The sequence below is a fragment of the Rissa tridactyla genome, chromosome 1, assembly GCF_028500815.1.
Source record: "Rissa tridactyla isolate bRisTri1 chromosome 1, bRisTri1.patW.cur.20221130, whole genome shotgun sequence".
Classification (NCBI taxonomy): Eukaryota; Metazoa; Chordata; class Aves; order Charadriiformes; family Laridae; genus Rissa; species Rissa tridactyla.
In genome coordinates this window covers 97,837,661-97,909,176 of record NC_071466.1, presented here as the reverse complement: position 1 = coordinate 97,909,176, position 71,516 = coordinate 97,837,661, and the positions used below count along the sequence as shown (strand labels likewise).

Sequence of the window (71,516 nt, the reverse complement as noted above, 5' to 3'; positions counted from 1 at the left end):
TCATCCCTCCCAGGCTGCTCTCTTTCCCTAGATTATGTCCCTTTCAACTTGGGACCAGAACTCCGGATAGCAACATGAGAAAAGCAATCATTAGAGACATATTTAATTAACCTCTAACATTTAGACTCACAGATACAAGAGCAGTCATTCCTGACATCAAGGTTGCCACTGACGTACGGCAGCATAACGTAGGTTTGTGTGAAACAGAAAAAAATGATGTCTAAAATGAGTAACCAAGCTCACAGTGAGAAATAGGTGAGGTAGTTCAGAAAATGAAATCAACCAGCTATCTTTTGACATTGCAGTAACATTTTTCTGAGCTATTTCTTTATCGAGGAGAGCCAGAACAAATTCAAAAGCCTGACAGTGACCATTGCCAAAGAGGAATATGCCTTTACTAAAAGTATTTATTTCCTCCAGTGATGCTTAGTGATGTGCTCCATCAGATTGGAGTCCACTAGGGGGTCAAGGAGGCTGAATCAGACATCAGCTTCACAAAAACAGTCTGGAGAAACACCCACCGATTTTATCTTCCAAAAGACAGACTTGTTATCACGATCTCTCAAACTTTCACTCACATGTGCAGTTAACTCATGTCAAAGTATTGCCAGTACACACTTGCTTGATTTCTTATTCTGACCATCCCCAAATTCCCCAGATTTGTCCTGACAATAATGTTAGTCACACATCTTTCCATGGAATTTGACCATCAGAAAGTTCTGTCTTTAAAAAACTCAAACCTCTCTTTTGTGGCATTTTAAAGCAGGGAGAAAAGCCTTAAAAGTTTAATTTCAACAATTCTTATTTCTTAATTTTGACCTGCAGGTATATTGCAGATTACTGTTCTTGTGGTAGCAATAAATTCAAACATCAAAACAAAATGCTGCAACTTTATTGAAACTGATACCTGGTATTCCTGACATAACCTAAAAAGGTATTGTGCTAGTGATTTAAAATTGTAAAGTTTTACTGTGCTTTGGAACAAGAAGAATCATTGGCACGGTACCACGATGTTCCCAAAGGCAATCATGCACATTAACCACAAACGCAGATAAAAATTTCTCAAGAGCAATCTCTATATGTTCTCCTGACCACAGAACACACAGAGGTAAAATATCATGCATTAGCCCTTCTAATAAACAGTTTCAAATTATTGAAAATACTGAAATGGAAATTTCAGATTCAAAATCCTGGATTTTGGGGAACTGCAGATGGAGAGCTGGGACCCAGCAGCTACTTTATGTTCAACAGACAGCGCTGACATTACGATGGAGTCATTTGATGTGACAGGGATCATATGCATTCCCAAAAGCAGTTCCTCGGGCTTACAGTCCTTGAGCAGTCATAAAAATAAGATGTCTCTTGAGACATTTCAAAGATAAGGCTGTAGAGAGAAGGGCCATGTGGTTTACAACACTCTTGGATAAATCCAAAATAACCCTCTCCTCCCATGAGGCACCAAGACCATTTGTAAAGTATCCGGTTCTCTTCATGAGAGCAGACAGGAGTGCTGCGCTAGGGGAGGAAAAAAGGAAGAAAGTGATTTGGAGCTTTGCCACTTTTCCAGAAAAATGGCTTTTTTATGAAAATGCACTCTCAAGAGCATCTTTGTCATAAAATTTGGTTTTGGTGTTGGGTTTTTTAACACGTAGCCCTAACACATCCACCCCTACCCCACCAGCTTTTGCCCACCAGGAGGATGGCTGCTCGGGGGGCTGCCCTGCGACATCCTTTCTCCGTCAGAAGGATCACAGACACTTTATTGAAGATTTACACAGCCTTGTCAGTTAGTGCCTTTAGGGCATCTGGTGTTTAGTCACACAATCATATGAAGGAGGCCTATTAGGCTTCATTTCTGCCAAGTTTGCTGCAATTAGTAGAGATGCTCCTGGTTTTTAACATCTGTGCAAAGCACGTCCTGGTGTGGCGTTTTCTGTCCTTCTTCCCTCCCTTTCCCACCTCCTCTCCTGGATGCCCTCCTCCTCCTCCTTTCTACCCTCCCGCAGCACTGAGACCCACAGAAGGTGTTTGCAAGAGCCGGCAGTGCCGGGCTGCCCCTCGAGAGCTCGGGCCGCTGGGGTGGCCATGCCATCTGGTCGCCCCCGGCATCGCCCTCCCGGTGTGTCTCCTTGCAGGGGCAGGGTGCGGCAGGCAGGGCTGAAGCTTTTGATCTGAGATCACAGGTGGGGAAGGAAGCTTCACTTCAGTTCCCTTGCCAGCTGGGGTGGTTAATCTCTACCGGTACCTGCAGCAATCAAAATCAGCATTTACGTAACACCGGTGGCTTACCTTGGAAGCACTCTGCCAGTGTGAGTGAAGCTCGTCCTGGCCTCGGGTCAGGGGACATTCCCGTCCCTGGAAGAGGAGTTCCTCACTGCCAAGGCGCAATGAGAAAGGCACCCTGCCCCTTTTGGGGTGATGGCTCACTCCCCCAGCCTGATGGGCTGGATGGGTTTGCACCGACGATAACACAGTGGTGGGGGTCAGCACCCACCTGGCTGGGTCCTCACCACAAGCAAAGACTACTCTAGCCGCACACGACTGAAAAAGTAGATTTAAAGTGGTCCCAAAGCAAACCTTTTCCATTTCCCCGCTCCTGTGTTGCACATAAAAGAAAAAACTTCAAGTCTTATTTCATCTGCTTTTTTTTGTTCTGGTTTGGTTTTTAAAATCCAAATATTAAGTCCTGGCTTCCTTATTTCTGCTGTAGGGTTCCTCAGAGGGCTGGGAAACGTGGGGAGCTGCAGCGTCGCAAGCATCAAACAGCAGAGTCCTGAGCAACGGGAATATATTTCATGTAAAATGCTGCTCATGTTAACATCTCTTCAGCACAAATGCCTGTAAGAACACTCAAGGGACAAACTCTTTGTGGAAATTTCAGTATTGCTGCCTCTTTCTCTGCAGGCAAGAAGGGATTCCTTTTCAAAATGGGAAGGGAAAGTGTGTGACATTCTGGATATTTCTAAAGGAGAAAAATACACAGATAGCATTTTGAATTAAGTATTTAAAATATTTACATTGTTTGGAATGTGGTATGCATGGCAAATTAGTAAATACATAGAGAATTATCCATCTATATAGAGAACCCTGTCTGTACGTTAAATATAGACGTGTCTATATAGACAGAGGGAGATGTGCAGCGATATAGAAAGAAATTCATTCCACAAGTGTTAGGGGGCAGTGTGACACATCATAGGACACGGGACTAGAAATCACAAAACCTGGGATTAAAGGCTGGCTCTGCCACCAAAGTTTGGTATCATCTTGGGGAAAGTTCTTCATTTCTCTATGTCTGTCTTTCTCCTTTCTTTGTCTGCTTAAACCGTATCTCTAAGGACTTAACAATTACCAGCTGTTGGTACAGAGCTTTTCATCGGGGAGATCTCTAGGTGCTGCTACCATAATCCCCAGTGGTTCAATCCAGTTCTCTTTTTGAGGACTGTCTGTAAATCTGGGAATGCAAACGAGAGAAGTACGTTCCCTGTAGATCTAACAGCTTCCAGATTGCAAGTCTAACAGCTTCAGTTCCCTCTAGTTTACAAAAGACTGTGCTTTGAAATGTCAAATTTCAGATTCATTTAAGCAAAAAAACCTATGCCTAGGTAGGATTTAGAAACGAGCAGCAAGTGTTTGCACCCTTATGGATCACAGGCCTTTCCATTCTGCACCTCCAAACTGAGTAAGTAAAAACTTTTTTAACAAGATCAAAATGAAGAGGTTCCCGTGTCAAAACAGAACTGTAAAGATGAGCGTGTTTTGCAGCAGAGAAACCCACAGTGCTGGCCAGCAGGCTGATTTAATTGAGGCTGGTTTAAAGAACTGAGCTTTTCATCACGACAGGAGTCTTTTTGCTCGTATATCTTGGGAGAACGATTCGGTAGGATTCAACACCAACTATTAGCTAGTTAGTGTACTTGTTTAATTATCACTGTAGGGAAAGGGGGTAGGAGTGTAACTGTGCAGCAAGCTCTTGCCAAGGGAGCAGCAGGAACCCACCAGGGTCCCCTCATCGTCCCCACTTGCTCTGGGCCAGCAGATGAGCTCCAGCCTAGCTTTTTGGTGGAAGTGATAATTTTCACCAGCCTTGACTGGGTGTGAAAGGAGACAGTGCTCTCCCCGTTCTTCCATAGCCATCCTCACAAGAACGAGCACCAGAGAAGTAGTCCTCCACCAAGAGGGCCAGACCTGTTACCTAAGCAGGAGCAAGGAAGCAGTACGGGGAGGAAGGAAGATATTGGTATGCACATACAAAAATTTAATACCCAGTAATGACACGCACATTGAAAGAATTTGCGAGCGTGCCTTATATGTGGGGATATAGCAGGTGATGGGGGATTTTTTAAAGAATTCTTTCTGAATGCAAGGGAACCAAAAATAATGGAGCATTTACGCAACTGCATGCTGCCTGGCTATTTTTCATTTCTTAAAGGCTTAGATATTTGAATTCTAGTGGTCTGGATTTTGTATTATAACTATATTTTAGTTATATATATATATTTTAGTTACATATACATATATTTAGTTATATATATACTTAGTTATATATATTTTAGTTATATATATAAGTATACTATTAGTATTATAACTATATGAATTGTTTCAGGTATTTAAATTTTATGCTGTCAAAGACATTGAAGGTAGAGTGAAATGTGTTTGTGTGTGTGTGTATGTGTTTTTGATAGGGGGATCAAATGTTTGTTATGATTCAACCATGATGTTTGGTAGAGCACCATAGAGTGAAAAAATATACTACTGTCTACAGACTTGCAGTTCAGATCTAACAACAGACAATTTATTCTGTGTATTGGTTGCTCCTCTGACAATTTTCTATGAGGAATACATCTTTTCCATAAAACAAAGAAAAAAACTCCTAACAATATGTAACTTCAAAATAATGGTGTTGCATCCCTGAGTGAAGAACAGCATAGATCAGTTTTTCCAAGATACATGCAGGGATGCAAATCATTGTTTCTACTGGACAACTCTACTCTGCTTAAAATGTCATTTGCATTTGCTTTTTAGTTTGATTGAAACATCTTCATTTCTCTTGGAACATCTCTTAAAAGATTTTCATTCAGAGTAACTGTAATATCATCAAATGACAAAAGTAAAAAGGGAGACAGCATATGCCTGTATCTATGCACGCATATCTATGCATATGTCTGTTTTGAAAGAGCTAAACTCAATGCCATAATGGGACAGGGAATTAGAGGTTAAGAAAACATATACCAAAGGGAAGAATACTACCTGATTTACTAATACAATATATATTCATTTTCTAAGGTCGTATCTGGTCCTTTATAAAGAGAGTGTACACACCTTATAACTCACTCTATTATGGTACCTCCTCCTATAAAAAAAAAATAAATCAACCAGACCACCACCCAAATCTCAGGCTAATTCAGAAGAGTCTACATCCACTTCTTAGGTTAAGTGCATTTTAAACATGGAAAGTAGGTCCTTCCTCTTTGCAGGGCTCGAACGGAGTCCCTCATCTGCCAGACTCCTGCCTCCACAGGCTGAGCAGCTCTTTCGCCCTGAGCACATCTATCGCCCTCTCGAGCTCTGCTGCTGCCCCCAAGCAGTTCCTGCACGTCTCAGCCAGGTGCTGCTGAGAGCAGCTGATCAGCCTGGAGAAGCTCTGGGGAGACCTTATATAGTGGCCTTCCAGTACCTAAAGGGGGCCTACAGGAAATATGGGGAGAGACTCTTTCTCAGGGAGTGTAGCAATAGGACAAGGGGTAACAGTTATAAATGGAAAGAGGGTAGATTTAGGTTAGATATTAGGAAGGAATTCTTTACCCTGAGGGTGGTGAGACACTGGAACAGGTTGCCCAGAGAAGCTGTGGATGCCCCATCCCTGGAAGTGTTCAAGGCCAGGTTGGATGGGGCTTTGAGCAGCCTGGTCTAGTGGGAGGTGTCCCTGCCCATGGCAGGGGGGTTGGAACTAGGTGATCTTTAAGGTCCCTTCCAACTCTAACCATTCTATGATTCAATGATTCTATGAGATGGCAGCCCTTGAGAGCACAAAGTCTAGTACATGAGATGGATTTAAACACCCAAGGAAGTGTCCATATTCCCATGGGAGCCAAGGAGCCCTGCAGCAGGGCATGTGGCAGCACGGGTGACAGGTCCAACGCACCCTGGACACCTGCACAGCTTCCCTTCCAGCTCAGGAGGGTGCCAAGCCCCAGACCAGCACCTCCTCTCCTCCGCCAAAGTCAGGGCGAGCTTCTCGGCAGCTGAGGAAAGAAGAGAGGAGCCAAATACCAGCATGGGAGACAGAGAGCAGACCGGTGCTTTGGAAGGTAGTGACAAGCTTTGGTGAAGAATTCAAACTTTTTTACAGAAGCAGAAACTCCCCCATACACTGCAGGAGCGCTCCTTCCAGGCTCGTTCCCTCGCCTGCGGGCAAACACGTACACTCTCATCCTCTCCCCTGCTGAAGCCCTGCTCAAAGGCAGCTGCGAGGGCGAGACCTCTGCGGTGACTTTGAGCACACCAGCATATTGTGGCCAGTCTGTAGTGCACAGAAGGCTGGGCAGTAGGGGTTGGTCACTTGGCCACTAAAGCAAGATAAGACATTTTCACTGTCATCATCCAAATCAAATTTTGGGCTCTGTTTGTTAAGATGATCTCTGCTACCCCCTTTCTTGATTAGCTGCACAGCAGAGCTTGAGCTGAGAGAAAACAAGACAGCATGAGAGAGAGAAGAAAGTCCTCCTCTTGCTTTTCATCTGCCATTTCAATAACACTTGCTTCTCTGCCATCAGCAGTACCATGCTCGGCACAGACACAGATCCCCTGGTCTGCTCGGAACTACATAATTGCCTAATTCCACTATAGCCTGGGGCAGGGGGAAGAAGCTCCCACGGTCCTCTGACAGAGAAGGGACTGGCCGGTGCCAGAAGCCAGCACCAGCCTCGGGACATGGGTGGTCTGACCTAATAAGAAAGTTAAGCAGGAAGTGGAGGAAAGAACCTACCTAGTGGTATATAAAAAAAATGACAAACTTTCTTTCAGATTAACTTTTCTAGCCTGTGACGGTGTTTGTCACAAGCACATCTCAGATGGAAAGACTCCAGGAGACGCGGTAAGCACATCTGTGACAAATACTCTGTCTGAAGGGCAGAACAGAACAATCTGCCATAAGAAAGAGCTCTGTTAGAGAAAAAATCTGAGAAGTGGTGAAATAGCTGGGAATAACTCAGTTTTGGGGGGAAAGGGTTGACAAGGGTCCCCCTCCACTTTTATATTTGAATGCAAAAGTTTGCAAGCAGGTTTTGATCTATTGGACCCTCCACTCTTAATGCTGTTACCAGTCCAGCTCAGCTTGTAGGACCTGGTTAGAAAAAGGCCAGGGATGTCCCAGCTGTGGTAGCTGATTCCCCAAACTGAAGCTGACATAAGAACTGAGCATCCCCTGGACAGACCTCTGGTGGTGCATGGAGTATGGAAGACCTTCTGACATCATCTTTAACAGTGGTCTGTCCCAGGTAAGTTTCCCAGGTAAGTATTTCCTATGTCCACACTAAGGAATATTTTTAAAACTCCCCTTGTAACTCTTAAGCTCTCTACCATTCTTTTAGTTTGGGCAAATAGATAATTAGGCAAGAGATGTAGGGCACAGCGCAGTACCTGCCAACAGCACTATAAACACAGTTAGAGTACCAGTCTCTCACAGCTGAAAAGCTGCTTTTGAGCCAACTATTTCAGTATTAGTGTCTTTGTACCACACAGGGTGAAAAAATACAGTGATAAAGTCCTTGCTCAGTGACAAAACAGCTGTTGTTTTCAGTGTTTTCAGCTCTGTCCCTGAGTTCCCCCTGCAACTTTTCCACTGACCTCTAATACGACCTTGTGGAAGCTACTTCACCGCTCTGTGCCTCCGGTCCACTCCCCATGCTCTGTGTTTGGACTGCAGGCTCCAGCAGGTAGCGAGGTGCTGAATGTATGTACCTGTTAGCACCCTTATGTGCTGGGGAGATGCTGGAGACACCCCATGGGACTGCTTTGGTGGGCATGGTTTAGTCTAATTTCTGTTCTCAGCGAACACCGTTAAAAACACTGGCATTTTAGACTTTTATAGGCTTAAAAATGGGTGAAGTTGAGTATCTACAAGTCTGAGCAACTATTTGCCTGTGCAAGAAGGAGGACTTAGGGAACTACGTGTCACAGCCTCACCTCCATCCTTGGGAAAGGATGACAAGAAAGTCATCAGAAGTAGTCAGCATAGCTTCACCAAGGGGAAGGCATGGTTAACCAACTTGACAAACTTCTATGATGAAATGACTGGCTTGGTATTCAAGGGGGGAGCAGTGGACATTGTCTGCCTAGACTTCAGTAAGGTATTTGACACTCTCACACATAAGATCCTCATAAACAAGCTGAAAAAGTACGGCCTGGATGAGCAGGCAGTGAGGTGGATTGAAAAACTGTCCAAACAGCCTGGCCTGGAGGGTGGCAATCAGTCAAGGTGGAGGCCAGTAACTAGCAGTGTACTCAGGAGTCAATACTGGGTCCAGTCCTCTTCAGCATCTTCATTAATGATCTGGGTGATCAAGCGGAGTGTACCCTCAGCAAGTTTGCTGATGACACAGAACTGGGAGGAGTGACTGATAAGCCAGAGGGATCTTGACGGGCTGGAGCAATGGGCTGACAGGAACCTTATGAAGTGCAACAAGGAGAAATGCAAAGTCCTGCGCCTAGGGAGGAACAACCTCATGCACTAGAACATGCTGGGGGCTGATCAGCTGGAAAACAGCTTGGCAGAAAAGGCCCAGGGGTCTCAGTGGACACTAAGTTGAACACGAGCCAGCAATGTGCCCTTGCAGCAAAGGTACATAATGGTATCCTGGGATGCATTAGACAAAGTTTTGCAAGCAGGTGGAGGGAGGTGGTCCTTCCCCTCTCCTCAGCACTGGACATATTGGAGAGAGTTCAGCAAAGGGCCACAATGCAAAGATGTTTAAGGAACTGGAGCATTTCTTCTGTGAGGAAAGCCGGAGAGAGCTGCGACTGTTCAGCCTGAAGATGAGAAGGCTCAGGGGGAATCTCAACAACATATATAAATCCCTGAAGGGAGGGTGCAAAGAGGACAGAGCCAGGCTTTTCTCAGAGATGCCCAGTGACAGGACCAGAGGTAATGGGCACAAACTGAAACACAGGAGCTTCTGCCTGAACATCAGGAAACATTTATTCACTGTGGAGGTGACTGAGCCCTGGCACAGGTTGCCCAGAGAGGTTGTGGAGTTTCCATCCTTGGAGATATTCAAAAGCCATCTGGACACGGTCCTAGGCAGCAAGCTCTAGGTGGCCCTGCTTGAGCAAGATGGATTGCACCAGCTGACTTCCAGAGGTCCCTTCCAACCTCAACCATTCTGTGATTCTGTGGTTTGGCCTGCTGGTCAGGGGCTTCTCAAGACCACCTCAGGATTTCAAAGGCTTCAGTATTTGGTGTGTTCAAACATTGCATGTCATTCCTACCACTGGCTTCCAGCTGGGGGTGCCAATGTGACATATCATTTGCAGTAGACACTTCATCTATGGATAAAAATATTGTCATGCCATGTTTTGAGCTGCTCAGATCTCCCTTTTGTGGTTTGATATTATAGCTAATATGATCTATTGACTATCTGATCTGAGAGGGGCAGTTCAGCCTGGAGAGTTGGAGACAGAGGGGTCATAAGACTCAGCCATATTCAGTCATAACATCCTATAAAAGACCCAGCTCTGACCAATAGATCTGCTCTTCTGGAATGTCAAGTCACACACTGGGCTCAGTCTTTCTGACCCTGAAATAGGCAGAGCAGGGTAATACATCATGGCTCTTCCTAAATGTTACTGACCCATGACAATAAAAAAGATGTGCCTGGTATTGAAATGGGGATATCTGGCATTATTCTCTTCCTCTCTTACAGGAACATCACAATGACTAACACTGAGTTTTCAGTATCAGCCCCAGGAACGGGCTGAATAAATACCTCAATGAGGTGAATAGGCCACTTCACATGTCATGGAGCCATGGTCCCAGGCTGCCTGCAGACTCATATCTGCCTTGCATACCTTAGTTTATCAGTTTTGTGGTTTTCCTTCCCAGTCACAGCACCTGGAACCCCGTCTGTGTTGTTAAATGAAAACAGAGTTTCCAGAGACTAAGACAGTAGCTCGGGAGAGAGGCACAGCTACAGCAACTTGGCACATATAGGCTATTTCCAAAGTTGCTTCCAGTAATTTTGCAGCTGTTAATACAGCACCTTGGGTTAGCCCAGGAAGTACCAGCAGCAATGCTAGTCCTCGGAAAAAAGTAACAAGAGAGATAAGCGATTTGCCAGCTCATATTTTCTTCATCCTAAATCACCTGTTTAAATTCATCAGAGCACTGGCAAGCAGTTTTCTGCATTCAAGCCATTCTACTGAAGGTCAGAAGAAATTGATACAGGACTCAAAATACTGAAATTTTAACTTTGCAGTCATTATTTTGACTGTCATTTTCCATATACCTACCCTGTTGAGGAAGACTCTTTATAAGCTTCTGCATCTTGTGTAGAGAAGAGATTAAACTATTTTGGTGGAAGAGGTTACAGAGATACATATAGGAGAAATCTGAATGGAGGGTCTGAATACCCTCCATTTAGGGGTGCTGGAAGAGACCACTGCTCCTCACCCACTCCCTAGCTGCTTATCAGCACTTCCAGACAAAAACTCCAACCCCCCTGACCTGCCAGCAGAGCTGGTCATCTGAGCCCTCTTTAACCCTTCTCAGTCATAATAACCTGGGATTGCTTAAACCATTGGGCTTTACAGTTCCAGATTTTTTTTGCCTGAAGCATGTGAGGGAAACAGCTCTCCTGGCAGAGAGGATAGCGAAAAGCAGCTGGAGGAGACCCATGATGAGTCACTTCTGGATGCAAATAGAGCTATTTGCTCGCCCTGTATCGGGTTTGACTCTGTCACCATGCAGGGAAGGCATCGGCTTCAAGGTGCATCTAAACAGTGATGAACAAGATTGAAAAAGTGATCCATCACAACTTCATCGGCGACTGGTGGGCCTTGGCTCACATGAGCTTCACTTCTGGAGTATTACAGGCCTCATACCCAGCAAACTAAAAACACAATCTGAATCCAAATAACCACTGGTATCTGGGGAATCCTTTCCAACTGTTGTCTTCCAGGCCTACTTCTGCTATCACCAATAAACGGTGATAATAATTTAATTTAATAATAGTAATAAATTAACAAAGCAAAACACATACCACAGTGAAAACAGTAGACTTGTTGGATACAGGAAATTACGTTGAAGGAGCACTGCATATTTCATAAGACCGTTCTCCTCTCCTGTCACAGAATTACAGGTCTGCTGAGGCAGAAGGAACCTTTGGAGATCATTTAGTCCAACTATCTGCTCAAAGAGGGATCAACTACAGCAGGTTGCTCAGGGCTGTTCCAGTCAGGTTTTGAATATCTCCAAGGATGGAGACTCCACAGCTTCCCTGGATAAGTTGTTCCAGTGTTCAACCACCCTTCCAGTAAAAAAAAAATTCTCTTATGTTTAAATGGAATTTCCTGTATTTCAGTTTGTGCCCGTTGCCTCTCATCCTGACACTGGGCACCGCTGAGAAGAGCCTGGCTCTGTCTCCTTTGCACCATCCCTCAGGTATTTTCAGACAATTTTAAGATCCCCTAAGTCTTCTCTGCTCTAGGCTGAACAGTCCCAGCTCGCTCAGCCTTTCCTCATAGTAGAGATGGTCAAAATCCTTTAATCATCTTCATGCCTCTTTTCTCGACTTGCTCCAGTATGACCATGGCTTTCCTGTACTGGGGATCCCAGTACTGGACTCCAGATGAGTCACCAGTTCTGAGCAGAGGGGAAGGATCACCTCCATTGATGTTCTGCCTAATGCAGCCCAGGAGGTTTTTGGTCTTCTTATCACAAGGACACTCTTCTGGCTCATGTCCAAGTTGGTGTTCAACAAGACTTCCAGGTCATTTTCTGCAAAGCTACTTTCCAGCTGGTCAGGCCCCCGCATGCACTGGTACACGGACTTGTTCCTCCTTAGCTGCAGGACTTGTCTTTTCCTGGTTTTGAACTTCATAAGAGTCTTGTCAGTCCATTTCTCCAGTCTGTTGAGGTAGCTCTGAATGGCACCACAACTATTTGGAGTGTCCACCATTCGTCCAAGTTCCGTATCATCTGCAAGCTTGCAGAAGGTGCACTCTATCCCAGCATCCAGATCATTAATGAAGATGTTAAACAGTACTGGTGCCAGTATCGATCCCTGGGTACACCACCAGTGACTGTCATCCAGCTGGACTTTGTGATGCTGATCACAACTCTTTCAGCTGAGCATTTCAGCCAATTTTCAGTCTACCACACTGACCATTTATCTAGCCTGTACTCTACCAGTATGTCAATTAAGATATTATAGGAGACAGTGTGGAAAGCCTTATTAAAGCCAAGACAAGAAATATCCACAGCTCTCATCTCATTCACCAAGCCAGGCATCTTATCACAGGGGGTTATCAGGTTGGTGAAACGTGACTTCTTCATAAATCCACACCAACTACTTGTAGTCACCTTATCCTTTGCATGTCTGGAATGTTTTCCAAGATTATTTGCTCCTTCACTTCCCCAGGGATGGAGATGAGGTGGGACTGTAGGGAGGACTGGCTTGTAGTTCCCTGGACCATCTTTCTTGTCCTTCTTGAACACAAGAGTGACATTTTCTTTCTTCCAAGCATCCAGCCGTCACCATGACCTTTCCAGGATAATTGAGAGTGGTCTTGCAATGACATGGGCCAGCTCCCTCAGCACTCATGGAAGAATCCCATCAAGTCCGTTGGATTTGTATATGTCTAGCCTGCCTAAATGTTACCTAGCTTGATCCTCCTCCATCAAAGGTTAATCTCTGTTGCTCCAGATTTTCCAACTGGTCTCAGAGACCTGGGATTACTGAAAGCAAGTCTTACTAGCAAGGACTGACAAGAAGAAGGCATTGAGTGCCTGGCCTTTTCCTCAGCCCGTCTTTCCCCGACTCCTCTCCACACCTTCTCTAGGTAAGGACTGAAGGGGCAGAAACAGCAAAATGGTTTCAAAAAATGACAGGACACGTTCATGAAGAACAAATCACCAGGAACTAGCAATTACGGGGTGCTTCTCCCTCCCCATCCATCTCAGGACAGAAACGGGCCTCAAATTGTCAAAGACTCTTCTTGGGACACAGCATCATATGCCCACACTTCCCAAGGCTTACTCTTTGTCCCATCAGTGATGGGGTTACTGGGTTATGTGGATCTGTACAGGCAGCCTTCTGTAAACTCGGATAAATGCAAATTTGCCACTGAGGCAGTGTGTGCCATTGCCCCTTCTGCTTTTTCAGTATCTCTCAAAGTCTTCTCCCTGATAATCTGCCTGGTGGAGAGAAAATCTGTACTACTCATCTTGAGTACCTACTGGTATCTATAGGACAGTCTTAAAATGGGAGTGCAGCAGTTGTTCATATACTTTAACCAGCACTATATAGACAACTTTCATACAGACAACACTGCAGCCATCACAGGGCAAAGCTTGGTGAGGTCTGCCAAACCTACCTAAGTAACTCTCTAACTGTTTTAATTAGGTGCAGAGCTGTATTGTTGTTTGCTAATTGTGATTAATCTTGCAGAATGAAGAGGCTGCTGGGGTAGACATTGTAGAAAGAGACAGTCATCAATGCTGAGCACTTACAGTGTAAGTATTAATGACGGAGAGGAAAAATGAAAATTTACCTTTGTTTTTTCTCAGACTGCAAACTGAATCTCGGACAGATTGCCTGACTTGTTTAAGACCATACCACAGGTCTGTGGCAGGGCTAGGACAAAATACAAATTTCCTAAATCCCATTCAAGTGCTGTAGTCACAGCACAGTGACAAAGTGTCCTCAGTTTTCAAAACTATTAATGATTTCCAACGCTGGATTCCTGGGAATCCAATATGAGACAGGTTGAAGAAGCCTGGTTTTTGGAAAACAAATTGCTTAGAGGTCTCAATTTGGACATCGGAAAACTGAGTCATATAAAATTAGTAGTTGCATTTAAAAATCTTGGACAAAGCTGTCTTTCTTCTAGAGTTGCAGAATATTTCCACTGTTTTGAGTGATTTTTTTTTCTTTTCCTTGTTTATCTTCTGGGGCCAACTTAAGAAAGATAAATGAGAAAAAACTCTTTGGCTTCACGTATTCGGAGGGCTCTTACCATTAGTCTATTATCTATACTTGAATACTAAAACAATTGACCTTGTTTATCACCAAGTAGAACCTGAAGGCCACAATAAAAAAAAGGAACTACAGCATTCCTGACTATAATTTTTAGTCGCCATGGTGATACATTTGGACAGCAAATATACTTGTTGGCCCCTCTCCCTGGCAGCGTGGCACAGAGAGAACCACGCAGTCCTTATTCGGGGCATCATTCAGCAAATTTGGTGACTCTTTTTCTGGAGAAGGTTGAGAGGGCTGGACTGCACATGATGTGTGAGAAAGTGTCTATAAAACGGCTTGCTTAGGTTGTAGTCAAGGAGCTGAGACTGACTCAGTTCCAGAGCCTCCCCATGCCCGGTTCCTGTGCAACATCAGCTGGATGAGTTGCACCTCTCTGAGTTCCTGTTTGCAGAATGGAGAAAATGACGCTGCTCTCCCTCACTGGTGCCGCCCGTTTATTGGAGAGTGCACTGTCCCCTACTTTCTCTTTACGTGGGAACATTCACTCTGCTTTTGGTGCTAGCATCCATACTGTATGGCAAAGGATATTTTAATGTAACAGAATTGTTATTATCATAGAGCAATACTATAAGAGCAATATGAGACATTTCCCCATAAGAATCTTCAAAATATTCGAAGAAAAGTGAGCAGAGGGCACATGAAAATCTTCATTTTCATTGACCTGTGTGACTGAGACCAGCAACATACACTGTTAGCTTCTCATGTGTGCACTCAGAGGATGCAGAACCAAAATAACAATATGGCTGGTATGACTATGGGCATAAAACAGGCAGGCAGGGATTCAGCTATTTATTTTCTAAGGGTTGTTCTGTAGCTTGCGCTTGAGCTAAGACTCTCAAAGGAGTCTTCAGTCCGTTGCCAGTGGGGCAGATTTCCAATTCTCTGCAGCCATCACACAAGAAAAGAAAGTCTTAAGGTAGAAAAACTGAATCAGAAACCAATTCGTGTCCGTGAGAGGCATAGATGGCAGCTGATCTGAGAGGTACAGCGAGGACTCTCTGCATGGGCTTCTTCTACAAAGGCCTCACAGATGGCCTTACCCTGAGCCACCCCTTTGCCTATGGACACACACACACCTCAGTCAGCTGTGCTGGCTGACAAAATTTAAACTCATCAGGTCTTTATGATTGCCACCTTCTCTCCCCAGCACGAAGGATCACGCGTGCTCTCTCATCCGCTCCACGCGCAGTGCGTGGGCAAGCTTTGGCCATCAGCAGAAGTCCCCATGGCAATCCAGCAGCGGCAGGGGAGGTGGCTGCGGTGGCAGCAGCTGCTCCTCTGCCACTTGTACATCTTCTTCAGGCCTCCCACCTGCAAACCACCTTCGGTCCCACTGGATTTGCGTAAGTGCCCTTCTAGACAGTGGTTGCAGGGAGTGCGGGTGAGCAGCACTCCAGCAGATCTGAGCGCGAGGAGGGGCATGAGGCAGCAATGGCAGGGTGCATTTGTCCCAGCTGCCTGCAGAGCATGTGATTGCAGCCAAAAACACCCGGGGAAGGTGTTTTGCCCAGCAACGTCTTCCACCAGCACAGCCATTCGTTCAGCAAACCTCTCTGCCGGCTGCCTTGTGTTCCTCCAAACAGCCCAATTTCAATCCGTTGCCCTGCCTGCTGCCTAGCGCTGCTCACCTTGAGTAAAATCAGGCAGTGATTTAGTGATACTAAGTGCAGGCTGGGGCAGATCCTCCTGTCCTTATTCACTGTGAATTGTGCTGTAGGCAGTTATAGTCCCAGGGAAATCAATGGGATAATGAATACTAATTAGTGGCAAGTCACAGTGGGAAATCTGGGAAAACATCTGTCCTTGCCCCAGGAGTGGGAGTTCCTCAGGTCCCTGCCATTGTCACGAAGTTTGGGGGCCCTCACGATCCTGCAGAAAGCAAGATTTTGAATATTTACAAGCAGCATAAAAATTGGCCCCAAAAATCACTTTCTCATCAGTTTCACTAAGCCCTAATTATAATGTAAATTGCAAAATTGGAAGGAATTCAGAGACGAGCAACAAATACGATTAGGGGGATTGGAGGATTGATTTATGAGAAAAGATTAAAAGACCTAAGAATTATGCAGTTTGACTAAACGATGACCGTGGGCCTGATCTTGCAAACTTTTCCCAGAGATGGCTCTCACATTAAAGAGGAAGCACAATTTAAAAATACTTACCATGTCCTCCAGTGAGAAATTCTGCAAATCAGTATTCCAAGCTAAGGCAGAGGGGAGCATTAGTTTTCATCTTGAAGCTAGCAAAAGCAAAAAATTCTAGTATCAAAGCCCAAAGAGTGTTTGCAATTTTTGGGGTTGTTATACATGGAAAAAACCCTCAGAATTTATTCCCATCAGTAGAAATGTGGGGGTATGTAAATACTTGAGATCTGGAAATGACCAGTGTAACAGGAGTCATAGAAAAGTGATTCTTTTCACTTGAAAGACTGTTAAATGCCTTTATTTGTAACTTTCTAAAAGTAAAGAAGAAACCTTCAGGCTACCCCAAAAGTCAACAACCTGAACTGATGAATTGCACCTTGCATTGGTACTCCACAGCTCTGTAATGCTTTTGAGGATCTACTTAAGCTCTAGAAAACACTATAAACAGATGTTACAGAACCAAGCATATGAAACAATTCAAATGACAGAATAAAGCAATAAAAAAACAGGAGATGCAGCACTGGGAAAAGAAGAGATGCAATATCAACTCTGAAACTGTCCTCTCGCTCCATGGCATGGCTGCCTCCTGGGGATCTGCTGCAGATGAGCCAGCCCGCTGCTCAGGACAGTCCTGGTCATGGTCTTTTTCCCTTACTGGCATTGGTACTTGGCAGGGGTCCCTTGAAAAGCAGACTTTGGGGCCTAAACTGGCAGAAAGTTACTCTTTATTTCTGGTAGAACTAATATTTATTTTTGATAGTTTATCTCTCCAGACCTCCTCATCGCAGGCTTGACCAAGTGTTGGTGCTGGCCCAGGGGGAATGGTGGTGGGACTACAGAGCTGACCTGGGTAAGGCAGAGGCACAGATTTTTCTGGAAGCAGCTAGCTGTTAGATTGCCAGCCACATCATGAAACTGCCCAAGTTACATAGTAAGTTCTCTAACGGTAGAACATAGACTTCTGGGACTGAAAGTATCCTCTTGACCATTGTGCCTAAAAGGTTTTTTCAGCACCTTTGAGACAACCAGTCTGTGAAGAGCCAAAAGTATCCATGTCTCTGCTCTACTCAGCTCCGTAGCATGGAAAAAACAAGGTGCAGCATACCACTTACCAAAGCACGCTTTCATTACTGTTTTAAAAATCATGACAAAATGAAAGAAATAAGATTTGTCATAATTGGCAAACAGTTTTTCCTGAAGAAAAACATGAGGTGGTATTTTTTCTAAAAGTCATACTTCTGAAAAAGCAACGTTCTTTTTGTTAAATTTTGGAAACATCAGAACTTTCAAGTTTTCATTTTTTCCCAATTAAAAATTAACATCCTGTTTTGTAAAATAAAAAGGTTTTAAAAGTGTCAGATGAATCGGAACCAAAACCAACACTGAATCAAAAAGTAACCAAATCAGAATCAAAACCAATACTTGGACTGATCAAAATGTAGTGTAATGGCTTATTCAGTAGTCAAAAAAAAATTAAGTTCTGTGGTTTGGCTCATTCTAAGCAAAATCCCACTCATTTTTTTTCCTGTCTGTCTATCTCCAAAATCCATCACTCATCAGGCTCTTGCCTTGGGTAGCTAATCTCCCTGTTGTGCCAGAGCATGACTTGGACAAAGAATCAATGCAAGACACAGTGGCTCTGCAAAATAGGGTGCAAGCAAATAATGTCTCTGATCTAGGCATAGTAAATGAAAAACCTCACAGTGCTGGTACCAAAACCAAATTTGGCCCAGAGAGATTTGTCTGTGTGAGTCTATGTTGCAATGGGGGCTGATGACAGAAAGGATGCTGACATGATGTGAGATGCTCAGGGGCATCCATCTGCTGCCCTAAGCGGCCACACCACTGTCCTCACACAACATACCGGAGAGATGCAGCATGTGAGAGACGGACACCGTTAAAAAAACAGAGCTGCCCACCTTGGGACCCACCTGTACCAGCTCTGGAGTAAGCAATTCCCTGTATTTCCAGGAATGCCCTTGATAAGTCAACAGATTCAGATTTATGCCAGCCAGCAGAGCAGAAACAAATGCTCTGCCTTTTTCAATGGCCCTAGAGCAAAAAAGCCCTACTATCTTTTCCAGAAACCTCACAGCTGCTTGTCTGAAGCAGTTCACGACAGTGAAAGAAGCGGATAAATATGTCATGTAATGCTGCAATGTGATTTTTAAAGGCAGGCATGATTTCACTTAGGCAAGCAAGGGAAGGGTGAGTCAGCAGATGATTTCGTAAGAGGGTTCTGCAGCCTGCTCCGATGTGGTGGCTACGAGGGTGGCGAGCAAGGCAGACTGGTTGGTGGGCTGGGTGGGTGCCAGGTTAGGTGACCCTAACCTCACATAGGACACAGCCAAGACTGTGAGTCTCCAAAGTCAACATGGAGAGAAGCAACAGATGAGGAAAACCGCTGAGGGAAGGAAGGCTCTTGTGAAAGGAGAAAGACCCCAAAAAGCCTTTGCAAGCCAGGGTAGGTCCCCCATGGTCTCCCTCCTCCCTCCCATGGATGGTCCATATTGTATCTTTCTGACTTCTGCAAAACTTCCTCTTGAGGAGGAAGAAGAAAAGAGGGAGAAAAGGCTCTGGGAGACCTGGGAGCTGCTGCCCCCAGTTCCCAGCTCCACTTTCATACAAGCATGGGTTGAGGAGGGTCCCCCCCTTACCCGACGAAACAGGGGTGACTGCCGGCTGGTGCCATCATCTCCCCACCCACCACAGTGCATGGGTTGGAGCCAGCTGCTTCACAGCTCCACAGAAGCCATGACACAGCAGCTGTGTCCAAGGCCCCGGAAGTGTTGAGACAGCCTCTCTCCAGCCACATGCAGGATTTCCACCCAGGAGCCTGGTGGAGATGCAGGGAATGGTGCTTCAACGTGTGAAAAAAAAAAAAGTAAAAAAGCAAGAAGCTCCTGTGGGGCCATGGAGGAGCAAGTTAACTCTACAGCACCCAAATGAGGGGAGGGTTGGTATCCTTCCCCTCCCTTTGTGCTCCGGGATACTGGGGCTTCCTCCCTCTGCCCCCATGCTGCGTGAGGAGAAAGCAGGAAAAGCCAGGGCGAAGCCATCAGGGACTTCTGTTACAGGTACCAGCACAGCACTCCCCATTGCACGCAGGGAGATGATGAGTGGAAGGAGGAACTGAGAGGCTCAGCCTTTATAGACCACTGCCATCCGCATAAATATTGAACCCAAATGCGTTCTACCTCATGTCTGAACCAAACCTAAGCGATACTTGGGGAAACCTCAAGTTCTCATGAGCAAACAGAAAAACATCCTCTGTGTCAGAAAAGGAAGCAGTGAATAAGGGATAGTGAGCAAGGAAAAAACTGCAAGAAGCTTCAAGAAAATGCGGATTTGTTCACAAAATATGGGTTTTATCAAAAATCTTTTTTTTTATTGCAATCAAAGTTTTCAAGTAGATTTTGCCATGCGAACTCTAGTGGGCTCTGATGTCCTCGTCTGATATTGCTGTTCTACTTGATATTTGCTTTGGTTATTCCTGCACAGGTTCTCACTCACCATTAAATTCCCCCCCCCTTTTTCTTTTTTTTTTTGCAAATTCCTTGCAAGAAATTCATAATCAGCTTCCCTGAAAAACTCAGTAGTTCAAGAGTGCCATCTTGAGGTTTACTATATTTAAGGACTAGCATGTTGATTGAACTACTAGTATTCAGGGAATAGTTAGTGAGCTCAAGCACCTAGAAAATAAGATATCATTTAAAAAAGGCATGAACATACATACAGAGGGGCGGTTCGTCTCTGCTGTGTATTACCTGCAGCTAAGGGATCTAGCTAACAGAAATGTCACTCCTGGTCAAGATTTTCAAAAGCAAATAATAATAATAGTGAATGCTCTGCTTTGGGGTTTTCTACTCAAAATGCCTTAGGAGATACTTGGTGTTCAGACTGTGCTCAATTCCAGACATCTGAAAATCAATGAACTTTCAAAGTATTTTAAGCCAGGCACTAAAAATGACTAATTATGATTATTATTTTTTTGTGTGTATGTCTATAAGATGCAGGTTTGCTTGTATTCTTAATTTAAGTTAAAAGTAATGTCAGAGACAAAATAAAAGTCTTTCATAAATATCTAAAATCAACATGGGGAGTATATTGCTTTTAGATATTCCTATGTTTTAAAATACAGGAGAGACTTTCACGCTTTGGGATATAAGTATAGGAGGTATTATGAAATAATTTTCCTTCTACAGCATTGTCAAGGCACTAGTAATTTATCACTGAAGGAAAGTAAATGAGTAAGTTGTTACAACAAATCATGCATAGGTTGAGAATTTACCATTGAAAGTGGGATGTTGCTTTTCATTCTTCCTGCTGCAACTGCCAGGTGGCTTTTGGCTTGGGAAAAGGATGTGTGCCAACATGTTCACAATAAAGTGCATTAAGGATGAGGCGCCTCAGGAAACTAGAGACCCTCAAAAATATGCATTGTTAGCACCGCAAACAACCTGTGTTTCCTTGTGATAGTTTTCATTTTGAAGCCCAGCAAAAAAGTAAACCTTTCTGAAATCATTGCCCATGATGTATATTCCCCAGTTAGCACCACTACGCGAATTGCACAAGTATGTTTCATTCTTTTTACAAGAGTTTTAGATTGTATTAGATGGGAAGTCCTAAAACTATGAATTTAGCTGAAGTCTAAATGAAAAGCCATCTCCCTCCAGCTATGTAACAGTCAGTTTAAAGGGAGAAGTCCTGTTTGTTTTCCAGTGCAGCAGCAGACTGCAGCAGAAGGTATTTTTATCCTAAGCATCTAGTACAGCAACGACACATCTCATGAAAGAAATCCAGTATCGGCTCTGATCATCTTTAAACTATCAGGGACTGAGTCATATCCCGGTCTGGAAGGAGGAGTGGGTAATAAACTAATTTCATAGCAAAGAAAACCATGAATTTGAGTTATTTTTCTTGCTTTGAAGTCCAAAATACCTTGCCAACAAATCGCGGCGGTGTGTCAGATCTTCCAAAGGGGATGGGAGCAGCCCACCACAGCCTAAGGGCTGCACTTACTGCACAGACCTGCCTCCTGCCTGATGACCAGGGCAGCGCCGGGATGACTCAAGCTGAAAGAAAGATATGTGCAGTGGTCAGGCAGGGGCTGAATAGTGCAGCCACAGTCAAGGAGGCTGGAGCAAATGAGGTCCGTCGCCACAAAGAGAGGCCATTTAGAAGATCTAGATTGTGTTAAGCCTATTGCCTATTCACAGGGAATAATGCTGGCTTCTGAAAGTAGCTTATGTTATTTCTTGAGGAGTAGTGTGAGCATGAATAAGGTGGCAGAGTCTGTCTCTGCATGAGTAAGAGGTCACTGAGACGGAGATGTGAGCTGGTCCACTTGGAAACTATTGCTTGGGTACGAGCCAGGTGTCTATTTTGGGTCCCTCCATAGGCAGGAGTTGTCTGCAGTCAAGCCAGACTCCTTTCCAGGACAGGCCAAAATGTTGCCCTGTCTCCTGGAAGGGCAAAAAGCAGGAACAGTGGAATAACTAAAAAGAAATTAAAATTAGTTGCCTCTTAGGTCTAGGGATGTTCAAATAATTTCAGGGTTGCTACTGTAATTCTTATGATCAATTCCCAGTGACAACTGAGAAGCCAATGAAAAGGTTCAAAAAGATTTGTGCAAAAATTAATTTCACAGTCTGATCAACTACTGAAAGGTTTTGAATGTGGAAGTTTCAAAACTTTTTTAGCCAAATGTTACATTTACAATGGCCAAAGAGGAATGAAATTTGTGTACATCTGAAAAAAAATGACATTCTATAGTTTGTCCTAATATGTTAATATCCTTCTGAATGTTTCATAAAATTTACATTAGTCACTGTATTACTAAGTTGTCTTTGAAGTTTTTTGTTTTAGAGTTACTGTCGTGTACCATAATATATCTTACATGTGCTGTAAAAGAATGGCATTGTGTCCTGTCATGTCCTTACCTTGTATTCTAAACAAAGATTTTTGCCTGTGTTAATATAAAATCTGAATACTCTGGAAAATTGTAATTTTTTGAGCCTTAAAATTTCTATTGATATTTTTCTACCAGGCTTCTTGTTGCTTTGTCTTATTCTGTATTTTTATAAGATGCCCCAGATACTTGACATTCATGTTTTTGCCTTTCTGCAAACTTGATTTTTTATTATTACGACTCAAAAATAATTGGTGCTACCTTATAAAATAAATCATACATTTAAAATTTAAAACTTTTTCCTGCCAAAGTTAGTAAAATTTATTTTTTGAAGAGAAAAATGAATAAAAGAGAAAAAAGATTTGCATTACAGCTGTATTCAAAATAACAAAAACTGAGGAATGAGGTCCTTCACAAAATACAAAATAACTGGCAAGGACAAAAAGCAGAGAAAAAGAGGGTGCTGGGAGGAGTTCGGAGGGGGAGCTTCAACATTGTGTACTGGACAGAAATCCAAAACCAGATGGCAAAACTGCTGATCAGAACTTGAAAAAATGAGGCGTTTAACGCTGCTGCAGGGGAAAGCAGCTCTTTAAGTCCTAGGAGAAGAGTCCTTCTCTTGCTGTCGAGCCCCTGCATCCTGCTTGCCTGTGGGCCTTGTAGGGTGTCCCCTTCCTCACTGAAGGGTCCTCTCCAGCTTGATGCTCCCCAGCTGGGGTGAGGGCTCTCCTCAGCTGTGGGATAGAGGCAGCGTCTCAGCACTTGGGTCCTTTGTGGCATCTGCCATGTACCCAAAGCAATGTATGCAGGGACCAACTGCCGACCAAAGACTAGCTTACGACAGTGAGCTGGTTGGCTTTCCCAGCTTACATTCAAGAATGAGACTGAACCACACACATCAGGAGAAAATAATTTTATTGGAAGGAGGAGAGCGGCTCATCTGTCTTGAGTTAAGCCACCACTGTAGTGATTTGGAGTGGTAAATACAGGAACGTTCTCTGGATACAGCTGTGAGGTAAGAAAACCATAAGCTTTTCCACAAGATATTTCTGCAAGGGACACACAAATGATCTTTTAATTCCTGCATGTGCAAAAAATATTTCCAGGAGAATTTAAATAGCATCACTTGCTTGAGAGCAAAGGGCTGAAGTTTATGTAATGACAACAGAATTTAGAAATTAGCAAGTAATAGAAAAGGAAACTGCTGTTTAAAAACACTCTATCCACGCATTGAGAAATACACACTCAATACACCATCAGTGCTGCTACCAGCTAATGCTGGCTGCATATTCTGAATTGCTGGGTATAACTCTGTGATAAGCTCGTGCACGTTATTTCTTTGCATTGAGCAAAGAAACCTTAGAGCAGGACCTACAACAAGCTAGTAAACATAAAAGAAGGATTGTCTTTGAATTAACTGGAAAAAAATAAATCCGTATAGAACCTGTATGTAATCTTTTTACCTCTATGCATTTTTTAAGCCAAGTTCACCTGCCAACAAGCCGAAGGCCTAGAGCTAGTGAAATCTGGAGCTGAATGTGAGAGAGGAGACCTAACCAACCTCATGAGCAACCGAGTGTAAAAGTTATTGCGAAGAGATCGTGCGAGTGTGTGTGCACATGCTTAGTTTTTCCATGTGAAAGGTGGTACATATAAATATACACATGGTCCATTGCAGCTGAAGGCATGATTGTTCTAGAGTCAATCCCAAAAGTATGTGCACAAATGTGAGCTTGCAAGTGTGTGCAGGGTATGAATTCCTCATGGTGTGAGGAGACACGATGAGAGTTATGTTCACCCACACCACTCACCAGCCAAGCCGGCGCTACCCATAGTACAAAGCCAGCAGTATCAATTCAACCCAGATGAAACTAAAAAGCCTAACTGTAAAGTTGCCAATATATAAAGAAAAAAAAATCATATCAAATGCGTGTTTCTGTGTGCAACATCAGCTGCCTTGAGGGGATCCAGGGTTTCTAAGTAAAACCAACCGTGCTAAAGCTATCCAGCCACACCTCTTGTAGCAAGGCTGATGCCTTCACTAGCAGGGCGCTTTGCACCAAACAATACTGCAACTGATGAATATGGCGATGGGGGCGACAGCCATGGACTAGGGGGCAGAAGGGATAAAAATATATATGCAGAGAGCTGGACACACCATTTTCCTTTGCTTACTTTTGATCTTACTGCCTGGTAAGATGTTAATGTTACCTGTTAAAAACTTGAAGATCCAGATGGGAGCAAGGCTGTAACCAAGACGTCTGTGGCTGCCGGTATTCCTAAAGCCGAGCCATTTAGGCTTGTTCAGAAGCAGTTTTGACTGTGTTAAAACAATGGGAGCTAGAGGAATTTTGCTCCCATCGTTGCTACCGTCAGTGGGACTGATAGTAATTGTAGGAAATTAGTGAAAAAAAGCAGCTGCAAACATAGGCACAGCCTCAAGCTATCAAAGTGACTTCTGAGCATTATATTTCTCTGGAGAGGAATGCCCAGTCTCCCAGGAAACCAAGTTTGGCTACATCCTCCTCTTGCCTTTCATGTAATGTGTCAATACTTATTTATAATTGTATTTTCTTCATGTAGAGTCAGAATACGCATTAACCCCTGATTATAGTTTTTTCTTTTTAAAGTCCATGGAAACACAAGTTTCAGTTTCCCCCCTGTTTCTGATTTATGATTAAGATATATCTCCTCTGTGATGGCTCATATGCTGTCACTTTTGAACAGAAGAGCACTGGGGAACTTCCAGCTTTGAAATTAATTACAGGAATAAAGCCTTCTTTGCATATTTTCTAATTATCCCTTTCTTTGTTAATGCCAAATAATGCCTTTAGCATCTTCCTGGAAAAAGTCTCATTGACCCTGCTCTGTGATTATGGTGCTTTTATCTCCCATCTGTGCTGTGAAAGCTACAGGCCTTTCATTTCCAATGCAAAAACCTCCAGAATTAAAACCATTAGTACAGACAATAAAAAGATTAAAAAGCTGTACAGGTACATGATGCAAGCCACACACAAATCAGCCTTATCCTCTCCTGGATGAAGGAGGGGGAAAAAAGGTGACATGATTTTTATTCTGTGGCTGTCCCTATGACTTCAGCTCATGAGCGAATTAAACTTTAAATTAACCTAAATATTCTGCAGACACTGAGACAATTTGCAAGCACCAAGAGTCCATGGGCGAGATGTCTGGAGGAAGGTTGAATCCCAGTCAAGGCTGAGCTTTGGATCAGAGCAATCACGCTGCCTTTCTGGTCACATTTGGTCTTTGCTAATACTTGCCTCAGTTGCAGAGGGGGCTCTCACGGGTCAAGGTGTCATGCATGTCTGCTCTGACTTGCTCCAGAAACACTTGCATCAAGAGGTAGGGGAGCAAGGAGGGTCTTGGAGGGGAAAGAGCTTGGCCCAAGATGGGTGACAACTTGTGACCAGAGTCTGGAAGAAAGGCTGGTTACCCGACCACCCGGACCAGCCCGGGAGCACCCTCGGACACCAGCCCCAGCCGGTAGCAGAAGGCAAACGCAGCTCAGCCTTCGGGCTCAACTTGTCCCCGCAGCAACCCCACGCGTCCTGCCTGTCCGCTTCTCCCCATCCAGCACGGCGTACCAGCAGGGATGCATGTGATTGTGCTTTTACACATAATTCAATCACCACCCAGCATCGTCAGGTGCCTCTGGGAAGAGGTTTTCAGGTACAGTGACTTCTGGCCAGAGCCAAAAGGTGGAGGGAGTTTCCCAACATGGTGGCACCCTGCACCCAGGGCAAGCGCCTGGCAGCTGCTGCTGCTCCACTTCACTGATGAGATACTCCCTCCTGATGGTCCGGGAGCAGTCACTTTACAGGAAAAGCAGAAGATAGCCTGTATCCACTATGGATGTTTCCATCCCTCCTGCCACACTGTGCCCACCCCCTGTGGCATCCTGGAGATGGCAGTGGGGCAGGGGCAGCCGCATGGCCAGGCGGGCTGGCAGAGCAGGATGCCCAGGACAGGGTGGTCAGTACGCTCCAGATTGCCTAGTGAAACAAGGTTGATCTGCCAACGTTATGAAATTCACAGAAAAGTGCAGGCATGTAATTTTTGCCGCAAGGTCCTCATGTCAGACCTTGCTGTTAATTTTTTTTTTTTTTTTTTTTCCTTGGATTTGGCTCCACAACTTGCTGTTCTTGTAGTTTGTTCTCATGATCCCTTGAGTCATGCTATGGTGCTATGAGCTGTTTGCAGAAAAGTTGGCAAATAGCTCCTATTTCACTCCCTGTGTGATTTAACCATTGCAAGTCGAGGGGCATGACATTTGTGGGGGTTAGTGACCTGAAGGCCTGGAAGCACTGGTGCAAGCCTGAAGGATGATGAACTGTTGTGTAACGAAGAGTCAAAAAGGTACATTGAACGTTTAATTGCAAACACCTGGGGAGCAGCGGCAGTCTCAACTCCCCACCCCACCTTAAAATGTATGAATTGGCTTTCCATTGCTTCCCTGATATTTTTTTCCATTCCAGCAGAGACTAAAGCTTTTCCAGAGGAAATATTAGTGAAATGCCATGGAGGATTATAGGTAACACAGCGCTGGGTTTCCGCCTTCAAGCAGGACCCCAACAGCTCAAAACCAGCTTCGAAGCAATCACGTCACAGCAGCAACAGCAGCAATAAACATCTGACAAAGCAACCAGAGCAAGTTCCTTCAATTTTAAGACATTGTTTGCAGTGGAAAAAGAAAATGAAGAAAAGAAAAAAGATCTCCCATGTTTTAAACGGTTCCTTATGCAAAAAATTCTACCTTTTTTTGGCAATTTCTTGAAGGTCTTGATGTTTCTTGGGGTTTCTTCAAAGAAGATCAACAGAAAGCAGTCAGAAAATGAGTGCATTGCTTATAATACCTAAAATGAACAACTGTGAGGCCCCAGTCCAGGCCTGATCCACTTCTTTAAAATTAGGTTGGCCCACACTCTTCATTTATTTACTCCCTCAGTAGCCCAAGGGAATATACTTAGTGTGTGAAGTGAAGCACGTGCCCTTGCAAGAGCAGATTTTATGTCATTAAAAGGAAAAATGTAATACTGCAAATGAAGAAATGTCGGATCAGAATTGCATTTACTTCCCCACAAGGGCCAGCCAAGATTTTTTCTTTTTAAACATATACCTACACTTTTGGCTTCCAGAGACATGCTGCTACCAAAAAAGGGCCCACAAGTGACCTGTGATATGATCCATTGTCTTAGGGTGTGTTTGCAGCCTATTAAAGAAGTGCCTGAGGAGGACGTAAGCAAAAGGGTTGTGGGGGAAGAAAGAGGTGGGGGATATCTGGGAACAATCCCAATTTCTAAGCAACTCAAAGAAGAATGGGGCCAAGGATGGGACTCTCATCTCTGTCCTCACACAACTTCCCGCCAAGAAATACTCTTCCCTACAGACAGTTCCACCACAGCTAAGGATCAAAAGCCAACCTCCACACTTGAAATAACTTTCTATTAAAGTTGGGTTTAATAAAGTGAGCTTTGGATGAAATTTCTGTTCTTGAAGTTACAGCAGAATTTCTTTGGTTGGATTCTGTTCATATTTCCCTGTTTCCGCATCCACATTTTGCTATAAGCAATAGGTTCTGGTCAACTTCTTTTATCTTGGTGAAATTTTGCCTTCCCGGATTAGGAAAAAAAAAGAAAGTGGGATGTTTGTTGTAAAACACTGCTAGGAATTCCCCCAGCTAATCCTCCTTTGCTTCTCTCTCGAAACTTTGAGACACAAAGCATTGCTTTTGGAAGGGGGAAGTAGCTCTGAGAAAAGCGCGGCTCTTTGTGAACTCTTGGAGGCAAAGACAGCCTAAGGAAGCAGTTGCACAGTTGCATTGCAAGGAGCTGTTAGTCACTTTGGCCTCCTAGAGACTACTGTGACGATCCAAGCCAAGAGAAAAATGTATTTTATTTACAACATGGAGGAAAGTTACAAAATGTTTCTAAAAATCAGTAGCTGCCCCGTGAATTCACTCTCTACAGAGTTCAACAAGCAGTCAGCCGTTGAAAGAGTCTCTGAAAGTTTTCACTCCGTTGCTGGCTGCCTCCCCTCACTAGCTATCTTCCCAACCGAGGTTAAATAAGGACAAGCCTTTAAAACTCTAGTATTTTAAAACAAGTTACCTTATTTTTTGCTGATTTGGCATCTATTTCCATGGAAACAGAAGCAGGAACTAGAAGCCAGCAGCTGAAGTTGGCTACACCACTGTTCTTGGCTTGTTCTACTTCCATTTCCATGGAAACTGATGTAAGATCAGTGCAAACAAGGCAAAGTTTGCTTCTTTTTTTTTTTTTTTTTAAATTAACCCTTTCTTGATTTTCCACTTCTAGATTTGTTTGGTGCCAGAACTGCAGATACAAAGTCACTGGAAATGCAGGGAAGAACAGCCCACATATCTTCATGAATCTGTGCATGCGTGTGTGCATGCACTTGTGTGTACACTCCATTTTCTAACACAGATCTTCAAAGTAGTCACCGATTTACTTTAAGGATACTAAAAATCACAAGAAAATAACTAACTCACGGGAGAGTTAAGGAAGAGTGGGAAAGAGCAGCCAGTTACTTCCCTGCGTTGACAGGACACCTTTCTGCTACAGGTTTGTAGTCTCTGGGACGGTATCCGCGATGGAGGAGTGCACTGAGTCTTGGAGCTGCCTGGCCATGCCTCTCCCAAAGGTATCCCACCTGCAAGGAGCTCCACGAGACTTTGCTCTGCAACCAGTGCTGGTCCCCAGGGCATCCTGGCTAGCATAAAGGCTGCTGTGTCACGCGGGTGTTTCACAGGGAAAATGGCACCTGGGCAAGCAGAGGTGGTAGATGCAAAAGCAGCAGTGGAAGAAAGAAGTACATGACACAAGGGAAGCTGACGTGCAGGATTGTCCCACATGGTTAAAGACCAAAGTAATAAACTGGCAATGGAGCAAAGCAACTTGATGAGAAGAAATGGCACCTCCTTGCTAATTGCTTTCTAGGAGTTTTCTAGAGCGTTTCTCCTCTGAAGCCATGTATGGTCCCCATTTTGACTATAAAACCATTGAAACTCAGATTTTAACTTCTTTTTTTTTTTTAATCCTAATGTGGCAATGTGCTGGAGCACGTGTCACAGAATCATAGAATCATAGAATCTTCATGGCTGGAAAGGACCTTTGAGATCATCGAGTCCAACCAAACAACCTACAATCTCTGCCACTAGAGCATTCCCTGAAGTGCCACATCTTAAATACCTCTAGGGATGGTGACTCAGATGGTGTCACAAGCCTTCAAAGGTGCCTGGTAACATATGCAATGTAGTGTGCAGCCAAAGCATTACAGACTGTGTTGCAGAGTTTGTAGAGGCTGGAGCTGACCACTGCTCATGGATCATGAGCTATTCAGTTTTTCTTTGATTTCATGACTGAACTTGATCCAAGATTAAGTCACGTTTAGGGAATTGATTCACTTACCCTGCTTCATTAACAGGGATTTTGGTGCCTATCCTAGAAAATCTGGATCCAGGCATGTAAACCCCACTGTAATAAAGCATTGAATCACGTACCTCAGTCTTCCACAAGCCCAAACAAATATAATTTATGTATATGCTCTACTTCTCCTCATTGTTGGACCCCAGACACCAATGCTTACATGTAGAAAAGGTTTTCCAGATAGTAACAGTCTGCTTATACCTGGGGGGCTTTGGAGGAGTCTCCCTCACTCAGTTGCTCTTTCTTATGAAATGCAAGGAGGAAGCTGGTGGGAGAAAATGGGTAAAGAGAAGGAAGGTGGCCTAGGTCACACATCTAGTTACCAAAACATTCAAATTATAGCCGGAAGAGAATAGAAGACAAGGTTTTAAGAGAAAGGTGAAAAATTACAAGGAAAATCAATACATTTCATGTCTTGATTAATTTCTCCTTCCAATTAATACACTTCTAGATTAGGCCAGATTTTAAGAACACGTTCATGTTTGCACTAGACACAATAGCACCCAGTCTGCATCAGCTCTGACCCCCCCTGAACAGGAATCGATGCCCGAATACCAAAAATTGTTAATGCATGTGGAAAAGGGTCTCTGCTTATTGTCACCTGCAAATGTCAGTTGCATGATAACAAGAACATTAAAGACTATGTAAAGTTGTAAAGGATACAACTAAAGGGTTGTATCCTTTGGTACATGGGAAAAACAAAGGTCACTGCCTAGAGTGCACCTGTACTCTTAAAATTCATATTTGAATTCCCTGTCCTAGCGGTGGATATTGGTCAAGGCCAGTCCCAAGGTTAGTCAAAGCAGCCTTCACATCTTTCTCACAAACTACCTGACCTCTCTTTGCATCCAGACAGCTGGAATGATAGCGCTGATGAAAAATATGGATTACCGTACTCCCACTCAAAAATACTTAACCAGAGATTCCAATGTGATGGGCAGAAACCAAATGGGACCAAATAATTGGCATCTAGAAAGAAATACACGGTTTGACAAAGTTAGTAGTCTGCCACTGGATCAAACATCTGTCATGTTTTATTCTTTCGGGGCATATTTTTTTAAAGATTTTTCCTTTACCGGGTAACTAGTTCAGAAGGAATCTTTTCATACCCATATTTTAAATGTGTTTCACTTTAGTCTTGAAAGCCAGGCTGCTATTTTAACAGCTCCAGTTCATTAGGCAGCCCATTCCAAGCCGGCCATTTTTATTGTAGATGACCCTGTTTTGTCCTGCTTCTGCCTCACAGAGGAACTTGATAGAAAATCTGAAGTTACAAGACCAAAAAGTCTGCATTATTTTTAATCCTTTTAACAGTTGGGACACAGAATCAATAGCACATATCCAAGACAAATACTGTGGGTAGGTCTTTCCCTTCTGGAAAACTGTAGATGTGAAAATATTTCTACTTTTCTATAGAAAGAGGATCTTATTTAATTTATTTTGCTTGGGGCGGGATGTTTTGTTTCTTTGCTGCAGTACTGTCAAAGAAAATCACGACGCGCACATCAGTGCTTCAATTGCAGTCACATGGACTTGGACTCCACGTAAGGAGCTGCTTTGCTGAATGAGTGTTCCAGGAGCACACGCAGCGCTGCTGTTTGTGTTTGCAAGGCCACGGCCAACGGAGGGCAAGTTGTCCTTGAGAAGGAGCTTTGTTTCCTTTCCAGAAAGCTCCTCCTCACCTCTTTCCTGCATGGTTTGTGCAGGGAGTGACCAGCACACCCCGATCTGGTGTGCAGCCAATTTTCTTTTCACTATCATTTTCCCGTGGGCTCAAGATCCCTGTATCTCATTTTCTGTCTGTGGACACTGATGCACCAAAATCCGGGATCCTCTTCCACACTTTTCAATGCTTGGCATGATCTCCTGTAAATGCCTTAAACACCACAGTAGCTGATAGCATTTGGTGGCCTTTTGTACTGACATTTCAGCCTTTCACAAACTAGAACTGGCCTTATCTGTTGGCCACAGCGCCTGAGGCTTTTCTTCTAGCTGGCTTTTTCCTCCAGCTGCCTACCAGTATGCAAAGGCAGAGATTTCTGAACAGCAGGCTTCCTCTTCTGCAACAGAAGAATGGAGTCAGGGAGAATCAAAAAAATACCACGGATACAGAACAGTACCTATTTTCTTATGTTATTAATAGATTAGAATATTGATTAATCTACTCTGATTAATTACATCCAGGCTTATCAACCAATAGGAATTATTTGCTGGTGAGGAAAAAAAAAAGTAAAATTCTTATCTGTATTTTAGTATTTTCATTGATTCAAAATGTAGAAAAATCCATACACACACACACACACATTATCAAATCTTCTCATAGTGAATCGAAGCGCAAACACGCTCTACCAGCTCAGCTGTTGTCTTTGACACCACCCACACCTCAGTGTCTCCTTTTTGTCTGTATTTGTAGTCTGGGCAGTGGGTTTTGCTTGCTTGCTTGTTTCTCCTCTCATCTCCCTTTCGCCTTCATCTTTCAGCAGGAGAAAAAGGGAAAGAAACCGGGTGGGGAGAATAAGAGCGTGTAACAGAAGTTGTCCATTACAAATCCAACTGGAACAAAAATTTTCTGTTGCAGCTCACTCCAAAACAGATGTTTCTTTCATAATCATGCAATCAGGAGGAAAATGCAGAAAAAGGAAGTGATCGCATCCTCCCGAATATTATGAGTTTTGTAGCATTCAAAAAGATGCATTTTTTTGTTTTGAAAGAATTGAAAACGTGTCAAGATGCTCTAGCTATTAATCCGCAAATCCAGCCTGAACTGGGATTGAAGTGATAAGCAGCTCAATATCAAGTCTGTACTGGTTACTTGGCAGTAGTTTAATGATTATCTTGGATGTGATTAATGAAAAATACTATTAAGAATAATCATGTTGCACCACACCCTCAGCTGACTTCCACCCTGTCCTGCGAAGCCGCTCTGTGCAGCAGCCAAGGTCTTATCCTGGCCCTGCAGGCAGCAAGACCCAGGCAGGGCCCACTGAGGACCTCAGGAAGAGCAGTAGCCTCTCCTCTTCCAGCAAAAGCTTGATTTTTCCTGTGTTTTGTTTCTTGTCTGTGCCTGGCAATGAGATGCAGCCCTCCCGCAACCCACCAGGCAATACTCTGTTGCTCAGCAACCCCCTACTTCCTGAGAGGGCTCTTTTGCAGCAGTGAACCTGGGCTGAAGAGGAAAATGAGGTGATGTGACACCAAAAACCTGCTGCTTAGGTCTCCCAAGCAGCAAAGTCCCTATGAGCAGATGCAAGTCAGCAGCAGCAAGGACTCTGGTGGTAACATCAGCTGAGGAGCAGCAGTACTGCACCTTCTGCTCCTCTGCATCTGGTTTGTTCTGAAGCATTTAGTAGTGATTACCCAGAATTAATTAATTAATTAAAAAGGTCTCCTGCTCTGCAAAGCCATCTCCAGTGTCCCAGTTAGATCCAGAGCATGGAGCTGGCATGATGTTTGGCGTGGGGTGAGCCAGCCAGCAGCAACGATGAGATGGGGAGAGGGTGTCTGGGAGGCTCCACCAGCATGAAATCCATTCTGGGGTAAGACAGCCTTGCTCAGGAGGAGTCAGGCAGGGGACCAGGGTGGAAAGAGGGAGTGGGGAACAGCTGGATTGCATGAGTAGATTGGGTGGAGACTATCCACCCAATGGATTGGGTGAGTTGAGCAAAAGGTGTATTTCATGCCTTGGGAAAATCAGCCTGCACCCCCCTCATCTCCTCCAGAGCCGGCAGCAGGGGAGGGCAGGTCCTCTCCTGCCTCGATGAGCAGTCAGAGACTGCAGCTATACCCCTTCAAACCCACAGTCACTGGAGCCTGCAGAGACTGGGGGTTTTGGGGACCCGGAAGATCCACTGCCCACAGTGTTGCGACCAGGACTGGATTTCTACACCTCTCATACCACTGTTGGTAGAAACTACTTCAAAAGCTTTTCTGTGCTTGGTCTGACTTTGATAGGGCAGTACGTGCATTTTGGTCCGTATTAGAAATTTTTAGAAATTATTCCTTCAGAGCCACTGACTCCATGTTCTCATGCAGTTAATGGTATTGCATAGAAGTGTCTTCTTTTAAGGTCTATGAAGGTCCCATTGGGTCATAGAATCACAGAATTAGAATCATAGAATTGCCTAGGTTGGAAGGGACCTTTCAGATCATCTAGTCCAACCATCAACCTAAATCTGACAAAAATTAGATGGGTCATTAGAGCCAACCCATAGGCAGCTCCAGCAGACACCACTGCAATCAGTGCCCTCAAAATCCGAGCTGCTACTCCCATCTGGCATGGGCAGAAGGGGACTGTGGACAAGTAGCCACAAGGCTACTGTGGACCTAGCTGTTTGCCACCTGACCACAACACCTATGTGTGGTGTTACCAGAAAGAAAGGAAAACAAATGCAGTCTTGACATTACCTGCTGAGCCACCTCCTTAAAAGAGAGGCTGCCCTCCGAAGCACAGCCCTTCTCACAACATATAGCAAGCCGCAGCTTCCCAGCTGCCATTTTAGGCTAGCTCAGAGGTAAGCGTACTCATTTTTAAGCTTTGTTTTCAGTGCCATGAGTAGGGCTGGGTGTTTCCTACGCACATCATCTGCGCTCAGGACAGCCCAGCCTGAGCAAAAGTGCTTGAGGAAATGAGGGGGCTCAGCCCCTGGGCAATGCCAGCAGCAATTCTGTGGTGGGTATGATGGACCAGCTCAACCAGCTCCCACTCTTTGAATAAAAAGTTGCTTTTATAACACTTCAAGGTGATGAAGGTGCGATACACTGTAAGAAAACACAGAAGTATACATGCTGGTCCTAGGGAAAGATAAACTTTTCTTTACATGTACCTAAACTACGCAAAAGTGCAAGAACCCAGCCATCAAGGCATCATTAATGGAACAGAAACCCCACCATCCATGTAGTGGGCTTTTTTGTGCCAGAGCACAAGGTTTGCTGTGGTAAAGGCCTAGTTACCCGCCCCAGAGGCTGAAGGCCTCCCCTTTCCATGGGTCGCCATGGGGCAGTGAAGGCTGAGGCACCAGGACGGGGGAGCCTGGGTCTCTGCTCTTAAAAGTTACAAAGGAAAATTGAAGACCGAAGGCAGGCAATTAAAATATTAAAGAAACTGAAGGATATCTGTTTTATATATTACATAATGAAGATAAAGACAGATTGCTGGCATTTAATTTTGGTATCATCCAGGGAATAGCTGGGCAGGGAGCACTGTGAACACGGGCAGCGTTGCAGAGCTGCTGGCAGGAACCAGTGGGAAGGGCTGATTTCTGCAGGGGGGAAAGGAGCAAGGTACCAGCAATAGGAAATGCCAGGGATGAACATCTGGATGTGGGAAGCAGTTAATACTGGTGTTTAGCTTTGGTACGGCTCTTTCCATCAGCATATTTCAAAGAGCTTTATACTGGAGTATAAGGCCAACTGTGTGCATGGTGCAATGCAGAGCTGTGCGGTGAATGCGTACCAGCACCAGCCGGCCCCTCTCGTTTGCAGCGCTGTCAGGGTTCATTATATCCCCCTTCCCTCTCAGCAGGGCTCGTTACCCTCATCAAGTCTCTGCTGCACCCTGTAGACAAACCCTAAATGTCACTGTCTCCATTTTGTGTGTAAGGACACACCGGGAGATGAAGCAACCTCTTACAAGGGTATGGAGTCGAGGAGAGACCCCAGATCTCCCAAGTGCCACAACTAATGAGCATCTGTGCTTGAAAGAGCTGCCTTGCCCTGTTAGGATCACCTTCCTTTGGCAGCCCTCCTGGAAAGCGAGGGGTGATCGCAGAGCCCAGCATGCACCCCTGCAGCTCACGCATCCCTTAGTCCCATCAGGCTGCAGTTAAACGCTGGAGGGGACAGTAAAGGATGTCTACAGTGCACCTTTTTTTCCCTTTAAAAAACATGCTAGGAAATGGCTTGCCTACATGGCGTGGGTGGTCCAGCTGGGGGGATGAGAAGTCTCCAAAGCCTCAGCCTGCTCCTCCCTGCTCCTGCGGTAAGATATGGCCCAGGAGAGCCTCCTGTGTCAATCAAAACATGACTGCTGGGGATGGGAGAGGAGCAAAGCTTGGTGCCACTGCAGCAGTACCCTATGTGCTGTGTTGTCTGGGGCCAGGGTACAACAAGGGACAAGGTCTCCTTTCCGGGACCCCAGCTGCTCTGGGCCCGGTAGAGGCGTAGTCCTGAGCCCAGCATCCCAGCCAGGATGGGTAATCAGCAGTTTCCGCAACTTTCAAGTCTTTGGCCTAATGGAAACAGCTTTTGGGTGTGATCGCAGTAGTTTCTAAACTCATTCGAAACTTCTGGCAAGCTCCCATGTTAGCCCTTGTCCCTTTCTCTAGTATCTTTCCAGTGCCAGGACTGTCAGGAAAAGGTATTCAAAAGCACACAAGTCTTGCTGAAAAGCCCCATTTTTTAAGAGCAGCTTAGAGGCCGAGCTGTTACGTCAGCTGGGTGTTTTGGAAATCTTCATGCTATCCTGCTTTCCACGGCGTGAAACACTGCGGCGCAATTGTTTTTAAACAACGCTGTTTTCAAGAAATAAAACAGCAATGATTCCACCTGACAGTCTTTTGAGCACTTCTGTGAGAAGGGGAAACTGAACCAAGAAAGCACGCAAGAAGTCAAGCAATGCACCATGGCAAATCTCCAGGAATAAAGCAACGCTAAGGGTCTGGCTTCTGGTAAAATGTACCTTTCTGCCACACTATTATTCCTTCCAAATCAGTTTTTACTGTGTCCCGCACATGCCCTTTGCTCCAGCGACAGGATATCCTTCATTTGTCTGCACTAAGTGCAGATGAGCACTTCTTCGTGTTGTTTTCCAAGTCGGCTGATGGGAGGGTCAGCAGGGTCCAAAGCAGCTGCACCAAGTAAAGGAAAGGTAGCCATGGCAACCCAAGTTATCTGCATCCTCCATGTATTTCCTTCTCCCCACCCTACATCATATCTTTCCCACCCAAACCTCAAGCCAATAGAGCCAGTGACCAGCTGGCAGGATGGGGACTGCGGCAGGGTCTCCCGCACCCAGCGTGTCTTGCTGTGTTTCGGGGTTCACCGCTGCAGGCTGAGGTCACCAAAAAGCGACCGAAAGCATAGAGAGGGGTAACTGGCAAAAGGCAGAGCTCTCCGCTACTGTAGATGGGGCGCTGGACATGTTGCCTTTGCTCCAGAGTTGCAGATTCGTTGATGCTGCTCCTGGTGTTGGCTCTGAGCTGTAACCCTTCCACAGCAGCAACAGGTTCTCCGTCTGCGCCCCACACCAAACCCAGCTACAGTTTTGGCCGGACTTTCCTGGGACTTGATAAATGCAACGCCTGCATTGGGACATCCATTTGCAAGAAATTCTTTAAAGAAGAAATAAGGTCAGAAACTCAGCACACTAATTTTTAAAGCATTCTGCGTAGTAACTTGAAAGTTGCTTGTTAGTATTTCCAAGTACTTTAATGAACGACAATGCAAAGAGTAACTTAGCACCCGGTTGCCATTACAGCGCCTAGTATTTTAATTAATGTCTATAAGCTGCTGCTTTGTCTCTGTTTTCTTTTAAAGCCACACAACCATGATCAGACTTCAGCCCTGAATAGTAATTTGAAAGCAGGAGTAAAAGGCACAACTTTCTGCACAGAGAGCGGCTCCGAAACAGTTCAAGGCAGTGATGGGGGAAGGGAAGAGGGAAGGAAGAAATCAGCTTGTTTAGATGTTCTGGAAATATTTTATTATAAGCACCTGCATAAATGCAAAGGGGGTTTAGCTTTGTACGCTTCCAACGGACTATGTTAACTACAAACATATAAACATGCTATATAATTTTGTACCAGGTGCAACAACACAAATGTGCAGAATTTCACGTGCGTATTAACTAAGATCAAAAGCAATCTAAACATGCCTGAAGGCACGAGAACCTTTGCACATCAGGTTACCTACACACTTGAAAATAGACGGGACTGAATTATTCGTATGCTTGTGGGAGGTTTCTGTGAGAACTTGAAGGCAGAGGCAGAAATTGTATCTGCTTCGAAGTCGATGAGACATACGCTGCCCAAGCGGTCATCAGGCTGATCCAATCAGTTTTAGGCTCAAAAGCAGAGCGTATCTGACGACAGCAGGGAAAATGTTGCTGGTGTATTTGAGGAGAAAGTTAAAAGCAGTGCTTGGCAGAGGAAGGGTTTATTGGGTCTGATATGATTTATAGAGCCATATGCACATTCTTTTATAGATATAAAAGCCTGGGGGAGAAGAAATTATTATAGTAAAATTGTATTTTTAATGCTATAATGTAAGTAGTATAATACTGGACAAATCACCATTTTTATCTTAAACTCTGCTATAAAATGTAGCATAGTAAAACCATAATGGTTTGTCTGGGATGGACTTGTAATACCGAACATCCATCCTTCCCTTGCTGCAGTTGGAGAAAGGCAGCTTGTGGCTGTGCTAGGCCGGGGCACCCCTTGCCATGGCACACCGGGGGTCCCAGCCCTCGGCACTTTGCCCTCTTGGCTTTCTGTCTCCCCCAGCTCATGCCAAGGGCAATGCCAGGGCGTGAAATTAAGTAGGGTGCAGAGGCACGAAGAAGGGCCAGGCCAGCAGTGCTGGGTTTCTCCAAGCCCAGCCAGGGCTCCTGTCCCAAAAAGCAGGATGGATTTGCAATCAGTGTGGTCAGATGGCTGACACGGGCTGGTGTGAGTCTGCAGGGGCTGGGGGTGCATTCGGGGTACGGGCTGCCCTACATTTTATTCTCTGCAGCAGCAGGGTGGCACAGGAGCTGACTCCTGCCCCGTGTCCCAGCTTGCTGCAGCCCCTTTGCCGCTGTGCGGGGTTTTTAGGGAACTGCCGCCGGGTACAAAGCAGCTTCCACGCATGCAGCGTGTCACAGGTGCATGGTGTCGGTTGCTCCCGCTTAGCCGCTGGGGAGGCTGGGGCCATGCAGCTTCCTTCAGCCCTGCCCAAAATAGCAGTAGCCCTCTGCAGCGAGCAACTGCCTCTGGCTGGCGGGTGGCCAGCTGCATGGTGCACCGGGGCATGGGAAAGAGGTGCTACATGAGCTAAAACAGGTGGCCCCCGCGCTGGCTTTCCACCGGGGGGACAGCAGGAAAGGGGTGCGGGTGTGCAGAGGAGGTGCAGGGTCTGGGAGTGCAGAGCTGCAAACATGTGGGAGCACGATGCTCCTGCCTCAGGGAAGGTAGAGGGGCTTCCTAAACTTTTATTTTCCTAGACTTTTCTTTCTCTCTTGCGAGCTTCCCACAAGCAATGCCGCACAAAAATAAGTGATAACATACAGTTCTGCTCTGAGCGCTTTGGAAAGGGTAGGTTCTAAAAATGTTCTCCTGAGCAGTCAGTCAGCTTCAGGCTTTTCTTTGCAGGGGTTAAACTTGTTCTCCCAGTTGATTTCTTGAACAGCTGGGATATTTTGGCAAGTGGAAGGTTAAACAGGGGAAAATTCAGTGGCGCTTATGCTCTTTGATCCACCCCCGTGTACCTTTTCACATGTTCACAAAGGTGGATGGCACTTGGCACTCCTCTGTGTTAATGCTCATTAGAACATGCTTCATTAATTTTCCATCATTTCCGGGAGCTGTGACATGCATTCACACTCAACTAACGAGTAAGAAGATGTGGGTTTTGTTCCCAGAACGGCTGGTGACTCATCTTGTGCTCTAATGTTCTTTACTTCCCTTATCTTTGCCCAACTTTATCCATCTGTAAATGAGGTTACCAAAGCCCCACTACCAATCATCCTGAGAGCAGAGTGCAGCAAAAGTTCTTGCAAAATATTAGATTTTCAAAACACTGAGAAACTGAGCTGACCAAAACTATTTGCAGACTTGTGCCAATGCTGGTGATGAGCTTTGGCTATAAGTAATGGGAAGGAAGTCTGAGAAAGCTGGAGTGTTTCAATTTGATGAGGTTTTATATGGCATTTCTCGATTTTTGGTTTTAAAGACTTAACTTACTCAATTTAAAAAAAAAATTAAAACTCCAAATGCAAGCAAAATTATTTTGGCAGAAATAAAATACTTCATTTCATGCAGGAAAAAAAAAAAACAAGTCTGATTTTCTTCAACGTTTAGTTCTGGGTTGATCTAAAATCTGTAATCTGTGACTCAGTTATTCACAGAGATCTTACTGAAAGTCTTAATTAAAGCACATTCAGGCCCTTAACTAAAAGGCTTCATACGAGACTGAATTATTATTACAGCACAACTTGATGATGAATCTTGAAAGTATCTAGCAAGTGTGCCAGGCCTGTGCTGCGCTGCCCAGAAATGAAGCCAAATACAGAATTGCTGTGGCCCATGGCAGGTTCCCAGGCCCGTGTGCCTCTCCCCCGGGAGCCCTGCAGAGGAAATCGCTCCATCCGCACTCAAATTAATGCTCAGCCCTGGATTTCGCACGTCCATGCGTTGCTTGCATGCGGGAGGCGGTGCTTTCCTGGTATCTGCCCGACGTGAGCTTCCCTGAACACATACGCTTGAGCCAACTCACAAGGCACATTTATGCTTAACTTAAAAAAAAAAAAAAGGAATGCAAGAGAAACCCAGCCCACAGCCACCTCTTCCCTGTACGTGCCTGGCACACTGTGCCTGCTTTGCAGATTAGGCGCTGGGAGGGGTTGAGATGCACAACAAATCACAGTGAGGCATAGCAACTATTCTCTGCTCTTTCGTCCTAGCTCAAAACCAGACCAAAAAAAAACCCCAAAACCAAAAAGAAGACATTTATTTTCTTGCCAGATGCCCTAATTGTAGGGAAGCTCCAATTTCATATTGGGCAAAATGCCCAAATGACTGAAATGCCTGAACCCCCCAACCTGCTCGCACAAGGGGCTGGGCTCCTCCACTTACGGTTAACCTGCATGTCCGTGGCAAATCTTTTGAAGGAGGCACATGGCTAGAGCTGAAAGCCAAAGCAGAGCAATCATCAGCACTTTGGGGAGACAGGCTTTCTCCTCCCGGGCACCCAAGCTTGCCCCAGAGCTGAGCTGCACAGGGTCTGTAGTGAGAAAGGGAAGTGAAGCACTGCCTTCAAGAGGGGTCATGGGAAAGAGGCCGGTCGGCCTCTGGTCATGGAGGGCAGCTAGTGTCACCAAATCAGTTATTTGCATGAAATCAGAGGAAATTAGTCCCCCTAAAATTTCTCTGTGCCAATTTCCCAGATGGAAGTCAAAAGGAAATATCATAGAACTATAGGATCATAGAATCATTTAGGTTGGAAAGACCTTTAAGATCATCAAGTCCAACTGTTAACCTGGTGCTGCCAAGTCCACCACTAAAACATGCCCCTAAGCACCACATCTACACCTCTTTTAAGTACTTCCAGTGATGGTGAATCAGCCACTTTCCTGGACAGGCAGTTCCAATGCTTGACAACCATTTCAGCAAAGAAACTTTTCCTAATATCCAATCTAAACCTCCCCTGGTGCAACTTGAGGCCGTTTCCTCTTGTCCTATCACTTGCTACCTGGGAGAAGAGATCCACCCCCACCTCTCTACAACCTCCTTTCAGGTAGTTGTAGAGAGCGATAAGGTCTCCCCTCAGCCTCCTTATCTCCAGGCTAAACAATCCTGGTTCCCTCAGCCGCTCCTCATAAGACTTGTGCTCTAGACCCTTCACCAGCTTTGTTGCTCTTCTATGGACATGTTCCTGCACCTCAATGTCTTTCTTGTAGTGAGGGGCCCGAAACTGAACACAGTATTTCAGATGGGGCCTTACCAGTGCCGAGTACACATGGCCACACTATTTCTGATACAAAATTACCTTCTCATACTAGATCAGCTTCAGCTTTCAGATTTGTTAATGTCTTTTCATCTAACTCCAGCTAGCTGATCCTGCAGGGAGCCTCTTGCCTCTCCTGTTTCACTTCTGAGCTATCGGCTTTAATTTATGGTGAGATTAAATTAGGATGCACTTTCTTATGCTCTCGGGCAAGGAGGTTCAAGAGGCAGGGAATGCATGACATTGGCAAACCAAAGGCCAGAGTTCAGCTGCTTCTCAAGAGCAGGTTACAGACGTACTTGCAAAACTGGCACTGCGCTCCTCGGCTCCCGCATGTGCGACGCGTGTGTGGGCAGGGCTGAGGGGGCTGCTGAAACAAAAAAAAAAAATCGTCACAGCCTAATTACCCGGCCCATATGCTCCCCTCCTGTGCCTGTGTAGGGGGAGCAAATTAGTGCAAGATCTCCATGGCTACTGTGGTGCTGCACGCCCAGGGCACACGTCCCCCCGTCCCCCCATCCCCCCAGTCGCACCCCAAACTCTGCCATTGCCTGGGGAGGTCGCTCATCCTGGAGGCTAAAACACAACCAGTGACATCAGGGGGGACCTGTCGACCCCAGTACTGAGTAAAGCCACCACCTCAAAACAAAAGGTCATTTTGATATTCCCAAATACGTTTATCGTCAGGAGGTTTTCTTCTGCAGGGTCCCTTTAAGTGTTGAGTACTCCTTTTTTGGGCCCCTTTCTCTAGGGTTAAGGAAATTTAAAAATGCTGGGGATTTCCCGTGAAGCAAAACCCTGCAGCCCTCTCCCTTCCTTCCCTCCCTCTCTCCACATGGCCCAAAAGAGCTCGTTTGGGCATTTCAGCCCCCCTGCCCCATGGCACTGTTCATGACCAGGGGTGGTTTAAGTGGGAAGCCAAGACAGACATATTTTCCAAAGCGTGTTTCCTCAGCTGATGGCTTCGGCTGTCTCTCCTCACCCCGCTGCCCAGGTCAATGGCAGAAAGCCCCTGGGGGCCGGTGTGCAGCCAAGCAACTGCGATGGCGCCGGCGCTGCGCGTCTGTCCGTGTGGCTTGTTAACCCGCTCTCCGTGGGGCTCTCGTTTTGGTTTGGCAGGTTTGACACCTGGCTTTCTTCTCATTTAAAGCTGCCACCCAGCTACCTGCTCAGCTACTCGGGCAACTACACCGACGATGCCAAGAGCTGGCGGCTGGTGGACATCACCCGGCTGACCTCCAAGTACCGGCACGACCGGGCTGACAAGCGCATCTGCACCTCCCTGCTGAAGACCAAGACCTGCAGCCTGGAGCGCGCCCTGCGCCGCACGCAACGCTTCCAGAAATGGCTGCGGGCCAAGCGCCTCACCCCCGACCTGGTCCAGGTCTGTGCCCCACAACACCCTTGTGCCTCACACCGGCAAGGGGAGGGAGCCCTGGGGGGTTACCGTGTGGTTTTTGGGGGGTAAAAAAGGGTCTGAAGGAGACATGGCTGCGACTTGACAGGTGGAGGGCAATGGCCGGCACTGTCCCTCCTGATGGAGAGGAGGCAGCCCCATTCTCCCCCTGTCCAAGCCCACCCGCCATGAGGGAGAGGCAAAACGAGGCCTCAACGGGACAAAGAGTGCCTGAGGCCCAGGGCAAATAGCCATAGGCAACACCATGGCCAGCCTGGACAGGGCTGGGGCTCGGCCCTGGGATGGCGGGCAACGGCTCCCGGCTCCTCAGGCAGGCTGAGGCTGACGGCCCGTGGAAAGCCATAGCACCCAGTGGTTTCATGCACGGGTAAAACATAAAGCCATGCATACAAACATCCAACAGTTTGAGTAGGGATACTTCTGACTTTTTTTTTTCCAGTTTTCCATCAGGTATCTGCTTTTTTTTTGCCCCAAAAGGGCAGCCCGTGCCTTGAAAGTGATTTTGCTCTGGGCCGGGGACTGGGGCAGCTTGTACTCCTCTGTTTTTGGCCAGCAGGTTGGGCAGCATGGGCAGTCAGAGCTGGAGCCTCGATTCCTCATCCCTCTGCCATCTATAGCAAATGATCTCAGGCGGGAAGAGGCACACTGCCCTTTCTGTTGCAGTCCTGGGGTGTCACAGGCGAAGCCAGGACAGGCGCACGGGGGGTCACTGCCAACAGGCAGACAGGCAGCCATGGTGCGGGGAGACAGACATGCAGGCAGGGACGGAGTGGCAGAGCGGGCAGGCGAGCTGGTGACTGAGCACTGCCCATGCCGAAGGATGCCATGGGCAGCCAGGGACAGTCACCAGGCACACCAGTGTGTTTTGCATCAGCTGGCTTGCATCTGAGAGCATAAGTGCCCTCCCCGAATACACACACTTTCCTCCACATCATCCATATAGCAGGAAAGCATTGCAATATCCACTGGCAAGGGGGCAGGGGCCAGTGTAGAGGCTGAATATACTCTGAACAAGACCCTGAGAGGCAAAGAAAGATTATTCCAGTACGTCTCCCCACCTTTCAAGAGAGAAGTGGCTGTGAAAAAGGGACGACTTTTTTTTTTTATAAAGGCAACTGCTTCCTCCTGCCTGCATGCTGCCGCATCCGCTCAGCTTTTCTGAGTGCTAAAGATATGCTGCTTTAGTTTTTCCACTTCTGTTACCCCATGAAGCCACACGCCTGAGGAGGGAGGGTGGGAGACCCCATGCTGTAGCAGCAGCAGGAGCAGCGCTGGGGCTGGTGCCTGAGCTGCTCCAAGAAGGATTTGATTCACTGACAGCCCCACATGTCAGGTCACCCTCTCAGGGGCTGAGATGCAGCGTGACACATGGTGCACAGGGAAAAATTATTTGCAACAAAGCTATGCTGTACTTTGTCTAGTAATCTTGGGAGAGGGACTAGGGAGAGGGGGAAAATACTCATCACTTCCACACAGAGCATCCCGCACCTGAGCTTGTGGGCTGTGGGCAGGAACACCTCCCAGGGTGGCAGGCAACAGGTTCCCAGGCACCTGCTGGCCATTGCTGTCCCCCAAGACAGCATTGCAGGGGGCTGCAGGAGGGTGCCAGGCCCTCCTGAATTGCTGGAGTGTCCAAGGGGTTTGTGGCAAAACCATGCTGCCCCCTGACAGCAGCGCTGTGTGAAACAGAAGAAGTTGCGAGCTTAAATTTGCTGAGCTGAGTGAAAAAGTAACTGGGGAAATGTAGCTCTGCAGTATCACAGATCTGCTGCAAAGTTAAGGCATTAGCTGAGCCCAAATCCTTCTCCTTAAAAGGCTCCTGACGTGCCATACAGCTTTCCCTACACCGTCCTCGCTGAAACTGAGTCCCTGGCTGGGTCGCGCATACACGCACGCATGCACACATGTATGCATGCACACAGGCATACACACACACGTACATACACCCGTGCACACATGCACAGGCAGACACACACAGGCATGTGGAGAGGCTGGGGTGCCACAGCCTCACACCTATCCAGTTTCTCCCGGGTGCTTAAATTTCCCTGTGCAGCGGTGGGAAGATGAACTGACCCCAGCTCCAGGGCACCTCTGAAGCCAGAGCCAGGGCCAGCCCGAGGGGACGTGCCCAGGGACAAACGCCTTGGGACGTCTGGGCAAACCCTGCAGTTTTTCAGTTGGCGAGGGCACGGGAGGCTGCAGGGAGGCCCAGGCCTTTGCGCTGTCTCAGGATTGTGTTGCTCATGTTTTCATTGTCCTTCGGTTCTGCAAATTAAGCGGGGAAACCTAAACTGGGATATAAATCCCTTCTAACAGCAAATAGTCTTGAACATACAGAGGAGCACAGCAATCCAGAGGCCCTGGGTCCTACCCCCTCCTTCCTCCAAATTTCATCAGCAATCACTGTTTAAGATCGGACATGTGCTGTGCAAATGCTGGCTTCACAGTGGTCTGGATTGAAAAACAGCCTGCGGCAACAACGTTTCAGTCATACAGTGTGTGTGAGTGTGTACATGAGACCCCCTGCCAACCCCCAGCCCCATTGTATGGGCCACCACAGGTTACGGGGTGACCGTCCTAAGCCATCTGGCCCTGCAGAGCCAGGGATCCCCTTCCTTTCTGCCCACCCCCCCTGCCCTCCCCAGAGCCGAAAGCCACAGGGGCGACTCTGCCTGCACCCCAGCCCAGCGCTGCTGCCCCTCTGCCCTTTTGCTGGGCAGATGCGTGTTGTAGCCCAGCATGAGCCGTGGGAGAGGGGTTTCTTGGGGGTGCCATACATCACTGCAAATGCTTACCTGCAGCACTGCCCTTTATGTTTATGTCCCCCGCCCCATCCTTTCGGGAGTGGTAACAACACACCACTGTTGATGCTCAACACGATGGCCACCCCGTTTCACAAGCCCACAGACACCCAGCAGTGCCTGTACTTCCCTCCCCACAGTTTTGCCTATATAGCAGTGCCAAGAAAAGCTAATGGGCTCAGGTAATTTTGTCTTATAGAGCGGAGAATTATGACAAACTGTTACGTGCTTGAATCAAAATGACAGACCATGAAGTAATGTTTTTTCGCTTTACGCTGCCTGCCCTGCCTGACCCAACTATCAGCCGAGCTGCCTGCCACAGTGATTATTTCACCCGCCACAATGAAAATCTTTATTGGACACAGCGAAGTCTTCAGTGTTTAAATCCATCCCACCTCGGAGATGAGCAGGATTTAGCCGGGGCTCAGCCTGCATGGTAGCCCCAACCACCCACTGCTTTGCCTGGGAGCTCATCACCTCAAACCGTGCCTCATGCTTTTCCTGCTTAAGGGGAAGAACAACAAAAAAAGCAAGCTAGTTTCAGCACAGATCACCCACAGGGCAAATTTATAGCCCTGCCCACAAAGCACAGCCTGGAAAATGCTGAAGGCAGGCAGATGAAAGCAGTACCGAGGTGAAAAGCCAGCCATTTTCAGCCCCTCTCTCTACTATGTACTGTTGGAAACCATTGACCGGCACCTCTGCCAGCCCTCAGCAGATGCGCCGGCACTGTGGTTATGTGGCCAGTACTCATCACTTTGCTCACAGAGCATGAGCAGTAGCTCGCTAATCTGGCAGCCGGTCCGTCCTAGGGAAGTACAGGTGTTACTGGTCTGCCAGAGCCACCTCCCAGACCTGCCACCTCTTTGAGCCTGCACCTCACCATCAGAGACCTGCTTGGGTAAACCTGCTGGCACCAACTGCACCCAATCCCCCCCTGGAGGAGGACAATAGCAACGGTGCCTGCAGTAGGGACAAGCCCCGTAGCTTCACAGAGTGTCCTCAGTTTCTCTCTTTTGGGGCTGAACATACCCCTTGGACTCAAAGAGCCAGGAGCTCCAGGTGCTTTGACACCTATGTCCAAATGTTTCCTCCTGGATCTCACCCCAAACTTGGTTGTTTGGTGAAGCTGCACCCAGGCAGCGGCGTGTGGGGCAGGAAGCAGCAGTGTTCCTGGGCTACGCCATTCCTCCTCAGGCTGGCTGAAGAGAAAGCAGAGTGAGGAAAAGTTGTCTTCCAGAAGTTATCTTTATGTCAGAGTGAAATCTGGGTGCATCCACACTAGATACACGTACATATGCATACACAGGTGTTTAAAACACATCACATACTGGGCAGTAGGGAAAAAAAAGTCACAGTTGAGTGTAGGTAGTAGCCATTGCAGGAACTACTCATTAACAGATATAAAAATGTGGCAGTTTAATCAAAGTAAATAAGAAGCTTTCCATATCAATCACAAACAAGTCATCAGGCTGCCTGTCAAGTCGCACTGCAAAGGACTTAAGAAATTCTCAGATAAATTAGTATCTCCAGTGTTTCAAGTATGTGTTCAGATTTTTCTTCCATCGACATTTTTTTGTCTGACGGTTGTACAACTTCAGCTCCTTTTCTGCTGTAGGCACGTTTCTATCATTCAGCGGGAAGGGGAGGCCCCACTCTGCAGAAACACTTGAGCAGGTGCTGAACTTGGCGCATTTGAATAGCTCTGACCCCACTGCCCAGCTTTGGTGGATCGGGGCTTCATTCAGTCATAGAAATACGCACCGATGGTTGACATAAATGTGGCAGCACCCAGCCCTGCTCCTCTGCTCCCGCACTGTCCCTGGCGTGCCTGAAATTGTTCCTCGGGAAATGAGCAGACATGACTGCCACGTGCAGCGCAAGTCCGTTTCTGTGTTAATAGGATGAGCTCTGACCTTGGAAAAAATCCTAATTACAACTTCTGTGCACTCTCTTTCTCTGACACTGTGATTTCTGTTCCTGCTGTATACTCTTAAGGGTCTCAGCTTCTGCGTTGCGAGCTCCTGGAGGCAGCAAGGCTTTCTAACTTTGGCTGCAAATATTTGCATACACGACGAGCTGTAAGAGACTCCCTCCACCATTTATCTTTTCTTTAACACAGCTCTGGTCTGCTCAGTTTTTCTCACTTCTCCTCCAAAGGGAAAGTGACAGAGTCAGCCACAACGTGCCTGCAAGTGCTGCGAGACAGAAATCTGTAACCATCCTTTCCCCGCTCCTTCTATGGTTTTAGATAATTAGTTGAAAAAATATTTCCTTGATAAAACTACACCAGAAGAAGTGCGTGTATGAAGACCTGTAACTAGAACTGGGGAGAATTATTTTTGAGAAATGTTTTGTTCCCTTGTGAGAAAAAGTGGTGAAACAATGCTCCAGTTGGGGTTGAGTTTTTCAGGTAGTTTTGACCAGCTATTGGCATTCAGGGCTAGTTTCATGCAACTGATGACCAAGGAGGGAGCGGTTGGGACCTCACTGAGGCCGGCAAGGAGGCAGAGGAGGGGATGTGGGAGAGCCGGTCCCCACTTTCCACCTCCAACTGCGAGAGTGTCACACTTTTCCTTTCCTCGTTTCTTCATTTCTTCATCACGGCTGGGTAATTAAGCGTTTTATGCCAAATGAACAGCTCGCACAGGAAGGGCTGAAGGAGACCTACCTCAGAGTTACCAAATGACTTGAGGAGTTCCTGAGTCAAATCTTTGCTCTCAGCATGAAGAATGGCAGGGAGCAATGTGAGCTCCAGTACCCTTTCCTCTGAAGGACATCTCCCCAATATCAAATTAGAAAGAAAACCCAAAAGAGTAAAATTGGCTACTTGGATCGTTAGGAATAAAAAGACTTATCAAAAACCTGATTCCTTTCCCCAGCAGAGACATGGCAGGGCAGCATTTCTGCGCCCCTATGGGCAACTCTCCGTATGTCCGCTCTCCTTGGCTATTAAGGATGACTGACCTCAAAACAGGGGCCTTTTTTTGACTATGAATCCATAATTTCTATGCCATTTATCCCATCCGTAGATTGCTTGTTGCAATTTTACAAGCCAAACCTCCAAATCCGAAAGGTGAAATCCAGTGATGGTTGACTTCATTAGCCCAACAGCTCTTTATTTGATGCTGGTATTTACAAAAAATAGGTAAGGGTTATTAAAATTTGGGTTTGATAGTTAATGTGCAAGTTTATTAGAGAGAGAATATATCCTGTGCTTGTATCCACATACAGTGTTTATTTACACTTTTAAAGCATGTTTACTGACCTCAGCAAATAGTATTTCCAAGAAAGCAGCTCGCAGGCTAAGCAAATAGCGAAGTGATCCGGAGACATTATTTAATGAGGGAAGTGACTCACTGGCTTAATGATGGGGAGGCCTCCACCAGCAAGCCGGGCTGCCAGGGCTGGAAACCCAGGTGGAAAGAGGATGCCCGCAGGCACGGAGCAATGTGGTGCCATTCAGCCAGAGGAAAATGAAGCAGGTCTACAGCATCTGTGGCTGTGCTGCAAAGACTGTGTGCCATTTTGGAAACCTGAGCTGTCAACAGGCATTTTTGGATGGCGCAGGGTTTTTTCCTGGGAGGGGTTTGCTGTAGAGATCCCCCCGGGTGTCTGTACCCATCACAGCTCTGCCGCAGGGGGCAGAGGCACAGTGGGCAGAGCACAGAGGTGCCTGTACCCCCAGAGCGGACCAGGCACATTGCAACACCTCAGACTGGAAAAATAAACACCTTTTTGTCGTGTTTTCCCCTCTCACCAGGGCCTGTCCAGCCCAATGCTGCGCTGCCCATCCCAGCGTCTCCTGGACAGGATAGTGCGGCGCTACGCTGAGGTGCCAGACGCTGGTAGCATCTACATGGACCACCTCACTGACCGGGACAAACTGCGCCTGCTGTACACACTGTCAGTGAATTCACACCCCATCTTGTTACAGGTACACACCACCTTGCCCCAGCTTGAAATGCCACCCTTGCAAGCAAACCCTGGCATGAGATGTGCACCAGCCCCCAGCTGCAGAGGAGTCCCAGCCCTGGCCTTTGGCAAGCTCCCTAGCCTTCATAAAGCATCCTTCTTCTATGGGGTTGGGTGGCTGAAGCCAGGCAGACTCCTGCGGTGCTCCTTGCATCAGCCTGTGAAGTTGTGGAGAGCTATTGATGCCCAGCCCCTTAAATAAAACGGAATACAGACGGATTATTGCACTAGTGCACTGTGAAAGCCAGGCTTTTGCATTTCCTCAATACTTCACAGTGTTATGTTTGCATTGCTAATATATTACTTAAAATCACAGCCTGTTTATAAAAGAGAAAGAGCAAGCTTCAGTGTGGGAGGACCAAGATGCAGAGTTGAGGTTGAACATAGAATTGGGGAGCACTGATTTCCCAGGCTCCATGTACCAATGCTGTTTTCTCCATTTGCAAGCCCCTGGTAACTAGCTCCGTGGCAAAGTGCAGCTTTGCAGAGGTGTTTGGTGGAATTCCAAATACAACTGAGCTCTGAGTTTGAACGCAGAGAGCTGGGAAGCCTCACGTCCCTCTCCTGGTCCCCCGCTGACACGCCTGGCACGTGGCTCTTCTCTTTCCTTACATGTCTCCTAGGGAGTATCCTCACCTTTTCCCACCACCGCCCCAACTTCAGTCCTCATTGCTATTTCTTTCAAGCCTTTGAGATTCCACAAAGAAGAGAGACGGTGGCAGCATCTGCCTCCTGCCCTGGGCCACTGCTGCCCTCAGCAGCTCCCAGGGCTCTGCCTGGTCCCAGGGAGAGAGAATGGAGCTCGTGCTCTAGCATTCTCCCGGGGCTTGTTCAGCCAGCCCAGCCGCTGCTCACTGGGGCACGAGGCTGCACTCTCAGCCCTGTAAAGGTGTGGGAATGCAGCTTGCAGAGGTGAGAAAAATATGCCAAAGAGAAATGCCTTGATTTTACATGTGTGCCCAAAGTGCCTGCACAGTAGAAGCGATAAGTAACCTTAAACATAAAACTGGACAAGTTCATAGCCCCCACCTCAGCACGGCTTAGGGGTGCTGGGGAGACAGACAAGTTATAATGTAAATGGCAGAGAGCTTTGCGTTGGCACAGCTCAGCAGTCACGCAGTTCGGTTTCCACCTGGGATAACTGCCCTGCTACCACGAGCTGCAGTGATGCATGGAGCCCAGCCCAGGTGTGCCCACTGCAGCACGCACCCAGCGCTTCTCTCCCTGAGACCGCAAAGTCGCTTACGAAACAGCCAAGCAGTTCTTACAAATTAACAAAAACCCACCTCACCCCCAAGCCGTGATCTCAGCTATGCAGTGCTCAAGAGGGACCCATCAAAGACACCTAAAATTAGCTCTTCTGTGCCTAAAATTTTCATGAATTTGAACTCTATTATTATCTTGGACTTTCCAGTTAGTACGCCTCATACAATAGGTCTTGAAATACCAGATTTTTCTTCCTTAATTAAAAAAAAGAACAAAAAAAAAGACAAAAAAAAAGCAGCATAGCTACTCCAGGATGAAGCAGCTCCTTCCCCGGCTGCTGGGACAGGCTGGGGTGAGGAAGGGTGGCGGGTGGCTTGAGAAAGCAAAAGATGACACCAGCATTGCTGCTTGAAGCCAGAAAGGGCACTTGAAATTTCTCTGGGAGGGAGGTGGGTCCACAGGCAGGGCGCAACAGCCCGAGGGCAGGGGCATTTCCCCCCATTCCCGCTCTCCCCGGCAGATCTTCCCCGACGTGGAGGGATGGCCCTTCCCGCGGTACCTGGGCTCCTGTGGGCGGCTGGTGGTCAGTGCCAGCACCCGGCCCCTGCGCGACTTCTACAACGCAGCTCCTGAGGTGGCCGCCGACCTGGCTCTCCAGCTCCTGGCCGTCCTCCGCTCCATGGGCACCAATGACCTCAACTATTTCTTCTACTTCACCCACGTGGACGCTGGCACCTTCGGTGTATTTAGCAACGGGCATCTGTTCATCCGGGATGCCAGCACGCTGGGGATCATTGACAAGGAGGAAGGTACTCAGCAGGCTCCGTGGCTGCGCATCTGTCGCAGGAGGGCTTGGCAAGATGGGGGGAACCAATCTTTCACCTGCTACGCTCAGCTCTCCTGCAGATATATTTTTTTTTTTAATCAACCAAACATTGCTTGCTAAATTAAATAATGAAAAGTTCACGGAGAGATTTACTGACAGCAAAAGCATCAGCAACTCCTGCCATCCTGGCTCTGAGTCAGGAAGATGACAGACATTTTGTTTGTGCGGTCAATGGTTTGGTGACTGATCGTGGGCACTTACGTCCTGCCCAGCCCCCTCTGTGGCTAGCAACAGCATTTAGCGTACACAGTGCTGAATGCTCTCATTTGAAGTCTTCCTAAATCACCTCTTTTGAAACTTTTGCCACACAAATGTCAATATTTGCAAGTAGAAATTTCATAACTTCATTTGTTTTAAGTGTTGGGTCAAATCAGACTCTTTTTAAGTGCATTTGCCACATTAACTAATCATCATTGTTATTATAACAACAAAATCCCCCTTTAGTCATTTTTACATAAAATCAAGGGTTACTATTCACTTTTCACAGGTTACATCGGTCTACTCCTGGAAGTAGGGCTGGTCAAAGACTATTCCTTCAATAATTTAACAATTTCATTTTGAATGTTCAAATTTTCAAAGGGCCTTTGCTCTGCTCACACATTCAGCTGAGTAGATCTCAAATATTCAGAAGCAGCTGTCAGAGAATTTTCCACTGGGTTTCTTTTTCTTGTCCCAGCAGCTATTACTGTTGACTTGACTCCAGCTAGATGAGCTGTTGTTGCAATTTAATGATTTTGGGTAACATGGAAATGTTATGGTTTTGACTATTTGTGGTAGTTTTTGTAGGAACTCCATGTTTTATGTTAGTACTCCAGTTCTTCTCATTTTTTCTGCATCAGTTTAACTCGACAGGCTCCTCTCCAATTCCTCTGTCAGGCTGTTCTGCAGAGCTCTGCCATTTGAAAAATATACATATTTCAGGAGTGAGAAAATTGGCCCATAGACAGCTACAGCAGAGGGTACTTTGTGGTGAGACAGCAGTATCCTTTAGACAGCAACAAACCTCACATTAATACCGAGGTACAGACATATGTGATTATCCATGATTTCACTCCCGTGCTTCTAACAACTGGTTTAATTGTCTCTAATAGGGAGCCAGCTGATTGACAGACAACAGGAGTATAAAGATATTTTTAGCTGTTTGACTGTGGACTGCCAGTCTGCATTTGTGTCCTGTAACTCCATCAGAGAGAAGCACAGCCTCGTCATGGTGTGTCAAGAGCTTTTGCCTAAGCTCCTGAAGGGGAAATTCCTGCAACCCGTGCAGGAGAAAATAGACAGCTTCCTGCAGCACTGCGCCAACGGCCTTGCCGATGACCAGGGCATCAACGAGGCGGTTGCAGAGCTGGCAGAGATCCTGAAACCTCTACGGTCTTGCGATTCCCGTTTTGCCTACCGCTACCCTGACTGCAAATACAGTGACAAATACTGATGGTTTTGGAGAAGGAGTCCCCTGGGAAGGACTGGGGCAGTGTCGGCCCCCTGCCAGCGCGGGAAGCAAGAAGGAACCAGGATAGCTGGAAAGAGCTGCACCAAATCTGGGGCTTCCTCATCAAGGCAGAGAATGAGGGAGCAGAGTGTACATGGGATTTATTGTTCATCTCCCAGAGATGCATTTGTTACATGGGATATTAGATATGATGTAAGGCTTATGGATTATTAGCATTATCATGAGTGACAGGGGCTACAGGATTAATAAATCTTATTCACATATTTTGGCCTTGGAAGGGTTTTCCATGCCATCCGTTAAAAAGGAACTGCCTGAAGGCAGCACACTCACAACTAGCTAGATAGAGGAGCTTTATTACCAAGAATGTCTTTCTGATCAAGATGATATATACATAATGTGGGATGGATGGAAGCATTTAAGAATTTCCTTGTGGGGATTTTTAAATCATAGATAAACTGACTCACCGCATCAGTTCTGTACCATCACCCATCACAGGTCACTTTTATAAAATATTTAAACTGTATTACTTTTATGGCACACAGAACAGAAAGATGCAATCAACAGCATTAAAAAGCTGAGAGGCCCAATGTCTCTTGAGACTTAATTTCTCTAATCCCCAAATATAATTACTTTTAGTCTTTCCCAAGTTGATGGGTAGTAACTGGAGACTAATAAATATTCTTGTTTTAAGTTCAGAAAAACTCCCAGCTCTGGGATGTGATTGTCCAGTAGATACTTTCACACTTTTCTTTCTAAAGAAAACTGAAGGAATCATTTGCACAAAATCATTTAAATAGGGAAAATACCTTAAGAGGAGAAACAACACAGGCAGAGGAGGAGAGATTAGTTCACCCTGAGCCTGGTGAGACTTGCTGAACACTCAATACTCCAGTGTAGGTGCTGGGGCACCCCCTAAAGACCTGGGGAGGTCTAAGTCCTGACCAGCAAGAGGTACAGCCATCCTCATCCATCTGCTTTTCAAAGGAGGAATCAGTAAGCCAGTCTCCAAAGGACTGACACAAGCACCTAATATTTGGGGCGCTGGACTCTTTTTTCACAGCCGTGGCCACGCAACACAGGTGCCCCATTTTGTGGGGGAAGGTTGCAAATGTTGCAAACCACAACTTTCTCACCCAGCACCTGTCAGTCCCTGTCCCGTGTGCTCCCTGTGGGGTGTCAGACACCCACACCAAACCTTCCCTGATGTCTAGGGGACTGCCAGACCTCACCTGGGTGTGAGGCTTTCTCTTGGGATACAGCTGCACGGGAGTCACCAAGAAAATTTGACTGAGCTGAGTCAGAAACTAGACTCTCTGGATCCCCCGTAAGTATTTTCATCGCAGAAACAGTCTTCCTTTAGCCATGGTTCAAAAAAGAAATCAGCAGCATAAAAGCAGAAAAAGATGTGAGTGCATTTGCATTGCTAATTGTTGTACGGAGTTACTGGGAGCAGGAATGGAAGTCAAGATTTTGTGTTGGCTGTGGAGGGTCTCTGTGTGTGCAGATCACATGGCCTGGGGTTCACGGCAGGTGTTGCAGACCGATTAGGCATCCAAAACCACACACAGGTCAGATGCTGCGAAAATCTGACCCGGGACACTTATTTTGCCTTTCCTGCTGGCATAAAGTATCAAGTGCACCTTTCACCTCTCAAGAAGTAGAAACATTGAAAATAATTTGTAGGTAAATTTAGCTCCAGGCCCAGATGGTCTAACAGCAAAAATGTTTAAATATACAGCCTAAGCTATGGCTGCAGCCCTCTTTCTCGATTTCAGTCTATTTCTACATCGTGGCTCTCTTCCAATAAGAAAAACATGTCCTTCACTGAGATCCATAAGGCTGACTAACAATCTGTTTTCAACAGTTTTTCTTGAATCTGTCTGCATCTCCGATCTCTCAGTCTGTGGTTTTACCTGATAGCTGGGCACTAGCCCCCAGGGCCCCTTCCCCTCCAGCTAGCCCTCCTCCTCGGTGCTGGAGGCTGGCCTCCTTGCATGGAGCAGGAGGAGCTCACGCTCCACCACCGCTCTTGCTCGGGTCAGCGGTGAGGTTCTGCCCACCCTGGAGCTGCCAGCCTCCTCTCAGTGCTGGAGGGCAGCCTCCTTCATGCAGTCATAACTAAAAACGCACACTGCAAAATGCCCAAAAAGCTTAAGATGAAGAACTGGCCCGGGCTGCCCATGCCCCAGCAGAGATGCTGGGCAAGTCGTGGTCGGCAGAGAGGCCTTCGCAGGTGTCCCATGACTCAGGCTGGCATCTGATTCGGTGGTCTTTGGTTTAGCAATGGTTTGACTTGCACTGGAAGGAGGAGCAGCCCTTGCAACAGGGCTCCACACTGGGTTCACTCCTTTCCCCTGTGTCCTGGGCATTTTCCTTTTCACCACAGACATTTTCCTTTTCATAGAATCAGAGAATACGAGGTTGGAAGGAACCTCAAGGATCATCTGGTCCAACCTTTCTTGGCAAAAGCACAGTTTAGAAAAGATGGCTCAGCTGAATCTTCAAAGTGTCCAATGGCAGGGAATCCACCCCTTCCCTGGGGAGATTATTCCAATGGCTGATTGTTCTCATTGTGAAAAATTTTCCTCTTGTGTCCAATTGGAATGTCCCCAGGAGTAACTTCTACCCAGTCCCCCTCCTCTCTTCCATGTGACTCCTTGTAAAAAGAGAGTCTCCATCTTCTTTGTAGCCACCCTTTAAATACTGGATCATGGTGATAAGGTTTCCCCTTAGCCTTCTTTTCTCAGGGCAGAACAAACCCAATGCTTTCAGCCTTTCCTCATACGGCAGGCTTCCCGGTTCTTTAATCATCTTTGTGGACCTTCTCTGGACCCTCTCCATCCTGTCCACATGGTTTTTGTATATTTTCTTTTGGAAATGAGCCATTCATCTATTGTATGGCTCTGTGCAAAATGTCTCCTGGGCAGTAGAGCATCTCTCTGCTAACAAACCAGCCCAGGGAAATGCAGAGGGGATGCATGTGCTCAGCATCTTGGAGAACGGCAGGAGCAAGCCCAGATCTCTCAGGTCTAATCCGTCATTGAGTCAAAGGACTGAGAGGTGTCACACAGGCTTCAGCTGGGCCCTGAGAACTCATGGTCCTAAAACGTCGGGTGTAAGAAATGGAAGAGTCATGGTCTTACCCTGCTGCTGGACTCGGTTGACAAGACTGCAACAGAAGTCTTGAGGCACATGGCATCTATTTTCACACAGCTTGTTTCAAAGTTGTTGAAGCTGAAAGGAATCTCCCCACTGCTTTCAATAGACTTTGATATGAATTTAAAAAAAATTATTAAAAATAACGGAATCATGGATTTAAAAATTATTAAAGTGTGGAGAGCTGAGTTGACCGCCAGTTTCTCTTCAGACATCAATTACAAAGGCCAGGCTCATGTGAGACTGTGACTAATATGCCAGCCATAAAATCAGTCCATGGCAGAACAATAATTTTCCTAAACTAAATCTCATTTCCCTATATTTCCCTGGCCTGGTTTTTTTGCATTGCCATTTTTTTTCTCTTAGCATTTTCCTTTCTCTTGGCAGTCAGGCTCTGGAATCAGTGCCCACCCTGTCTGCCAGCTCCAGTCAAACCTTGAAATGTTAGTAGGCCAAGCTCCAAAAGGATGTGAAATTAATTTATAAATGGCAATTATTTCAAACCCAATCCTTCCCAAAAGAACTCTCGAGCAATTTTTTCCTCTCTGCGTTCAAGTTGTTTCTGACGGTGGCTTTGTGTAAGCTTTTGCAAACTGTTCCCGGTAACAACTTAAAACAACTTAAAACACTTCCATAGCAGGACAAGGATGGCAGGAGAAGTCTTCCACCAGTCTCACAGGCAGCCTCAGAGATTCCTTTATTTGCAAGTAGTTTGCAGCTGCCTTTATGCTCACTTGTTTATCGCATGCCGATAGCGCATGCCCCATATCCCAGATATTTTTAAAGTTTTCATGTCAAGAGGTTGGTAAAACTGCATTTTCTGCCATATTTTGTCTAGTAGAGTGTTTTAACATGGTGACTCCTCAGGGGATGGGGGCTGTGTACGGGCAGCCCATAGCAAGCGACAGTCACGGTTTTACCTAGCGTAGTTCACCGCTCCTCTAAGGATCATCTTCAGTCAGCTACTTCACATGTGTCCATGGTGCTCGCACCACGGCCTCCTGCCCCACACAGCCCCTTGGGAAGGAAAGGCAGCTGACAATGACATTAAATTGTATTTTTCATGCACTCCTCCCACCAAAGAGAGAGCACCCTGGCAGCGTTGGCTGAAACAGGCCCTCATCACAGAAATTGGAAAATCGGTAAAAACTGATTCCCCTCCAGCAGCAACGCGCCCGGTGCCTATTTGCTCTGCACCCTCGTCTTCATTCAGACACCCTCTTACTCAGATATGGCCGATGCAGGGGGAAATGCCACTGAGACACAGACTCTGAAGTGGCCACGTGCCCCCAAATGTCACAGGTGCATCTGTGCCCCTTGAGTCTGGGCCGTTCTGACGCTTCCCGGCACTTCCCAACCAGCGCCCTTGGCAGGGACGCTGTGTATCACCAGGAAAACACATGCAGATATTTGATATCTGGTATCTGGTCACACACAGAGCACCCCACTTCTAGCGGGGGCCACTTTCCTAACATCTGGTCCTGGGGGTGTTGGAGGTCCAGGTTTTCCACTCCATAGCTTTTGTGGGTGATAATTTCTTGCCTCACTTTATGCCTCTTCCACCCACCTCCCAGCTTCCCACAAGGGGCTATCCAGAAAATATCGTGGCATGTTGGAGAACTTAGGATCAACAGCTCCCATCCACAGGAGCAGCCAGATAAGCACATTAGTTGCAAGCTCAGCCAACAACAGTTGTTTGCAGGTGCTTTTTATTTGGCTTCTGGTTTCCTGAGACTTTAGGATGCACTTGGGTCCTATTTGCCAATTACTCTCTACAGCCAGGTGCTCCAGATACTTTATTGCTAATACTTCCTAAGTGAAACCTCAGCTTCTCCCATTATCACATGAATATGGAAAGTAGAGCTTTAACAAAAGTATTGAATGTCATGAGATGTTACGAAACCACAAGAGCCAGCACCACGGTACCAAGACACATTCATTTGATTAATAAGTGAGTCTGGCTGCCACTCTATCCTCTGTTTCTCTAATTCAGTGCTGAAAGGAGGTTGGTAGCCATCCTGAAATTAAACACAAACAAACATGAACTTCAGGGAAAGGGAAATTAAATTAAAACAGCTACTCATGGCAAGTCCACTGGGGGGTTGGGAGAGGCGTGCACAGTTTCTTTCTTATGGATTAGGGAAAATGGCCAAGCTCATCTGCTCTCCTCTGTATGAGGATGGCCTCAGCCAGAGGGTATTGGTAGGTTTTTAGCACTGCTCCTCAAGGAAGACTTGAACAACTGACAGGAGACCCCAAGGAAGGGTGAGGATGACCCAGACGTCCAGAAAAAGTGAAAAGAGAAGAAAAGACAGATGGAAAGCCAGAGAGCGTCACCTGATAAAGATCTTCAAACAATTTTTTTTAAAAGCAATAAAAGGATGGAGGTAATCTGTTCTGCATGGGAGCTTACGTGCTAGTAGGCTAGATGGGCTGCAGTCGGAATAGCATGGAAATGGATACAGGAGCTGCAAGGACTCCACTGCTGGGAGACTCAAAGCAAGAGCATAGTGACATGGCTGAACATGGCACCAAACTGGGCAGGAGACTGACCCCGAGACTACCGGAGATCCTTCCCCATACAAGGGGTGACCACTGAGGTGGCCAGACCCTCTCACCTCAGATCTCTCTATCATGTGTGATGAGCTGTCAACCCTTAAAACTGTGGTCCACAAATCTCGCTTGGAGACAAGACCTCCTAAAGGAGGAGCTGTTAGATGGGTCTGTTTGGTGGCTGAATCTGGAGAAGAAAATAGTGGGGTTACCCATCTGCGCATAGCCCACCAGAAGGGATGGGGCAGCAGCAGTAAGCCAATTTTCTCATTGAAAAAAGAAACACTGTGTTTCTGGCATAGTTTTACTTGCTGGATTTTACATTTTGGCTCTTCTGGAGCAAAGAGAGGAAGTTTCCCTTTCTCCACACGTCTCCAGTTGGAGCTGAAGGCACGTCTCCAGTTGGAGCTGAAGGCTGCTGCCTACCCTGTAAAGTAGCTCCAGCTGCTGCCAGCCCTCCTTGCTCGTGCCCTAAAGGCCATCTAAATCCCACCACTGACCTTCTCACCTCTCCCTGCTACCATCAGGCTGGGATGGGGGCTGGCTACAGGACCCCCAGCCCTCTCCTAACCTTCGAGAGGAACAATCAGGCAAAAGTTTCCTCAACGGGAAAAGGATGATGAGCTCCAGCGAGAGCCAGAGCTGCACCTCCTTTGCCTCTACCAGCTCCCTCTGCAGCAACTCTCTGAGCCTGAGCCCCTCACTTCTTTACGGATCAAAGGCCTGGGATTAGCGGTTTTTTTAACAGCAAGCTCTGTTCCTTAAATCTCAAGGTATAAATGGCAAGAGTCAGTCTAAAGCAAGCTTTTCAGGTGTTTGAAAGAACAAGAATACACCAGCCTCTTCCCTGGGGACATGGAGCTTTAAGAGAACAAGTTTTTCAAGCTCTACAATCCTATAGTACTACTCAGCAAGGATGCATATAGCTACAACCTTTGTCTTGCACAGTTCATTTGCCACATTGCATGTAAAGATAGCTTTTTAGACTAACACCCACAGAAGCGTCATGTAAGGTTCAGCGTATTATGCATTTTAAAAGGACCTTGTCAGTTACGCTGGATTTTTTTTTCCTTTCAAAATTTAAACTTGTCAATTTCATTCCTCTAGTGATGTCTTAAAATAGTGGGTTTTTTCTTGCTCTGGAAAAACAATCAAGTCACTAGGAACAATCAGAGACTTTTCACAGGGATGAAAACCTTCCTCTGTTCGTATTCTTGGTACAGAAAGAGCAAGAGAGAAGATCACCTTTGGGTTTTCATTCCGCTCTGGCTGGAGCAGCTGTAAACATTTACTCTTTTTTTCCCCCACTATCTCAAGCTGGAGATGGAGTAAAGACAGTGCCCTTACATGTTTGCACTATTTCTACCAGCAAAACAAAGCAGGAATTTGTGTACAGATCAGGTACTGCTGAAGGACAGGAGGCAAAAGGTGCTGGAAGAATGATGCTGCTGGGGGAAAGTGCTGGGATTAAACATCTCTTTTACCAGTCAGGGCACCTGTCACCATTTCAGACAACCCTGAAGGGAGTCGCTGCATCACCACTGGTGTTTAAAAACGGAAATCCCTTCAGCAAGTGGGCAAGGGGTGGGAACGGCTGTCCAGGTTTCAGGAAATGAATTATTTATCCCTTCCCCTTTTCCACTCATGGCGCTCCTTGCTCTGCCTGTCCGCTTCCACCGGAGAGGGGGACCCTGCTGGGTGCCTTGGCCACGTGAAGGCTGTGCGGGATTAAACCTCCCCAGTGCCAAAGCAGCCGCCTGATGAGCAAGGCCAGGGGTGATGCCTGGTGCTCAGGGGCTTTCCATCTAATGGCTGAGTTGCCTTGGGACAAGCGTTGACAGGGGTTTCTCTTTGTGCCTACAAGGGTGTGAAAGAAAAAAGCCGTGTAGGAAGCACTTTTGTTGAATTCTGTGAGCAAAATGACCAGAAAATCCAACAAACCACTGTTGACTTGTTTTGTCAACCTCCTTTGAGAAAGGCTTTCTGAAGTTAAGCTGTTACATGTTTTTTTCCAGCAGTAGTGTTGGGTTCTCAGTATTCTGCCTAAGAAGGAACGTCCATCCAGGCGCAGGGAGAGCAGGGAAGGGCTGGCCAAGCAGTGCTGAACTTTACGGTTGCACACCCCTAGGTAGGAGCCAAGCTGAGCTTTCTAAAAATACAGCTTTTGCATGACTGAAGGATTGTATATACAGCGATATAAAGTTACCAGGGAAGGAAGGCAGAAAAGAGTAGCTTCTGAATGGAGGACACGAGTACGAATGTGACCCTGAGGTTCTACCAGAAATACATATATTTACCTTAAAAATTAGTCTAAGCCCTCAGCACTGGCAAAGTCAAGGAGAAAGTATAAAAGGCCAAATGCTGTGGAAACAACAAGCATTTTTCTAACTGGACCAGAGTCTTCAAAAGACTGTCAGCCTCAGGGACGTCAGTGTTCATGGGATTTTGTGAGAAGGATTATTCATAAATTAGACAGAAACATAGATCTAACTGACGGGCAGTGAGAGAGTGCTCTCAGAACTAGAGGCAAAAATTAAGAGTTACTGGAAAAGGTGCAACTACAAAGTCCTCCTTTTCCCTGCTGCAGATCCGGATCTGTGAGCACACCCATTCCTGCTCTGAGACACTGGCCAGCTTCTTCTGGAGCAAGTAGGGGCAAAGGCCCTTGGCACAGCGCCCTAAATCACCTCCTGCTGCTGGACGAGGATAGAAGGATGCTACGTGGCAGACGAGTGAGCTCTTCTAGAGGGAAGCCAGGTTTGCAGGTTGCAAGGACAGCTGTGAGCCGCTTCATGACTTAACTTTCTAAGCCATATATGGAGCCCAACAGGAAAGCCTGATCTGCTGTGATGTCTGCCCAAGTCTTTCTTCAAGAGCCCTGCAACAGTGGGATCTGTTTAAAGGCACCACATTAGAAGCTCAGAGTAAATGCGTACCGACAAGAAATAAAAAAATAAATACACACATACCCCAGGTGGCTAAACAGTAGCACAACGGAGGGATTCAAAGCAAACAGACACCCTTCAAAAAGTAGAAATCAAATGCAGAAATTAGGCAAATTAGATGCAAGACTACAATAAGGCAGCCCCAGAAGAGAAACCCAAGGAGCTACTTGCTCACAGCGTGGAGGCTGACAATAAACCCTTTCTCAAACACACCAGAAGCAGAAAGCCTGCCAGAAGAGCTGCTGTGGCCAGCACGCAATCTCAGCGCAAGGAGGCCCAAGGAACAAAGAAATCAGTATTTTGCAATGTTATTCACAGGCAGTGTCTCAAAGAAGAAATAGTAGTAGCTTAAGGAAATCTGTTAAGAGCAAAATGAGGTAAAAACCCACCCCATTCTCCCCATTTGTCGGGGTAAGGAGTCAATACACGGGGGAAGGTGGGGGGGGGCATGCAGCTCACCTCAACTAAGACTTTGCTGCTGCTCTATAGGAAAGTTGGCAAATAACGGTTCTGACGGAAATATTACGCAGGGGGTGTGAGTGAGGAGCCCTGCTCAGTTATTTGCTGCCAAGGCAGGCGACACACAGGATGGGCACGACCCCATTCAAGGCAGATGCTCATCGTGGGGAGAAAACCAGGAGCAGAGCAGCAGTTCGAGCAGGGGCTCCAGGGAGCTCATCCTGCCAAGGGAGCCTGGAATGAGTTGGGTTTTTTGGAGCACAGCACAGAGGAAAACGGGATAACCAGATGGGCACAGGCATGGGAGGATTTTCCCAGGGGAGGTCAGCTTCGCAAGGCATCATGAGCCTAAAGAGAGGTGACTGCAGTAAAAATCCCCATGTCAGGGATTGTAGGGTGGTGGGAGGACATAGCAGGAGAAGGATCCCTCTTTGTCTTGTTTCTTACATTCCTCCCCAAACACAACACTGGAGATTTGGCCTGATGTGTCAGCCCAAGTGAATTTCAAAGGTCACAGGAAAAGCCGTGAACGAGGGCTGGGGCTCCTGGGGTGACGTCCCAGTTCGTGGCCAGGAAGCCACTTCCGATGACCAAGGAAACATCTCCCTCAGTGGAAAAGGAGTCTTTACCTTTGTGATGTCCATAAAATTAATGATGTGAATAATTTAACTGTATTTATGAATAAGGCTATTGCAACATAGCTACTAATGACTCACTGTCTTCTCAAGGAAACACCCTAATTTTCCACTGATATCTGCTTTTGGAGGGAAAAAAAACACCCCACAACTTGAAGGAAATAAGCTTATCCTGATCCAGAGAAACAATCTTAAGATCAGTGTTGTGAGTGGGAGGGAGAGAGAGCACTGTGTAATGGCACATGGCAGCTTTGAGATCCCAGATCTATTAAAACATTCGTTTGCCAGCCTAGCCGCTTTGCATGCCTGGAAATGTTCATTCAGAACAAACCTTTGTCATAATCAAAACCAAGTTGTCAGGCAAAAATGAATATGGTTTAATTTTAGAGGGCAGGAACCCTCAAGAGACTTTTTATTTCAACATCTGAAGCAGCTGTCAGTGGCTGTATGTGGATTAATACAAGTTTCTCTCCTCTCATAGATCCAAAACAGTCCAAGAGAGTTGATCTGATGCTTGTGTGCTTTTTAGAGTTTGGAAACATTGGTCTTGGAGAACTTGCTTTCCTCCCAGGTGAAGCCTGGTAGCTCAGGAACATGTCCCTCCTCCTGTCTCTCCTTGCGTCCTTCTTGGGTTTTTTGAGAGATTAACTACCATGATTGTGCTCTCTTGATATCTTACCCAAAACAGCTTCATCTGTGGCTGCAAGGCTGCTTTTTCTTCTAACCATCCTCACTCACTTATGTTTGCTGAGACAAGTCATTTCTCCAGGAGGACCGAGTGACCCCAGCCTCCTTGCTAAGGAGCAATTGCTCATTCCAGAAACGGAGAGCTTTGTGTTTTTTGAACTGAAATGAAAGAGGACTTTGCTGAGCACCCAGTGATGCTCCTCAGCTTTGCCTGGGGGCAAGCAGCCGGGGAGGAGGACATCTTTCCCTGCCCCAAGGTGAAATGTGGCCATCAACCTGTTTGCTCCTAGAGGATGTCCCCACTGCCACCAGCCCCAGCTGCCAGGTCACATCTCTCCCCCAGGGGCCCGGCTGCAGAGGAGCTCTGCCGCGGCATCACCCGGGCCCGAGCTGCTTTGGCATCTTGGAAGAGGGAAGAGAAACTATTTCCTAGAAGTTGCCACAGTTGGAGAGATGCCAGGGGAAAAACTTCCTCCGGGTGCGTGCCAGAGGAGACGAAAGCCAATTGTGAAGAGAGGAATTAGGGAAAGGTCATTATCACCCAAAATGCTGGGTTGTCCAATTCCAACTTAATTAAGGGAGCATGGCGGGGTAGAGGACACCATGGCGTGAAGTGCTGGGCTTCTGCTGGTGCTGCCCCACATCAGATGGGATAAACCCTGCTCGGGGGAATTTGCCATCCAAACAGATACGGCAAATACATTACAGGATTCAGAAACCATGAAGGAGGTTTCACTGAAAAAAAAAAAAAGCAAATGCAGCTCTTTCTAGTCCGTTTCCTATTAATTGAATCACAATTTCCTTCCCCTGCTGAGCTGGTAACCACTGCAGACCTCAGGGGAAAAGGCCATAATAAAAGAACATTCCATCCAACAAAGCTCCTGTCCCCCAGCCCTTTTCCAAGCCCCCTGGAAGCAGCAGATGCCTCTGCCTGCTGAGCTCAGAGTCCATCGCGCCACGTCAACCGCACGCCATTGACCTGAAAGATTTGCCATGTGAAGTCACCTAAAAACAAGGCGAGACACAGGGGAGGAGATCAGGAGCAGCCAGAGATGATCAGCAAGAGGAGCAAGATGCTCTCTGATGTGGAGAGGACATCCCGGGCAGGGGAGCGTGGTGCAAGGAGGTACATGGGCAGGCAGCAGCCTCCCGTGCGGGGAGATGCGCAGGCTGTAGCAGAGAGGGGGCAACGCGACTGCACACGTGTGTGCGGAAAGACCACACAGCTCCAGCTGAAGAAGTGAGGATGAGGCATATAGATTTTCAGGTCAATCACACGGTGGGTAACGGAGGGAGGCAGGGGAGGGAAAGACGTGACCCGTGCAGCAGGGAAGCGATGACTCTGGTCGGAGCATTTTAGCGTGGCAAGAGGCAAATGGGAGAAAATCAAATAAAGAATCCCAGAGTAATTCAAGTTAAACCAACATTTAAAACAGCATTTCTGTAATGGGGACTAAGGTGTAGGAGCGTTGGAGGGACATTAAGCCTCCACAGTTTTAAAAACTTTAAGGCACTTAATGCTTTCTCAGGCAGCCCAAGCAAATGAGTCACCTTCCAAGAAGACAAATAAATGTCTATTTTAAAAAGAGCTATTTTTCTTGCATCCCTGTGGATTTGCAATTTTCAGTGACAGGCATAGATCTACACACCATATTGAGCTAATTGCTTTATCATATTCTCTGGCCTGGAAGTTCCTTTTAATGCCAACTTGCCCCTCAAACCCAAATTCTTGCTCCCCTCTGAGCATCAAATACACCGAGAGAAGGTGATGAGCACGGCTGAGACACAAGGAGTGTGTCAATGCATGGGAAGCTTACGCTAAGGGTGCTTGGCAGTGACAGCACGGAGATAAATGTTAAGAGAAGGTGATGTATTTTGAGAAGGAGAGATGAGCGCAACTAAAAAGCATCAAAATGAGCACATAAAGCATACAAGACATTCAAGAAGCGAAGAGATTTGCCAGAATAGAGAGAAAGAGGGTTCCGTCTATGGCAGATCGATAGCTTGCCAAAGTAACTGGAGGAGGAAGGAGGTGCAAAAAAAGACACAGAGCAGTCAGTGAGCAGCTCTCCCTGTCAATGTAAGATTTTTTTTTTTTTTCTGTGTTTTCAAGTTTTTGAAAGCAGACACACCACCCGGCTTCCGGAAAATGAGAAGAAATGCACTTCCCTTCTCTCCAGCCACGGAAACCCCCACTTTCTTAACTTGTACATCTACCGCTGCCCTGTATCCACCTCCCGTGCAGCGCGTGAGCTCCCTGGGGGTTTGCTCTGAAGGCAGAAATGGTAAACGTGGGTAATCCCTGGCAAGGAGGAAAGGAAACAGTGAAACAAGATGTTCCAACTCTCTACCCTGCCTCCAAGGGCCAAAATCTGCCAGCACGAACCTCCTTATCCCTTATTTCCAAGAGCCTTTCTCGGCAGAACCTGGTGTTTTCCCTCGCAGGTCTCCGTGTTCCCCGTTTGCCTGGCAGCTCCCATCGGCCCAGCCGGCGGTGAGGGGACAAAGTGCCGAGCTGCCCCGGCACCCTCCTTCAGCCGCCAGCACCTCCGCTGGGGCTGCCCCCACAGCCCCCAGGCTGAACTGCTGCGAGAGAGGAGGTGGCGGGGAGGGGACTGGCCTTTGCTGGAGCTCAGGGGCTGGGCACGTTTCCGTGCCGAAAGGCAAATGGATTTTTCTAGTGCCGTCTCCACATTAATGCAGAGCTGAGTGTTGCCCGGCATCGTGCCCCAAAAGCATCTTGTCGCTGCTGTCCGGCGGGGGTGAAGTTTCGCTGCCAGGCCCTCAGGCACATACAGCAGGGGCCGAAGGGACTGGCCGGAGAAACACCAGGCAGCGCTGAAATAGCCAGCGTCTGCTGCGCACAGGGCAATCAAATACCTATTCCAACACAGCAGCACTTCATGCACTTCATTCATACAGTGTCTTGTGTTCTCCGGTCTTGTAATTGTGTCGATAAGCCATAGACAGCATTTATCTGCAGTGTTCTTCATAGCACAGCAATAATTGCTAAAGGCTCCATCAAGGTCCGCGAACAGTGTTTTGCGCTGATTTTGAAATTTAGGAACTGAAGTTGCACTTAACGGTAATTGCCAACTCATTTTGTTCCATGCTGGAAAACTCACCCCACCTTTGCTTTTTACTTTGCAGCTGCTGCAGAAGTGGCTTCTCAAAGGTCTCACCAACCACTGACACACATTTTGTTTCTCTGTTAACCAGAACTGAGGGAGGATCACTGAGCACTTGTTCAAACAATTTTTTGCCTGCCCAGGCTTTTGCCCTGCTAGACTTTGCTCCTTCTCTTCTTGGTTTTCTACCTTTAAAAAATTGTATATTTGCACCTCTAAGATGCTTTCTTATAAAACCAGTGATTTTTTTTCCCCCCTGTTCTTTTCATTTTTCTTTTTCTGGGGAAATGTTTTCTGCTGCATGTCAGATGTAACCCTGTAGAATTCCTACCCAGGTAGAAGCTGAAAGATGCTGAAGTAGGATTTAAGTGTTAGGCTGCAACTTTACTTACAACCACAGAGTACGAACACGGTTCAGTGCACACAGACACAGCGATTTCTCTCTCATCCATGTTTAGGAATACCAAAATCTCTTGTTGCATTTGAGTCCTGCGATGGGTAACGATGAAAGAAACTTAATCCGTGTAGAGCCGAGGTCTTTTTCTCCTAAGATGTCCACCAGCCCACGATCTGCTGTAGGCTGGTTCTTGGCCAAAGCGCAGTATTTTGCTGCAAAACATGTCAGCATTGTGCCACGTGAGTGCTTGGGATGGCAGCCCCATGGGGCTGAGCCCACACTGCCATTTCTCAGTAACATTATACTCAAGCAACCTGTCACCAAAACCAATTTTTTTATTTTTAAATCTGCCAGCCAGGTTATCGGGTATCTGCACCCTTATCTGATGACTTCTTATCAGCATCCCTAAGCTGCCCAGGCACTTCTGCCTCCTCTAGAGTAACCACGATCACTTTTGCGACCTAAAAACTTACCTTCCCGCAGACTCTCACAACACCTTCAGGGTTCCATCAGCCTGGGAAGCACAAGCAGATAAAAGGCTGGGGCACAGTACTAAGGAGCAACAGCCCTAAACCCCCTCCAACGCACCTTACAGCTCCCGCTGACAGTTTTCCCCAGGCTGATGTAGCCTCAGGGGATGTGGGGGAGCCCCCAGCCCTGCCCTGGGTCCTCCACGAGCAGGACTCGGAGCAAACTGCCCTTGTGCTGCTAAAAGGCTCCTAAAACACCATGGGGGATACGAGCAGGGCTGGCCTCATTTGCTCTCCCCCTGCTCCTCCTTCCTCCTGACGCCCAGCAGAGGAGCTGGCGGAGCTGCCCTGTTTGCAATGAATACGTCCCCGAATCGTTAGCGTTCAATCCAGGGCAGCAGAGGTAACGCTGGCATCTCATGAGCAAGGCAAGGTCCTGCACAGAAATACAGAGCCATGAGCCTGCCAGCAGCTCCTGAGCCCCTGGAAAGTGTTTCCAGATGAAGATATTTGCCCTTTGAGGTTGGCCTTGGAGTCCTGGAACCGAACCGCGGCAGATGCTCTTCTCGCATTGCGCTGGACACCCTGCCCAGTGCTACTGCCCTCAAAAAACCCCTCCGCTCTCCCCCCTGAAAAAAAGCCTGTGGCAACTGTAACTGGCTGCTAGTTATTATTCTTGCCTTTTTTTTTTTTTTCCACAGCCCACATGAGGTTATTCCTGGTGGCTTGCTTATCTTCCACCAACCAAAATTCACTGCTCTCTGAGGTCCAGTTTGGTTCTTAAAAAGCTCATTTTTGCACCCACCTGAAAGTTGCCTGCAGGCAGGAGGTGACCAAACCCTGTTTGCACCCGCTGCCCACCCCTCAGCCTTCCCCAGGCTCTGGAACCATCCTTTGAGTTACTGCTGTGAAGGTCAGGCAGCCTGTGGGACAGCCCACTGGGAAAAAAACCCTTGAACCCTTAAACTTTCCATATTTTTAAACTGAACGGATTAAAACTGCTGTATCTTAAAATTGAACAGATTAAAACTCCAGCAGCGGCCAGGACATAAACTGCCCATTGCACTTTGCACGTGGCATTGAAAGCTAAAGATGCCTGATCACTGCCGCAAGGAAAGTCCAGTTTCCTCCAAGGACTACTCCATTTCCCACTGGTTTGGGGCTGAAAAGTACAGAGGAGGAAAGGGCTGAAGATATTCTTTATTCCTGTTGATGTTTCTTTCTGCCGGGAAGGCTGGTATAAATTATAGCCCAGCCAGATGTCAGTGGACACATCTTACACTACTAATTCTCTCCATCTTCTCTTGTGGTGTCCTTTCTGCCCCTTTAAGTGACTCTTAAGTTTTTGCGTGTACTTGACAGCCGACTCTTTCATACCACATTTCGTGTTCCCATGGACTCTGGCAAAGGCCAGGTTGTACACTTTGCCTTTGGGTGGGATTCTTTCAAGCATCTCCCAGCTCCATGAATTAAAGGAGTTAGTTCTTTATCCCATTTAACCATTAGCACATCAATTAACCATTGCCCAGGCTTTGCTACTTTGAAATTGCTCTCTCCTATGGCCATTCTGGCTTGGTATCCCTTTTCACCAGCTTCAGTCCCAAACCACGTGTCATTTCCTACATCCTGGACAACCACGCACCTTTAAACCAGGCCTAGAAAACACCTCCTGCCAGGAAAAAATTGTGGGACGTGTCATTTGAGAGTGGTGCTCCATCCTGCCTTCTGCAAGAGAGGACCATCGCCCGTCAAGAGCTCAGGGCAGGACAGGAGGGAGGCAGGGGGCTCTAACGATAAATCCATTTCCATCCCACATCCACATGTATGTCCAAACTGCTGTGTATCCCCAACGCCCTGCCGTTCCCCAGGCAGGGGCAGCAGCAGTTGTATTTTAACGCTTCAACAAGGCCCATGGCTGATGTTATTGCCCAAGGGGTGAAGCTGGAAGCTGAGCCTTCCCTGTTGTTGTCACTGTGAGATACCTTTTCCCGTCTTCCATCCCCCCAGGATGTTTTTATGGCCTCCCAAATTAAAGGGGGACGCGTGCCTCTCACCCCGTACCTCATCTTTTAACAGGCAGGCGCCTTGTAGCAATCCCCCCCGCCTCACCACCACCCCTGCTGCTACAAGCGGTGGGAAAGCCCAGCCTGTGAGGGGACACCAAGCACCGCTCCTCTAACACAAGGCCACTGACACCCACTCATGTTCTTCCAGCCCATGGGCTCCCTGAGACCCAGGGCGACAGGTCCTGTGGGGCTTGGGGGCTGTCCCCCTGTTCCTAGCCTAGACACAGGGCATCCCACCCCACCCCATGGAACCTCCTGCCCTGGGTGCTCTCCCTCTCCACCTGCTGTTTTCTTTAGCTTTGCACGTAGCGCCTGGCGCCAACATGGAAATCTGCCATCTCCCCCCACCTCCCCCACAACTTTTCCCCAATTACAAACATCCCGCTTTTCCCTTTTTGGAGGAAGGCTGCTTTTTTGTGGGCCCCGGGGCTGGGTAGGCCCCATGCCCGCATCACTGCCTTGCTAGCCGCTTCCTCCCTGGCATCCTGTGCCCCACAGGTAGCCACCCTCCACCGAGATTGCTTGAACTTGTCTGGGCACCACCTGCGTCCCTCCTTCCTCTGCTGTCAGTGTCACCACAACGGAAGCCGTCAATACCGGTTGGCTTTGACCTGCCCCGTCAGTAAATCGTTGCCCGCATCAGCCTCTTCCCCACGCTGCATGGCGTGCTGGTCACCCACCTGGAGTGCTTCCTCTGCCCGCTTCCCATGCCAGCTAAAGCAGCCATGGGAGACGAAGCTCCCCCCCAAACCCTCATCTGTTGGCCCCATCTTAAGACATTGGATCATTGGGCCACGACTCTCTGCTATGGATCCAGACAAAAATGCAGGGAAGCTCTGGCTTTTCCTTTTCCTAGCCCTCTAGGTGAAATAACATTTTCACTTGAGCCCCTCCCCAGGATCAGGGCAGCAACCAAGAATGAGCACCCTCCAACCCTGTCACCTCAGTTGAATCCTTGCACCTCCCATCTCCCAATCAATAAACGTACTCGTGGCCAGGATTATCACCAGCTGCGGAGTCCCCAGTCCTCACTGCCCACCTTTGTCCCAAGAACCTGCTGTACTACGCCCAAGTGAGCTGAGCTGTGCTCATTTAAGCAAAGCAACATCATTTTAGTAGAACTTTGAAAGTCCTTCCTTCTTTTCAACTAGAACGGCGCAGACTTGGGATACTTTGTCTTCAGCATCAACGAGTTCTCTGCCATATAAATTCAGAAAGTTTTGGGAATTTTCTGTCACTAGATACTTCTCACTTTCTAGTTAATCTTTCTCTACTTACTTACTGATATAGCTACCAACATCACTACTTCTAAAGTGTAACCACTGGTAGGACTTCACTTGTCCAAAAAAACAAAGAGATATTGCTCCCAAGTTATGTACCTGAAGGAAAGCTTAAAAATCAAATGCTCTGTTCAACACAATGCATGTACGGAAGAACTGAAATGAAGCTCAGAAACATACGACTATTCCTCCTCCCCATTTATGGAATACCCTTTGCTGTCACGCTCCTCCGGGACAGTTCTCAGGGCCACAGTTCAGTAGCAAATGTTGCTATTTATTTCTAATTCCCTCTTATCTTTAATTCAACTTTTTGCCACTTTTTTTTTTTTTCTTCTATCTCTGGTTTTATCCATCCCCTCATAATGCCTTTTATTGTAATAGCCTGTACGTTTCAAAAATTCTTGCAATAAATGCCACGTCTTAGGCCATTTTCATCCTTTTACACTTGGATCTTTAATTTCCCTGCTACAATAACCTATGGCTCAGCTGCGGAGCTCAAGGGCCCCGAGACTGGGCTCCTTGGAAA

At 46.7% G+C, this 71,516-nt stretch overlaps 1 protein-coding gene across 2 annotated transcripts; it reads left to right on the top strand.

Moving 5' to 3' along the window:
* Window positions 1–36,739: 36,739 nt before the first annotated feature.
* On the top strand, window positions 36,740–65,176 carry DIPK2B (divergent protein kinase domain 2B). Of its 2 annotated transcripts, XR_008469100.1 has the most exons (6): window positions 36,740–37,125; window positions 42,599–42,863; window positions 49,461–49,634; window positions 51,399–51,687; window positions 52,856–54,538; window positions 61,511–65,168. XR_008469100.1 is itself a non-coding variant. In XM_054219223.1 (5 exons), the coding sequence occupies exons 1-5, from the start codon at window positions 36,902–36,904 to the stop codon at window positions 53,194–53,196; spliced, it is 1,293 nt and encodes a 430-aa protein (XP_054075198.1). In that variant the 5' UTR covers window positions 36,740–36,901; the 3' UTR covers window positions 53,197–65,176. The 2 variants fall into 2 exon arrangements, 1 of the variants encoding a protein (XP_054075198.1); XM_054219223.1 differs by having other exon boundaries at window positions 52,856–65,176.
* Window positions 65,177–71,516: the final 6,340 nt, after the last annotated feature.

Coding starts and splice junctions, on each gene's coding strand:
- DIPK2B (XM_054219223.1), top strand. CDS start 36,902: ATGGGGCGCTGGACATGTTGCCTTTGCTCCAGAGTTGCAGATTCGTTG. Junction 42,864..49,460: donor TCACCCCCGACCTGGTCCAG/GTCTGTGCCCCA, acceptor CCCTCTCACCAG/GGCCTGTCCAGCCCAATGCT. Junction 49,635..51,398: donor CACACCCCATCTTGTTACAG/GTACACACCACC, acceptor TCTCCCCGGCAG/ATCTTCCCCGACGTGGAGGG.